At 42.1% G+C, this 72089-nt stretch overlaps 1 protein-coding gene across 3 annotated transcripts; it reads right to left on the bottom strand.

The window, feature by feature from the left end:
• Positions 1–10833: 10833 nt before the first annotated feature.
• On the bottom strand, positions 10834–36625 carry PHF6 (PHD finger protein 6). Of its 3 annotated transcripts, XM_050974608.1 has the most exons (11): positions 36609–36625; positions 31594–31773; positions 31313–31414; positions 28125–28258; positions 27776–27819; positions 18562–18728; positions 18241–18384; positions 16908–17012; positions 15891–16024; positions 15126–15255; positions 10834–13526 (listed from the first exon to the last, which is right to left on the bottom strand). In XM_050974608.1, the coding sequence occupies exons 2-10, from the start codon at positions 31729–31731 to the stop codon at positions 15126–15128; spliced, it is 1098 nt and encodes a 365-aa protein (XP_050830565.1). In that variant the 5' UTR covers positions 31732–31773; positions 36609–36625; the 3' UTR covers positions 10834–13526. The 3 variants fall into 3 exon arrangements, with proteins under 3 accessions (XP_050830565.1, XP_030084724.1, XP_050830566.1); XM_030228864.2 differs by lacking the exons at positions 10834–13526; positions 36609–36625 and adding an exon at positions 13575–14836; XM_050974609.1 differs by lacking the exons at positions 10834–13526; positions 36609–36625 and having other exon boundaries at positions 13575–15255; positions 18562–18725.
• Between the last annotated feature and the right edge of the window lie 35464 nt (positions 36626–72089).

Consider the following 72089-nt stretch of genomic DNA (forward strand, 5'->3'; position numbering starts at 1 on the left):
TCACAAGTCTGATGGGAGCTCTGGAGGGAGCTGAGGGTGCTTGGCCGGAGAAAAGGATGCTTAGGGAGGACCTGACTGCTCTGTACAACGCCCCGACAGGGGCTGTAGCCAGGCGGGGGTCGGGCTCTTCTCCCGGGGAACCAGCGACAGGACAAGGGGACACAGGCTTAAGAACACGTTTAGGTTGGACAGTAGAGAGAATTTCTTCACAGAAAGGGTGATTACACATTGGAGCAGGTAGCCCGGGGAGGTGGTGGACCCACCGTTCCTGGAGGTGTTTAAGGAAAGACTGAACATGGCACTCGGTGCCATGGCCTGGCTGACAGAGTGGTGTTGGGCCATCGGTTGGACTCAATGATCTCGGAGTTTTTTCCAACCTAATTGATTCTGTGCTTCTGTGACTCCTGATGTCCGGGGAAACGGGGGTGGGTAACTGCTGTCATTCCAGAACCAAGCACAGGGATGGATGCACATCCATCAGGTGTTCACATCCATGGAGGGGCTCCACAGACAGAGGTAAAATAATAAGAAAGCAGGGATAGTTGCAGTGGTCTCAAATGAGAGAAAGAAAAGGGTCAGCTCTTCCTGTAGGAATGAACAATAAGGACAACACAACAGTGCAAATGATTTCATGATTTCTTATATTATGTAGCAGCTGAAGACTTTCCCCTTCTTTCTCTAAGGGGGAAACCAGGTTTTATTTTATGGTGCATAAAATCTTGGTGTCAAGAAAAGGATAATGATTCTTAAAAATAACTTATAAAGAACTGTAGCAATCACCCTCTGATATGAATCTAGCATTATTACTGTTGGCTGAGAAAACACAGTGAAATCAAATTAAGTGTTCCCTTGTACGAAACAGCCAATTTAAGCAAATTTTAACTACGCAAATGGGCACGATCCTGATCCCTCGTGAGTGCTGTATTGTTACAGTCTGGGTAGGTTAACTGGAGTGGGTGGAAGGAACCTTTATTGAGTTGCCGGGAGCAGCAGAATGAAACATGCCCTGCAGCTAAGGGATATCAGGAACGTGTCATAGCTGGACTGTTTCCAGAAGGCCAGGAAGAACAGCTGCCCTGTCAACTTCAGGGAGAGCCTGACATTAGTGGGCAGTACCTATGGAGAGACTGTACCTCAGAAGAATTGCAGGATCTGATTGTGTTTTAGTTACTGAAGTGGTTTCTCATTAATGACTAATATCAATGTCTGCCATTAAAGCAGCATCCAACAGCACCTTTCTGATGGCAGGCAGGAATTCTTGGCTTGACTTCCATGTGGTTTCTCCCAAGCAAACAAAACCATTAGTCCTGTTTTGCCCTTCTGGATGAGCAATTTCTTTGTTCCTCCTGCCAAACAGTGCATTCCTGGATCCAAAGCGTTTCTGGTCCCACTGGCACCCCATTATGGAGGGAAAAACACATTTACAAAAGCAAAAGTATTTGCTGATATTACAGGAAGTTGGTCAGCTGAGATCAGCACCAGATTTAGAAGATGACCATTTTGCTCTTGCTGGTTACGAGGTCACTGAGGCTTGCAGGGCGGGGTGAGGGAGGGGGTTCAGAAGTACTTGGGAGCTGCACATTTTCTGTCTAGAAGATGCATAAGGTGGGAAAGCCAAAGTTTTAATTTCTCTGGTATGAACAGCTTTTTACAAGGAAAAATAATGTAATAAATGTGCAGAGTGTTTTGTCTCTGAGTAGACTCTTAATTTCATAATTATTTTGTCCTCTGTTGCCAGCCAGGCATATCTCAGTGCTCAGGCCCAGTGAACCATGGCCTGTGTGAGCATCAGTTGTAAATAATTTTGTTAATAGACTTTTGAAAACCTTTCTTGATAACCACATGTCCCCCCTGGTGGGGTACCTGGAGCCAGCAACTGAGTATTCATCTTTTGGAAGACCTGAAATAGTGTGCACTGGGTCAGATCTTCAGGTCAGTGCCCATTCACCAATCCCCTGCTCTTCTCCCCATTTTTCCCTCCCAGCTTTGACATTGCTGCTGGGTGACTCACAGGGAATCAGCAGAATTTATTGCTGGTTTTGTTTCATAAAACAAATCTCCTAAAAAAGCAAAGAGCACAACTAGTTTTCAGCAGATTAACCAGACCAGCAGGACTCCCTTGTGACCAGAAATTTGTCTGTGCAGAATGAATGGGGCAAAACGAAGAATTCTGGGGATATTAACCCATTCCTGAGCACCACTATTTTTAATCAAGAGGAAAACAAAAAAGAAATATCTGATTAAATTATATAGAGAGCATTCACTAGAACGTGAATTTAGTGCACAAGCATCCCATCTTCTTCATGGCTGCAAAGAAATCTTTCCACTCTGACTAGCAATTTAATAGCATATAATTATTTTTCTAGCCAATTGTTTCAAATGGGAGAGGAAGCCAGATGTAACAAAACATCATTAAAAAAGAGACACACCTTTCCTAAGAAATATGGAATAGATGTTGCTTGTTGCAAAATACCTTTTAAAATAATCTTCTTATTCTCTGTCTTGTTGATTCCTGCAAAAATTTGTCATCACAGTGATTCTCAGTGGTGGCGGTCTCCATGGCTTTTGGAAAGTGGTGCCTTTCTACTTATTGGTTTCAAGACTGGTATATCCTGGATGGTGAGAGTTTATCAAATTTTCTCTCCCTGCCCAGATAATGAGTGACAATTTACTTACCAAAACTAAGATAAGCAAAACATCTGAATTTATGTACTTCTCTGGAACTGTAGATAACTTCCCTTTTTCACTAAAAATGTTTTCATTGTCCAGGATGGAGGTTGGGGGAATTACAGACATTAGGTCTTTATTCAGTAGTGAGAGGACCGGTCAGTGGCACAAAAATCACACAAAACACTCAGCAGCGGCTGATCAAAACATGAACCATCCCGAGAAACGCAGCCTGGATCCCTGCAGACCGCGCCGCTCTTCGGGCTGGTATTTGTGGCATTTCTCAGCTTTCATTTGCAAACACCCGTTAGAATTGTCCCCGCAGCCCTGGCTCGGCGGGACCAGACGCTCTGTCACAACAGAGCCGAGAGGCCGGCGCTTGGCACCGCGCTCAGCGCCCGGCGCAGCCCTGCCCGCCGGGAGGGACCCGGGCCAGCACAAACTGCAACGAGGATCACTGAAAGTGGCACGAACGAGCAAAGGCAGACCCGGGCATGGGCTCAGCGCTGCCTGTGCTGTGGGGCCTTGTGCCCATAGAGGCACCGAGACTTTGGTAGCCCAAGGCCCATGGCTGAGACTGAGCACATGTGTGGTGAACCTTCCCCCAGCAGCTCTGGGGTCTGGGCTTGCTCCTCTCCCTGCTCTCCAGAGACCTTGTTCCCTGGCACAGGAGAGCTGTGAGACGTGGCTGGGATGGAGAGGAAGGCAGACCTGAAATCCAGAGGCCTGCCCAAAGGACATTGTGTTAGTTTGAACCTGTCCTAACACAAGGGTTGAAGCCTGAGCAATGAAAGTACCATTAAGGTATTTTTCTTTTTTCTTGTTGGAAATGGCTGTTTTCCAAGCTCAGCTTGACTCACTGGATGGTGTGTTCTGATGGAGTTGCTGACTGAGTAAGAAAATAAGAAAGTTCTTAAATACAACCACAGCTCGGCACCAGCTGCATTTTGAGAGCTGCAGCACCAGCCCTTTGCTGTACGAGCACCATGCCTGCTGCCACACAAGGGGGACACCAGTGTTTATCAGCCACTGTCACATGGACACGGTAAAGCTTAGGCTGACCTCCTTCCACTCCTCCCACACCTCCACTGACTGCAGCACAGCCCTCCCCACCCTCAAGGAGTCACCTGAGGTCCCCAGCAATTCCTTTGAGCAGCAAAACAGTACAAAGAGCAAGGCCATGGAAGTTACAACAATCAGATTCCTTTCTTTGCTGTACAGCAAGGAGTAGTGAGAGGTACATTTTCTCCAAGGGAACCTTTTCTGTTCCTCTCATTCAGCAGCACATACATCAACAAGATCCTTGGGTGACCCAAAAGATTCTATGTGGGACATTTCAGTGTAAACTCTACCAAAATTAATGTGACTGATGGCAGCCACATGACCCTGTTGGTTTTCTCAAAACTAAATGGTCTCTGGGAACACACTTTACAATATCCACATTGCAACATGCATGTGCAGCAAACTCCCAGGGCTACACAGGAGTTAAAGGACTTCTGGGAGATGGGCTGTGCATGGGAAATGCTCTTGTTCTTAGTCTGGCAGCTTATTTTAGCCAACTTAGTTAACAGAGCCTCAGTGTTTGCAGTCACTCCTTAGATGAAGCAAGAAACCAAGGGAACTCTGTAGCAGGATTTCAGCCTGGGATACCTGCACTGAAAGCTCATTTGCCCACACCTTCCACTGGAGCCTAAGGGAAGGCTGGACTCCTCCAAATGCAGGAGGTTGGTGCTGGCAGGTCCTCCCACTAGGGAAGGGCAATTGAGGGAGGAGAGCTGTGGTTGCTCTGTGAACAACCCCTCCGTTGTTCCAGAGGAGTGAACAGGTTGATGTGCTGCCTTCCACCAGGCACCTGAGTGCATGAGCTGCCTGCAAACTGCAGGAGCATTTCTAAAAAGCTGTAAAACACTTGCTGTGTCTTGTGTCTGAGAAGAGGTCTCTGTACAGCCACACACAGCTGAGCCAGGTGCAAGGATTGCCTAAAAAAGCCCCAAACCCAGAGCCTGTTGACACGAGCAGTGACAAAGGGGCCAACAGGCGTGAGGAGGGAAACTCAGATCAGGCAGGAGGCAGTGGCAAGGCTGTTTGAGTACCAGGGGAGAAGAGGAAGAGCAGACAGAGCACAGCCAGCAGCCTGATCAGGTAACTCTCTGACAAGGCACAAGGGCTGCACACGCCAGGGCTGGCGGGTCCAGCTGGCTCTGCCTCAACACACACTGAGCATCAGGTGTCAGGGCTCACATGCCAAGGCCCCTGCCTCCCATGCAGATCCTGGCAGCCATTCAAATATCTGAGAAATCTTCTCTGGGCAGATTACAAGGGAAGATGAGACACAAACACCAGGCCAGGAGGGAGCTGCATTTCAGGACTCCCCTTGCCTTTGCAATCTTGAGTTGTGTGGTACAAGCTGGCAAGATTGTAATTCAGATCCTCAAATATGAAGTGCTGTTCTAGGAGCAAAACCTCGTCTGAATCTGGATTTGTGTTAAGGGTGCAAGACTGGATGAGGTGCCTGGTAAGGACAGAGTCCAATAGTTAAGTTGAAGAATGCTTTTAGAACTCACTTTATATTTAAAAGGGAATTTTTAGAGTCCCAAGCTAAATGACCAGGCAGCAGGAGCTAGAATTCTTGCTGTTACCCATCCAGAACCTGCTTGAACCAGTAAAAAACACCTTCAGAAATCTATTCTCAAAAAGTCCCATGAAACAGGGGTGGGAATGGGGAGAACTGCTCTCAAAGGACTGCCAGACCCCAGAGCACTGAGAGAAAACAACCTTTTTTCTGGGACAGAGAAAACAGGACCTCACCTGAACCCTCCCTCCAGACAGCTAGAAAGCTGAAGGTCCCAGAAAAAGTAATAGGCTTGATGCTTTTTAAAGCTGTCTGGCTGCAGATGCTGAACCGACTTAGTGAACATGTTTGCAGAACAGAGCACGTGTACCTGTGGCTGCAGAAATGTGAGATATCATAAAGTGCTCAACAGAGACGACAATAGAATTTTGCTCCAAATAACACTTTTTTGGCCTAACCTCTGTTCTTATCTCTTAACTGAAATCCATTCCTCAAATTGTAAATCTGTGATATCTGATGGGCTAATACAAGTTTTACACAGTGATAGCATCAAGAGTTTTTAAATTTACTAAGGCTTATCAAAGTCTCAGGTTGCTTGGTTTCTTCAGAGCCTGGAAAAGTTTTCCAAAACTCAGTTCCCTGCTGGTGTAAATATTGTTTGGCAGCATCAGAAAGGCTTTCCAAGGGGAAGTGAGACAGACTGGAGCTCCTGTCTCTTTGAACTCCAGCCAAATACATCTTAAATTACAAACTTTGACTGGTGTGGTCCTGCTCTTGATGAGAGTTTAAAGAGAATGTAAAACACAATGACACTGATCTTCTGTTTAATTGCCACACAAACCAGATAATTGGATATAGAGTATTAAAATAAAAACTGAGTATTTGATAATACAAAGTTGAGAGGGAAAAAACCAGCTATGCAAAATTACTGTGTTATCAGTGATTCTTGATCATTTTCATAGCTGAAAATGACCCAGAGATTTAATTAGTCTTGGAAAATATTCTTCCTATAAAATCATGATAAAGGAAAATGTGAATCTTTTTATGTCTAAACAATAAGCAACTATTGAAATGAAGGAAGATTGATATTGAAACATCAGTCTTCATAATCAAAATGTACAGAAGAATGTGACGTGATTTATTTTAGGGCAAAATGTTGGCACTAATAAGCAGAAAAAACACTGGAAAATATGGCAAACTCAAATAGCTCATAGACTTCAATGCCTGAATGAATCACTGCTGTTATTCAATCCAATTGCCCAGTCTTGTGTTTATTCTTTTTAAATTAGTCTTATTTAAGGAAACAACTTTCCAATTTCATATCACCACAGTGGGATTTAAGGATGTTTAGTTAACAGCAATGTGGAGAATTTAAAAAACTTATGCAGGCCAGCTACTGCACTTCTCACTCTGCAGGAAAGCACTTTTTGGACACATCACCTGAGCATTTCAGTTTTAGATCAGAGGCCTCCTCCCTGCTTTGAACTTTGCATACTCCAGGGATTGACAGCACTAGTCTCAACCATGGTTCAGGTAAAAAAAATTCCTGACCTTAGATCCTGAATAAGCTACCTGCACAGTGGAAGAAGCTGAAATTGAGACAACACAGTAGGGAACAGTAAGATTAAAAGCATTGCTAACTGTGCTTAACTTCAGTGACTTTCTGTTTTGGAGAGGTATTTGGGTTTAAAACTCTCAGGCAGCTGCATGGCTGCCTGCCAAAAGGAAGTTCACAGCAAAGCTGTTTGCACAGCATCAACCTATTTTTAGTGTATGGTTTGGGAGGGAGTTTCTTCCTCCCCCTGTCCCAAGCCTCTGAAATGCTCTTCACTGGCAGGCAGAGCCTGATGGGAGTCTTTAAACAGGAATACAGAATTTCTTTTGGCCAGCAGAGTAAAACTGGGTCTTGCATGTGTGCCAAGCAACCTGCATGTCCACCCAGGGTATGAAAAGCTGGGCAGCACCAGCCCTGGTTGCTTTGTTCTCAGCTGGAATGTTGTTTTAGGAAAAATAAAAGCAGAGAACCCAGTTTAAACAATGTAAGATACCGTCTCTGGCAAAAATACAGATAAAAGTTTGAGATTGCTGCCACAGTAAGACAGCATCCACTCCAAACTCTCCATCATCCCAGTGCACATACACACACAATTAAGAAGTGGTTTGTGTGCACTAATCCTACATTCATAGCAAGTACTGCTGTCACTTTGCTTATTCTTGCACAACAAAAATGTACATTTAAGGTGTGGGATGCATTCACTGTGAAAGCTGAAGTACTCCCAAAAATTTGAAATGGAAGCATGGAGAGTGCCTCGCACTGGGCAGTGTTGGGAAGTTTGTACTAACTGCAGACATGGGCAACACTGTCAGTGTGCCCACAGATGTTACTACCACAAGTGCTTTTTTAAAATAGATGAAAAAAGAAACACATGGCTGTGAACCATGGCTGTGCTCCAGAGCTTTGCCAGCACAGTGTTTGCTCCAGAGCAGCTCTGACTCCCTCACAAGCCTGGGTGCGAGTCACAGGGCAGTGCACGAACTGGGAGCGCTGCACTGCCCTTATCCCCTGCACCTCCAGCCCTGTACCATGCCCACAGACTCCTCCTTCAAAATCTAAAATTCCAGAAATTCCACAGCCTATCCAGGAAAGGTATTCCAGAGCTTTGGTGTTCCTGCTGTCAAGGGCCATTTGGATGTCTCAGCCCAGTATCTCCTGCTGTAGTAGAATCTATTTTCCTTGTCCTACTCACAGCAGTGGGAAAAAGCATTTATTTCCTTCTTTGCACCTACCTCTAACTGATTTGAAAACATCTGTCCCATCACCTTGAAACCAGCCCAGTCATCCATCCTGTCACCCCTCTTATTGCTTTTCTCCAGTCATCTCCAGCGGATCCCCATTTTCCAGGAAGTGCAGTGCCCACAGCTTGATATCATGTTCTGAGGAAGGCTTTCTTTTCTGCTACCACATGAGGAAGAGGGACCACACCAAGTATCTTACGAATTACATTCCTGTTCATACATTCCATAACAACACTGGGGTTTTTTCAGGAACAGGATGCTGTTGAATCTTGTTCAGCTGGTGACTGGCCATAACCCCAGGAGAAATCTTCTGCACAACTGCTACCCTAGCAGCCTGTCCTGTCCCATCCTGTATTTGTTCAGCTGATCGTGGCTTCTGCTGAGGTCTACAAACACATATTTGTCAAATCCGTTGCTGGACTTGCTGCATCACATGCTAACTCTTTTGAATTTGTCAAGTTCACTTTCAGTTGTACTTGTCTTCTGCTCAGTCAGTAGTTAGCTCAAGTCTGGTGCTTGCTACAATTTAATCAGCATATGCCATCCAAGTTGTTAATGAAAATACCAAGTAATCTCAAATCAGAGAAGAACTGCAGAGAATCCCCCTCAATACATCCCTGCAGTGTGAATTTTTAATAATTACTCTGATAAGGTTTTCCAAACAGTTTCTATCACATCACTTTTAAATTGGTGTCAGACCACATTTCCTTGCTATCTTACATAGTCATTAGAGTCACTTAAAGTAAAGCTGTGCTCACTGCTTCTCCTCTGCTCAAGGAGCTTGTTAACTCGGTGCAGATTAACAAAATTTGATCTTTCTTTTAGACACTCACTGATAAGTTTCCCTTTTCCATTAATTTTCCAGTTTAAACTATTGACTCTGAGTTCTGAGCAGGCAAAAGGAAGCAGAGACAAGCTGAGCCTTCAGAGTTTACAGCAACCCCTTTGTCTCTAATGCTGGGAAGTAATTTACCATATGGGGTGTCTGACTTAGGCACAAGGACCCCTACAGTTGTTGTGCTTGTGCTGCAACCCCTTACACAGGGCAGAGTAAGCAGAGCTTGTCTAAGTGAGGATCTGACAGCCCTCAGAGCATTCACTGCTCTGCTCTGACATCACACAACACAGGGACAATGAAAGTCTTTCCCTCCTGTGCCTATGTCCCTCCCCACTTCCACTGCTAGAAGTGTCCAGCCATACCAGTGAGAAATCACATCCGTGAAACAGAGAAGGTTATTCCACAGTATCCTACACTTGCCTCAGGTGATTGGATTAAACCACCAAAAAAAAAAAAATCCAGCAAATAAAGTAAATATGCATCCAGTAATAATTTCCATGGCATCAGAAGCCATGTGATGAAACTATTCCAGACATCAAGTATGGTAACAGAAGTCTTGAATAGCCTTTTCAAAAAACCTTTGCAAAATGGCTGTGGATCACAGCATCAATAATTACACTCTGGGGTTGCCCTGTGCAGGGCCAGGAGCTGGACTCAATGATCCTTGTAGGTCCTGTCCAACCCTGGATATTCTATGATTCTGTGACTTCGTCAATAAGACCTGATAATTTGGCAACTCCTAATTGAACATGATGCTCAACAATTTTTTCCTGACACCTAAGTCTATGCAGACAGGATATGATTTTTCTCAGGTCCCAGTAATTACTACTATGCTCATTAAATCAACTCCTTCTTTGATAATTTGACAAAATAATAAAGTCTCCATCAATAGGGCAATAGTGCCCTTTCTCCTATGGAGTTTTCCCAGCACATTTCTTGATACTTTAAAATTGCTGACAGGTATCACTGTTTTGCTCTAGACAGTTACATATTTGGACAAATCCAGTGATTTCCAAGCAATCCTTTGCTTTGTTAATCTCTTATGCTACATTTCTGTGGTTCCAAAGTGCATCCTGGATGCAGCTGCATGTATGCAGTGTGCTTAACTTGCACTGTGTCATGGAACCCAGCTGACAACTCAGCCCCACGCAGCCACTCACTCACTGCTCTTCCCAGCGGGATGGGGGAGAGAACTGCAAGAGTTAAAGGGAGAAAACACATGGGTTGAGGTAAGGACAGTTTAATGGGGCAGAAAAAGATGAAAGTAATAATGGTGATGATGATAATGATAAAAAATTAGATTATACGTATCAGGTGATGCACAATCCAACTCTCTGCACGTGCTGACAGATGCTTGGCCAGTTTCCGAGCAGCAGCCCCAGCCAGCTTTCTCCCAGTTTATGACACCATATGGTAGGGAATATCCCTTTGGGTCAGCTCTCCTGGCTCTCTGCCTTCCCAACTTCTTGTGTCCTTTAGCCACGAGAAGCTGAAAAGTCCTTGACTTAGTATAAACACTACTTAGCAACTACTAAACCATCAGTGTGTTATCAAGAGTATTCTTACACCAAATCCAAAACACAGTACTGTGCCAGCTACTAGAAGAAAATGAACCCTATCCCAGCTGAAACCAAGACATACTCTGCATTCCCTTGGTCTCTTAGTCTAAATTAATTCACTCTTGGAGGAAAAGAAAAAAAAATTCTTGAAAGGTGAGAAAGAGAACCTCCAGCAAGTCAGTCACTTTGCATTAAGTAGTGGCAAATCCAAAGCAGCTTACCCAGTGCAGTTAGGAACACAGACACGCAGAGTTACCACAAGTGCCACACTGTGAGCCTTCTCACCTCTCTCCTGGAAATGTTTTCCTGGGCCTGTAACCTCAATAGGAAATACTGCATTTATGCATTAAAATGACAGTTTCAGAAGTTATACTTTTGGAAAAAGGACAGATATGCAAGCATGAAATTCATAACTCATTTATTGAATATATATATGCAAGGATACCAATAAAAAGAAACTAATACTGCAAACTACAACTTTGGAAGTAAAGCCAATATAACAGGAACAAAATATACATAACATTGTAGATAGGAATGCATTTACCCTCTTCCATACATTCCTTGTCTTTACACCTAATGTAAGTATATGCTAGAGCAAAAGCTGCAAACGTTGGCCTAACCTGAGTGCTTTGACAAGCAACAGCTCTCCAGGATTCGTTAAGGGCTGAGATGTCACTGCAGACTAATGGCTGTGCATACATATGCATGTATAGGAACTGCTTCACCAAGTATATAAATCAAGGCCTGTGTTCTGTTTTTTCACCTCCATCACTAATATAGTGGAATCTGACTGTGGTGACATGGAAGAAGAGTTACTAATTGCTATCATGCCCTTTCGGTTCTCTTCAGATTAATTTAATCTAATGAGGATTAATTTTCTTGTCAATCTGATTCAGCGTATTAATATTTTTGGAATGCACTGATTATCACCTGTCAGATAAGTCTGATATTTCAAATAGATTATCACCTCTTAATTTTTCACTCTGTTTTAGCATGAAGTTCTTTTTGCTATAGGCAGGAGTAAGAGGCAAACTCTCTGTTTCATTACATTTTAGGACCAGATTTGACAGACTCAAACCACTGTAGATCAGCAGAGCTCTTTATACCTGAAGCTGAGACTTTGTGAAGTGTAGGTGTGGCTCCTACTAGAGCCTTATCACAGAACCTCCTGTGGAGCAACGCTGCTGAAGGAGCAGTTGTTCTGCTCAGTTCATGCTCGGGAGCTGCACTGACACTGAACCAGCCCTTTCCCCCTGCCCTGGACAACACAGCCACTGCTACAGGGGGTTTGACCTTGGGACTCTGGCATTGCACCAGCTGTATCCTCAAGATATCTGAACAGGATCCTTATGATGCCTGTCCTTCCTTGGCACAGTCCTTCTGGGAATAGCAGAACCACAGATCTATGAGACCACAGTGAGTTGGGGAGATCTCTTAATGGAGAGGTGCAAGGAGCTGGGGAGAAACCTCCTTTCTCAGAGGGTTCCAGGCATCTTAAACAGCACACAATCCTCTTGTGAGCAAAAGAAATGCCCAAAGGCAAAAAGTAACAATAATAAAATAAAATTTAAAAAATTAAAGTGAAACCAGTTTTTTAAGACAAGTTTTGTTGAATTCATGACATTGAATTCTCTGATTGTGAGATGAAAGCAGAAGGTGCCTAGTAAAAAAAAATCTCAGTAACAAATTGACTGTATTAATTTAACTAGCTAATTTAAACATACCTAGTTCACCTATAGAGCACTTTCATTACTTCTAACATTTCTGGGAAGGCAGTAGATGCTCCAGAATAATCTTCAATATATGCTTGCAAAGATTACATTGCTTTACCAAAAAAACCCTGCAAACCTAAACAAACCCCCAAAAATTCAGAGAGACTGTCTGAAATTCCAAGCTAAAATACACATAAAAAGACAGTAATGGCAGTATTTTGTCTTTTAAAAAAATGATGTAAATGTTGTATACTATGATACATTGTCATGCTTTTTAAAACTACAATTAAGGATGTAAGAGATGTACAGTAAATACACTGCTGAGGTACATTTCTTCTAAATATTAACACCACAACAGAATTACTCCCCAGCAGGTGATGCTACTTGGGAACATATAAATACAATTTTTACATTGTAAGGCACTTTTACCCAGCATACATGAGTTGAAGTCAGTTATGACAAGTTTGAGGCTTGTAAGAAAAGGTTTTTGCTTTTGACTTTGCTTCCATGAATTCTGAATTGATGACAGTATCACCAGGCCATTTCAGCACTCAGGGTAACAGGGAAACCAGCCACTCGCTTTTCTGCTACCTGAGGGTAAAGTGCTGTTCTGGTTCTTCAAGGCAAGGAATGGGTTAATTTATCCATAACAGATGAGTTATTTGACTGAATATTATACTAAGCCACTGACACAATGAATTAGAGCTCAGTCTTGAGTACAGTCAGTATGCTGGCAGATCTACCCCATGCAAACTTAGTTAAATACAGTAGCTGCAAACAAAGTGCCTTTTTTCCATGGGAGGGCCATGTCTGAGGCACAAACTGAAGTAATTTAAATATTGAAGGATGATATTTTGCATTCTAAAACTGTTCTGAGTGGCTGAAAAATGTTCATGTTCTAGGAAAAACAAAACACCTTGATAGACAATTTCAATAATCGATCTGTCATTGCAATTCAAGTCACGCTTTTAATTTTGAAAGTTACAAATACAAAATAAAAATGAGCAATGGCATCATGTTTAGAGCAGTAACTGAATATTTTCTGTACACAGCAATATTTCTTTCCAAACGGGATTATTCTCCAGGAAAGCAAACAGAATTGATTGAATTCTAACAGGTAAAATGTTAGAAACTCCAATATACAGTAATTGAGTCCCTCAAGACATTAAGGGAATGCATAAGAAGACAAATGACACACGTTAAATCTTTTAAAAATACAAGTAAAAAATGCTACAGAAACTCATGTTACATTTGAACCGTTTTTGCAATACTAATCACAGAAGAACTGTAGCAGTTTATAGTCAAATCAGTGTCTTTTGCTTGTTTCCTTCCTTCAAATCCAGAAGTTTTGTTGGGAGTTCAGAGTGAAACAAGTCAAAACCCTAAACAAACAATAAGGTGATGCAATAGCAACAGACATACATGTGGACTAGATTCAGCTTTTTGGTTTTATTTAAGTAAGTCTGAGGATGTACTCTAACAGACCAATTGAAGAAGCCAGTAGCCATTAGAAATGACAAGGTGTTTTGAAAGCAGTCAGAGGACTGTTCTTTAGGTTTGGTACAGCCTAGATCTGAGCGTTCCCTCAAGGAACATCAAATTCTAGCAAGTAGAATTCCATGATGTGATTGTTGACTTGACAGAGAAAGGAAAAAAAAAATCACTAAAACAATAAGCATGATACGTGAACTTTCCCATATAGTGGTCATATGATTAAAAAATAAATACCAATTTAGCAAAAAAGGTTGCTTCCTCATTCTACTTACAGAATATGGGACCTTTATGCACATTCTTGACAAAACATGAAGTGTTCCACACAACAGAGAACACCTGAGGTATGGACGTCAGATATGGTGGCTAAATTCCATAGTGAGTTAAGAGTTGTAACTCTCTGAAGTAAAAGAGATTGGGCTGCAAAGTCCAAACATTTGTATAGTAGGGTTTTAATCACACTTGGTGAAGTGTTCTTTGTAAATCAAGACACAGAAAGAGGTGGGTTTTTGGGGAAAGAATGAACTACAGCCCTTTGGCATGAGTTCTAAAGCTCACAGCTCAGAACCAACAGCTGCTCAAGTAAATCTTCCGCAAACAATGCCGGGCGGAATGAGCAATCACAACAGGAACAACCTGAAATGTTCAAGCGTGCTTCGTGTACACCGAGTCCTTTCCTACTGCTGCTGCCCAAGCCAGGACAGCGCGGCTCTGCCATGTACGGCCTCCGGAACTCGTGCAGGAAGAAAATGCAAAATTCACAAAGTACCAGCTCGTTGCCATCACGGACTTGTCCATATTGTTAATTAAACTAGCTAAGACCTTCCCTCATTGTGTGAATCCACTAAACAACTTACACATTCCAAATCTTAAAGTTTTTATTCAGTCCAGAAATATAGATCTTACTTCATTTCAATGTCTGCCTTAACTTTTGACACTGTACATATTACATATCATTTATATAGTGTTTCATTTTTTTCCAGACACTGCAGACTACAAACTACAAAATATTGACATGTAAAACTCTGCCACTTACTGAAGGCTCACACACATGAACGTTTCAGGCAGTTCAATGAAATTTCTAACAGAGTTGGGTAGTAAAAAGTTACTAACCCTTTTCTGATTTTTAGAAAACAATTTAAAAGAATTAGTAGTTATGGTGTCTTAGCCATTCCCAGTTCTATAACTCTGTCCCTTGAACCTGTTTAAAAAATGATGAAAACAATAGTAAATTTAAAATCATACAGAAAAGCATTTCACAGCTCTGACATTACATCTACATCTAGCAATAGAAATGAGGGCCTCCCTTCTTACACTGTTACAAAGTCAGCCGGATTTAAAAAACAACAAATCCTCCCCATTCTTCTACAGTATGCCAATAAAAAGTACTCTGCATACACTAGATTTAAATACTTCACTGCAGTAAACTACATTAATTGTATATTGCGTTTCAGTCTTGGTAACAGATCTGTCAGGAGTAACTTCCATACCTAGTTTCCATTGAGCTGCTGCTGAGGAATGTCATTATGGTCAGTGCCTGATTTGCCACGGCTTTTGCTTTCTCTTTCTTCATCCTCTTCATCTCTTTCATCATTTCCACTATGGTTTTTACAATAGAGTCTGGCACAATAAAAGGAACAGTGAGGATTTACACTGAAAATATCCATCAAAACCTGACTTATCCCTCAATTAGTTTCAAGATGTGCTACAAGTCAGTTGCAAACTCTTAAATCATTCACAGCTTCCAGTCAAGCATCAGTTAAACTGAGAAGGAAAACACGGGTCAAGAGCAGCCAACAAAACTGTGACCAATCGCAGTTCTGCAGAAGTGCCTCTCACTGCTCGGCGAATGCCCTCTTGTGGGCACAGCACGGCAGCTCAGCTGCGGCCAAGCCACAGCTCTTCAGGAAAGATGGAAAGTTGTGGGGCCCAAAAAGCCCCTGAAGGAAGATACAAGCACATCAATATGGAGGAATCATGACATCAGTTTTCTTGATCTAAACTACAGGTTACTGGAGAAGGAAAATATAATACAAGTCAAATAATTTTCTCATTTCTCCTATTTACAACACTACAGAAATTTTAAATTAACAGAGTAACTGTTTTGTAAAGTCAACAACTACTTAAAGATACCATTTTAAGCTAAATAATACCCTCTTTTTTTAAGAACATATTGACTACCCAAGTTAGGCAGAAAAAGTGTCATGAAATATCTTTACTTTCGTTGCAGATTCAACAATTACATAGGTCCTTACTTATAAATTCCTCGTGACATGTTCTCGATGTATTTAGCTTTGTCTTCTACTCCACAGTGGTAATGGTATGTTTTTATGCAGGCTTTGATTTCACACCCAATAGTAGCACCAGGCTGGCTGCAGAGTGTGCATTTCTGTGCAGGGGAAAGAAGAGAACAGCAACATTCAGCACCTCAGTCTTTTGTCTCTTAGTACTCAGTTTAGTGTTCCTCATATTTGTGGCTAACATTTTGGAACAGAGTAATTCCTCTGGCAAATCATCCTTCCAATGAAAAGTTAATCAAAGACATGGTAAACCAAAAACTGTAAGATACCAACCCACAAAAATATGAACACTGGGATTTACCTGTCTGTTGCACAGAAAATTGCTACATGATTGCAAGACATGTTATTGCATGTCCAAGGCCATTTTACTGCTGCTGAAGTTAGTATGCTAATATATAGAGGGTATTAAATTATTTTTTTCAAGGAGCAATATTGCTAGCTTTTTATTATCTCTCTGATCCCCTATAAATTTCTTAGTACATTAGAAACATCCTGTGCTTTAATAAAATACAGTGTGATGTTTTACCAGCATCCCCATCTCTAAGCTTTTAAAATGTTTTGCTACTAAAACACCAAAACAGTTGGAAACACTGGTTTGTTTCCAATTTTAGAGAATATATTCACTGCAAGAACTGCATATTCTCTAATTTTATGTGCAGCTCCACAGTGTGTTTTTAGTAACACGGGTCCAAAGCTGTTACTCTCTTATAGTTACAGCATGGCTAATATGAATCATATGATTCTGTGATCATAACAGTTATGTACATTGTCATAAAGAATCCCAAATACCACAAGCCCAAACACCACTAATATTAAGATGATTCCTATCTGGCTGCCCTGCCCACAAATAATATATTTTAATTTTGTGTTTAGAAAGAGATGGAAAAGATTGCTCCATAAAAGGAAGGAGGCAGAGCTATACAGACCTTAGCAGAATCACCAACACATTCACCACATTCTGTGGGTACATACCATTCTTTTTCCTCTCTTGATTTCTTGAAGTACAGTTTTGATATCAAAATCACCAAATTCTGCCCTTGAAGTTGTTGTTAGCTGGACAGTGCCAGAAGAGAACAACTGTAAAACAAGCAAGTCAAAGTAATGTCAGCTCCAAAGATGTTGGATGAACATCCTTCTTCAAGATGAACAAACCAAGATGTTTGGAATTTTTTTTTTTAAAGGAATAACTGAGCACTGAACATCCTGTTTTGTGATCTCAGACAGAATGTGCTTTACCAACAAACTAGGAAAAACCCAATACTGAGCAATTAAAGCATTCCTTCTGATCCCCACCTGACTGCTTTAATTAGAGGAGTTGTTGCCTTGGAGAAATTTCTTTAAAAAGACAGAGAAGTAGACAAGAAATAATGATAGGATGAAAATATAAAGTAGCAAATGGAAAATATTATCAATTGCACTACTCAACATTTTAGGAATATTCCATTTCCTTCCCTGTGACATGTATGTAAGTCAGGTTCAATCCTGATGTCAATACAGCTGTGAAGTCCTGAGGGATGAAAATGGAGAACAGAATACCATCCCTTCCATCATCATCCTGGTATATTCAGCTTTAACTGCCTTAAAACTGAAGTTCAGGTAGACAAAGTAACAAAGAGCTTTGCTAGAGTAAGACTAGTACACACCGGCTCTCTGTTTATCGAGGCTGGATACAGAAAGTCAATGAGTAACTCCACAGATGGCCTGGACTATTTATTCATTTTGAGGTACAACATGAACCAGTGTGAATTTTGTTACCCAAAGCCTCACCTCACTCATGGCACTGTCTGCTCATGTTCTTTGCAATTAGGTCCCATTCAGGCTGACAGTTCTACAAACGTGATCATCTAAAGGCAAGAGCTTCCTGGAGCTTCCATATCCCACACACTACTTAAGTCACACAGCCTGAATCCACAGGTCAGAAAATTAACAAAGTTCATGGATTCTTCTCAGATTGTCCCTGAATGCCTGTTGTTTTATTCTTGGAAAGGATTTTTTTCGTTAAAACTGTTTTCTGTTTTCCTTTTTAAATACTTCATATACATTTAGACACTAAGGGAGCATTTTTAATAAGCTAAAGCACTTCCCTGAGCTAATTCCATCTCTTAGCATGAAGCCAACTTTTACTCATATTGCCTGCAGTGAAAATAAATGAACTGCTCACTTTGCAACACTTCAGTGCTTAAGATCATCAGCATACAGACAATACTCAGCATAATTACATGTGAGGGTACTGTATTAAAATCCAAAATAGCAATTCAGACAAAATTCACAGAATAGACTGGTTATCAACAATACTGTTACTCACCATGCACTTATAGTGTGCTGCAGCCTTTTTGGCATTAAATATATGAAGCTTTCCTCTAGCTTCATTTTCTTCTTCACCTGCATGACAGAATCCACATTTAGGTTTTGTATCACTGGGGCTGCTTCTGTGGGGAGACCTGTCTCTCTGAAAGAAAAACATTTTACTAAAATATACTGCTGGGATACAAATAAGGTTGCAATTTTAAAAGCCTGTGGCCACCAGCTGGAGGCTCAGACAAATGCAAATTTTAACAAAACTTATATTTCAGAGAAGAAATATGCAATTCTGTCTTCTAAGAAGTTTAGCATATTTACTGCTTACATAGGAACTGCTTTCTATTTCATCTGTGCCATGTGAGGACGTAGATCTAGTGTCTTCTGATTGCCCTTTTAAATTTGTTTTTCTTGGCTTTCCCTTACGACCCCTCCTTTTTCCTTTGGGAGGTGAGGGCTCCAATTCATGTTCATTGATATTTTCTTCTAAATCTGCTTTAGAAGTCAGAAAACATCATTAAATAAGATTCTCTACAATTTTATAAAAAACAAACTAAGAAAAAAACCCAAACCAAAACCAACCCAAAACCCCCAAAACCAGACAAGAAAAACCACAACTTATATTTTCAAAATTTTGGTCAGAAATAAAAATAGTACCTTTTAACCATTTATTACAAACATACAACTGCAGATCCTGAAAACATTGCTTCTTATATGTCATACAGCTTTGCATCTTTATAACATAAGAAGGTTTAGTGTTTCTTACAACTTCAACTTTCAGACCTAAAATTTGTCCTCAGAAACTCATCTTCAACTTCACTGAAAATAACTTTCATTTAATCTACACTGAAACTGGAAAGTGTTTTCACCCATGAAATATGCTAATAATTTATTATTTTAAGATGCATAACTCCAATGTAAATTGCCCTTGACAGTATGGCAGTGTACCCAAATAATACCTCTCTCCTTGCTTTATTAATTGATGCCTGTTGACTTGAGAAAAAAATTCATCCATTGGGTTATAACATCAAGCTTTAAAACTGAAAAGTATTTTGCCTTCAGTGAAACAAATCTACAATTTCATGTCATTACAGAACATTTTTAGATCTGCAGCTCAAACCAGCCTCCAGTTCAGAGGAAATCATCCCCACTGACAACATCCCATATCAAGTATTTACAGACTACAAGGAACATAAGAACACATTTTTTAATACAGACATGCCAAAGAGGCCTGAGAAGTTCCTTTGTAATGTCAGCTGAGCTGTGAATGCTGCACAGAGCTGAGCCCAGCCTTTGGGCACTCTGGCTTTTGCACAACTCACAGCTCTACAGAAGATACAGATCAATTCTACAAGATTGAGATTGCTTCCAATAAGACCTAGTTAAATTGCATCTGATAATTACATCTAACAACCAGCTCTATTCAGTCACTAATAATTTTCCTACTCACAGAAGCAGCCTCATTTTTTTAACTTTAATCTGTAGCAATCACCTCTGCTCAAACCACAAACATATTTCAGACTTGTTTAAAGAACACACACAGACCTTGCTGAAGGACTTTTCTTCTCAAAACCCAAACCACAAACATCAGTATGAGCCCCCAAACAGAAGGAAATGGTAATGAGAAGACCTGGAACATTCACTTGATGGATATTGCCATATTATTTCAGTGTCCAGATAGGACATCTTAGCTGAAGACTAAATGCTGCCTTGCCAGCACTCATCTTTCTTACCTATTATCACATAAAACTCATCACATTTCTATCTTGTGATAACAGAGACTCAACTGAACAAAACATGAAGTCAAAGTGCTGAACATATTCCACATCCACAAAGTGGGAGCAAAGACAACTGAAGCCCTGGCCCAGCCTGGCACACAAGGACATTCTGTTCAGCTCCATCTATTCTATCTGTCACTAACCCCCAAGAAAGCTACAGCTTCTGCTCAGTTATTAAGGAAGGACAGAAAACTCATCCAAATGCACCACAACAGGTTATACTGAAATTCATACAGATCTGCAAATTATTTTGGTGTAAACTTACAGATTATTCAGCTATATACAGATTTGCCCAAGTTGCTACTAAGACACATCAGTCTGTCTACAACATCCCTATACTTTCATATATAAACTACTCTTTTCTAATTACATGTCAAAAGTACCATTTATTTTACTCTGAAAAAAACTAAATACAAGATGACACAGATTATGTAATGTAATTGTATAATTATGTAATGAAACAATACATTTTACATTTTCTTCTCCGTATTTCCTGTCTAACATTATTTTTCATTTGTCACCACTTGCTAAATTCCCCAAGCAAGATTATGCAATTTAGATATTGACCTCTTAGACTGCATATAGCAAATTTTATTGCAACCTGAAAACTTCTTTCAAAAAGAATTCTCTTTTTATCTTGTTCCTCACATGAACTCTCTACTGATTATTCAGACATTTATGAATATTTGTCTCAAATTTTACATTTACAGAAATCACAGATGGTTATTCTAGAAAAACAGTCTTACAAAAATGTGACTATTGAATCCATGACCTTTTAAATTACATCAGTAAGAAGTTAAAAATATTCCTTCAAAAATAATTCAGTGGACTTCCCTGCTATTTCATGAAACAAAACATAGTCCAGTCACTGCCCTTCTTTATCTTTTCCAAAGCTCCTTGTCAATTTTGTCAGCCAAAATGCTTTCCATCTCAGTCCACCCCTATTTTCTACAATAACATTAAAGCATGTCCTCAACTCTCTACAGTTCCACTTAAAAAAACAGAAATGAGTTATAATTGCTAAAAACCAAGCACACTGTGTGAAAACAAATTTCTTAGAAGTGTCAATCTCCTAATAGAATAAGTTCTTAAGTGCTATTTTTTAGTCTATAATTAGTAGCATATTTAAGATTTGAAATGTAAAAATGCTGTATTTTTAAAAGTTTGAGTGTAAGATAAAAAAACCATGAAAAATGCACAGCTTTCCTTAAAGGAGAACCCCTCATCTGTGCTCAAAACTACAACTTCCAGAGAAAGTCAGACATGAAAATCCAGATGCTACATGACACCCCTTCACCAAAATACAATTCCTTGAAGATTTACATCTCCTACTTCAAGTGATGTGGACCTACCGAGTAATAGCACCAAGATGTGAGGATCTGCTCTACCACATCTGTCCTCCAAGCCTCATACCTCAAACACCAAAGCTCCTCTCGTTTTTACAGCACCATGAACTCACAGAACAGAACAGAACAGGGGGACTGTAACCAGCTGTCAAACACATCTGCCCTGCATGGTCTTCATGTTTAATTTACAGCTTGATGGGTGCCCTATCCCTCCCCTCAAGCCCACTGCCAGCTTACCCTGTGTCCCTGGCATCTGATGGTTGGGTGTTTCCAACTTCTCATGTCAGCTTGAACTAAGGAAAACACAAAAAGTTGTTCAACTCCTCCCTGACCAGGTGATGTTTTATCATGGATATCACCCATCCTCTGAATCCCCTGAGATTCCCTAGAATCCCTAGAACTCCCTCTTCAACTACCCCCATCCCATATCCCTTTACTGCATTGCTTTTTAAAATCATGACAATTTTCTAAATATAACTTTTTAGATAAAGTTTTAAGGAGGTTTCTATGAGCTTCCCTCAGAAGTCCCTAAAAGCTAGATCTGAAAAGAACCCAATACACAACATGGCCTGAGAAAGGGGGTGTAAGGGTAGAAATCAAGAAGAAACAATCTACATTTTAAAAAGCACCTAGGAATAGGATATTGTAAATTCAGCTGAGTAGCAACAAGCCAATAATTAGCATTTTAGAAATCTATGTGCAGTACAAAGTACCACAGAAGGAACCCTGGCAAAATGCTGTATTACATCAACTGTTAACAGGGAGATTCAGCTTCAGAGAGAAATCTAAAAATTCTCCTTTGATCATGACTAGAAGGAAAAAGGATCAAGATGTTTTGCTGTTTAAAATAAGGCTTGGCAGAGAAGAGGTTGAGAAATCACTGGTCCGTACTGCATCAGCTTGAAATACACATGGAACCCCTTTCCAAAAACCAGGTTAAAGCAGAGTAATAAAGAATTAAGTGATTTAAAGGTTGTGAAAGAACATGGAAAAAGAGGATGTGTACAATAAATATGGCTCTATTTACATCCTACAGTACCTTAAACAAGAGAATAAGAGAGCCAGAAACAAAGCAGGCTAATTTTGTATGAGGAGGATAAAAGCTAAAACTACTGGCAAAATGTATTTGCAAGTAGAACTGGACATGAAAAGAAGCCAAAGCATAGAATGTTTCTATATAAAGCCAAAGCACAGAATGCTGCTATATAAATCTGAAATCACACATATGCAGGTAAAGTTTTACAGTGCATTTGGGATAAAAGAGAAACTAAAAATTCAAGAAACAAAATCAATCTTACTAGATTTTTAGAAGACAAATGGAATATAGCAGAGAAAGAAAAGAGTACTTCAGCATGCTAGAGTAAAATCTCATTAAACTACGGTTGAAACCAAATAAACCATATGAGCCAACATCATTGTTTTAAACTGGAAAGAAACATCAAAAAAAGAGCCTTATTGGCCCCACAGTTAATGTTAAAAATGTGGATGCATCTATAAGCAATAATAAGAAACAGGGATTTGCATAAACCCCCTTGCCAACAAATACAAAAGCAGGTAAACTAATCATGAAATAATAGTAGTTTTTATCAGCAGATGATGTGAAATTAAAGACCAAAATGCTGAATATATTTTTTGTGTTATCTTTTCCAATGGAAAAAGAATAAGCTACATTAAATAAATTTAAATTAAAGTAAGAACTGAGAGGAAAAAATTAAGTTACCCCTTAGGTCCTGCCACTAATATGTTTTCCAAAAGCCCCAGACACTTGAAGGAACTGATGACTCGCATCCAAAAATTATTTGTTATGAGGTATTGTTATGAGATTATTCATTTAAGCACATTTAACAGAGAAAAATAATAAAACAGTCCTTACTAACCACACAATTTATATGCATTTTCAAGCAAAGAAACACAGGCAAAGACTGAAGACAGATGATGCACTTGGCTTACTTGCACAATCACAAAGTTTATGACCCCTGGTCTGATGAGTTTGTTGAGTAGCACAAGCCTCTCTGTGTAACACCTTTCCTAGATGGGAGGGAGAATCAGAACACCACAGGACAAACCATTCACCACATGACTTTTACATTCTTCCTTTTCCATTAGCCATGTGGTTTTCTGTAAGAAAACCCTGGTGACGTTTCTGCACAAACCCTCATTAGTCTATAATGGGACACTGCTAATTCCTGCCTGGACCAACTGCTTCTGTGGGAACACCAGGGACACATTTGATGCCACACCCAGAGCATTCTCCAAGAGACAGACAGCAGGCAGGCTGAGTTACCAGAGCCCGGGAAGACTTTCTCACCATCAAAATCCAAACGACCCCGAAGTGCAACATTACAGAACCATTTACACCTGACTGTTACTGCAAACGACCTGAGGCAAACGTGTGCTAGGACCAGTGCCACAGAAAATGCAACAGGGAATAAACACTGCTTGAAGAATCCAAAGATGAATCAGAATGTTACCTAACCAGAGTGCCAAAAAGTTGCAGATGTTTTTCCTGCCTGGTTTTCACAGCATTTTGGGAAAGTACTCATTGCACTATAGATTGCAGTGTCTCTAAAAAGATCTCAGAGAAATATCATCCTGACTCAACTTACTGAGCAGTGTGAGAAGCACAGATTCCATGTCTGACCTTCAGAATGACATGAAAAGGATGCTAAGACAGGGAATGTCCTTATTTCCACTGTGGAAACATAATTCCCTGAGGCTTTGAGCACAGCTACAACAGAAATTACAGACATTTTATTTTCTGACCCCATAGTTCTCTAAACATTAACAAGAGAAGTCACACAGCTCTTTGTTAGTCTTTGTTTTACCACTCTGTAACAGATGAAATTACATTCTTATCCTAGTTTATATTAAACTATTCCTCATCAGCTGAATTTGTTTTAAATTCAACACATCAGCCAGGGCAGCCTCACCTGCAGGGAACTGAGAGAGGCCAGTTTTTTCATTTTTCAACAATTATTTCCAGTACATTGGCATAAATTCCAACAAACAGCTCCAAAACATTAGTTCAACAATGCTTCATTCTTCAAAAAGAATAAATACAATTGTATCAAACTGAACAGTAATTCAACTAATGTGATCATTTGAAAGCACTGGCACCAATTCCTGTAACCTATTAGCTACTGAAAACTTAGACAGCTTGCCTAAAATTATGAATGAAGCTGTTCCCTGAAGTTCAGTTATTTTGTTAAATTTGTAAACAGCAAGCCAAAAACCTAATGTCCTTTTTCCAGGTAATGGGAACAAAGCACAGAAAAATCACTCTGAATTACACAAAGGAAATACAGGAGAAATACAATTTTCCTATTCTATGTCACCTAAAACCCAGGCCATATAGATCAATTAGATAAACCAACAGTCTGCTGAAACAGATAATGAATTTAAGAGCATAGTACTCTACTGCCATGTTTTACATTTTCATATTCAAAGAATACAGACGGTAGTTCAAGTCCCGTCATGTGAAGAAAAATTAATTCCCATCACTCATTAATTTTGTCTTGATGAGTAGATACCAAGTCTGATGAATCCTCACACCACCTGAATTCCATAACAGCAATAAAAAACATCTATGAGGTCCTTTTTATTAAGTCTTAGCAGGTAACTTAATTCCAACATAGGTCCTTCAACATTATTTCCATGCAGCCTCAAGAGATTTTCTTGAACTGTTATTAAGTGTTTAACAGACAGTCTTTTTAAACTAGAACTTGTAAATAAAGTGCATGAGCCAGATCTCAGACTTGGGCAAGTATGCCCCCAGAAGCATCCATTTTCTAGAAAAGGGAAGGAAAAATCTCACTGTTATGCAGCAGTGCTGCCTACAAAAAATAAACTGTTCAGGACAAATCAAACACTCCTAAAAACTCTTTTAACATCTACTAACATAAGAGACAGAATAAAAATACTTGGACTTGAACAATTAAATCTGGATATAAAGAACCAAGCATGAGAACACACAGAATTTCTAAACTGAGCAGAAAAAAAAAAAATTACAACAAATGAATAATAATAAAAAATCCCCAACCAAAAAGCAACCCAGAGAAGGAGCAGTTAAGTTTCCATTAAAAAGGACTGATGGTCCCAGCAACCTCCCTGCACCCACACTGGGTGACAGAACCACAGATAAGCTTGAACTGTTCTGTTAGGAAAACACTGCTAAGCAAAGATTAATGAAAATGAAACTAAAACGAGATTAAAAAAAAAGCCACTGTGTTAACATACAGCTTCCCTGCCTAGTCTAGTCACTCTCCTCTGCCAAGTCCGTTATCTGGTTTCACACACCACCGTTCCTTCACATTTAAATGCCTCCTTGACATTCACATTTTCATCAAGAAACACACAAAATACAAATATAAAGATTAATCTCAACATCCAACACCTTTCAGTTGTCATTTCACTTAGCAAACTTCAGCATTTAAGTAAGGAAGTAAGGAAAAAAACTCCCAAGTCCATTCTGAAACTCCGAAAACCACCCTGTAATTTCTGTCTGTTAAGTTAATTAGTGTTCAATGTAGCAAAATACCATGGCTTTGAAAATTACTTACACATTGTATCAGGCATATGCAATGTGTATTTCTACTTTCTTTGATTTAAAGGATGTCTATCACAAAAAAGCTTTTGGCGTTATCAAATCCAAAACTCTAAATAGTAATTATTTTATGGGTAAAGTTTCCAAAACTGTATGGACTAAAAGGAAAATATTCTTTGGGAAAGAGTAATTGGCAGAATTTCAGTGAAATATTAAATAAAGAACAGAAAACAGGAATGTGAGTATAGCTACATATAGTTCTAGAAGTGCAAAGCTATTTCTAGAAGTGTAAAGTATGACAGAAGTAAATATTTCAAACACATTCAAAAACGTGTGCAAAGTGCTAAATAATATCCTATCAGGTTCTTTGGCCTCAGCTGTTCTGAGTGACATTGAGGGTAGGAGAGAAGAAATATACACTCTAAGAGGCTCTTGATATGAGTCTAGATTAATGTTTTAATAAACCATCATCATCAATTTAATTTAAAAAACCCACTCATTTTCCCCAATATACCTATATAAAATTTAAAAGCTTTTGCTGCTAGAAAATGACACTGTAAAACTGGAGATAATGGTTTCTGAAAACTCTTAAACAAAAACACAAGTTCAGATCCTGCAAGAAATCCCAAGCAGAAAAGTAATCCATTGATTTTGAGCTCCATGAAGAATGGGAGGCATTTTTAAAGACATGTCAAACACTGAGACATTTGTGAGAAAGTATAAAAGATTATTTTAAAATATCAGTGTAAGAGATTAATTTCTCTGGACTCAAAATGTCTTTAATATTCTGTGTCTGCTAACACACAAAGTGACCCCAAAACAGAAGATAACGTGGCCTCTTCTCTTTGGAGAACTAATTATAACATAGATATTATTTTTCGTTTAAACCCAGTAAGAGTAAAATTAGAGTTTTGTATATAGGCACACAACAATATTTATGTAAATAGAGTAAAAAAAAAAAAAAATTTCTTTGGTATTTTCTGCTGCCTACAGAATCTTTCTGAATATTGAAATAAAATCCAAACCTTTACTATTAACAAGTCCACTATCTGCAGCATAAAAATCAATACATTATCTTAAAAATACATTTGGCATAGAGACTGAAGTAATTGATGAAGTTTAATTTTCCCTGAACAGTTGCACACTCCTCATTAATTAAATCTGAGGACATTTCAGTTGAAAACAATGCAAGAAGTAAACTACCAACTGTTTGCTTACCCAAAGTCACATGCAGTAGAAAAAAAGAAAAATACTTAATAAAAACATAACAGCACAAGTAGTTTGGAATTTTAACAGACCACACAATTTATCTACATTTGTGGCATTTCACTGTTTTTTTCTGCAAAGCTACAGAGCTTTAATGAATGGATCTATAAAACTTTTTTTTTTTTTAATTAATATGATTCAGAAACTTATCTGCAAGTGAACTCATCACAACCCTTTTCATATACTATTGGGTGTTTCTTTTTTCAAGAGTTAAACTCTATTTACTAGTACAAAAAATAATGAATATTTAGGAACATTAGCAAAAACCAGCTGGTACCTGACAAAATATTTCAGAAGTTAATATTTTGAATATTTAACTACAAATATAAGCCAGCTTCTTCCAAGAAGGGAATGTATAACTTCTACCCAAACTTTGGTTTTATGGAGCATCATATCTTTTGAACATCCTAAAATTTATGGTTGGGGTTTTTTCCCACCTCAATCAATAATTTTTAGAGAAAATACAGAAATCAGATGGACTTCCAAACTCATTGTTTCTCAAAAATATGTAGTTCTAATTTTTACTGAAAACATTTATATTCTCCAGAAAAATTAAATTTAACCAAGTATCTTTCTACAATGGGAAAAATTTATATTGAATAATTTTACCTTCAGAGTTATGCGTAGTTTTCTTGTGTTTTCGACATAAAATCCTATAAACAAAGTAGTTGAAAACTGTCAAGTCAGTCACGAATCACAAATTATTTACTCATCTTTTAAATTTAAATGCCAGTACATTTTTCTCCCACTTATAAGACTCACTGATACACAAATCTTGCAGTGAAAATATGCTTTTCTAGCACATCACTATTTTGAATGCCACAATCATAATTAGAATTTTTTGCAACAGTTTTGTTTAGATTCCAAAGTGGGGTCTTGTTTTGCTTTGTTGTTTGTTTTTAAACAAAGAATGTAAAATACAAATTAAAAAGAAACATAACAAATAAATAATAGTTACATGTAAATGCCTTGTGAAGGTTTCTCTCTTATCTGAGCTTTATCATGCAAAGCACAGTAGTAGTGATATGTCTTGTGACACGTTTTCACATCACAGCCAATGGTCGCTCCAGGACAGTGGCACAAAGAGCACATCTGGAAAGGAAAAGAAAGCACAATTCATGTTGCTTTTTGTTTAGTATTCTGAGTTCAAAAATAATATATTTACCACTCCAGGTGACAAAAAAAAAAAAAAGGATTTATGCACTTGGTATTACTCTTCCTGATCTCAGGTGTTTTTGTATAATTTATTTTAAAATTAAGCAATTTGTTACAAGTTTGTAATAACCATCAGATGCATTATCAACTCAACCACCACTATCAACTCAATGAACAAAATAAGTAATTTATTTCTGTGGCATGTATCTGATGAAAGTGACACAGCTACTCACCTGACTATCTCCTCACAAGGACAGTCTGTTTATACCGACCAATTCAGAAAAGTTAAAATCATAATTGTACCTGTTTAATTCTCAATTAAATTATAAAGACAAGAGGGGAAAAAATGATACCCATTTCAGAATGAATCCTGCAGTCAGAAATACTGAAAACCTGCAAATTTAGCAGGAGCTAACTTTACTTTTTTCCTAAAATTATGTCCTAAAGTCCCTTCCAAAACACTGAATTTAGTGAGATATTTGGTAAGCATAATTAATTTATTTCAACTAAACTCAATTTTGCTCTTTGTACTTATATTGCAAAAAAGATTAAAAGTGAGGCTGTTGCTTTACTCTTCTTTCCCATTAATTAATTCTTCTTGTATCAGACACATAGATAACAGCAGCTATCTAAATTAGCCTTCTAAATTGCTCATGGTCCTTCTTATACTGTGGTATCAAGAGAAGTAATTGACAGTATCTTTTTTTTTTTTTTTCTTTATAGTTCTCTACTGACAATATTCCCCAAAATCTCAGGATTTCCCATTAAACTGACCTTCCAAGACAACTGGAGCTTTTTCTTTGTATCCTGCATATTGCCAGCACTCCCAAAATGTTACAATCAATTCCAGATCTAAGTATGAAATGTCGGATATTCCCTACATATATATAGTTATATATCTCTCTCTATATATATATATATCTATATATCTCTTTGGCTCTGTGGGTACATTTTTTTCTCCCCTGCACTCATTTAGTCAAGTTCTCCTTGCTACTCTCAAATATGCCAAAAAAATATACCACCAAAGTTACCAAATATACCACCAGCCTGTTTTTCAATTTTAACAAAGTCAACTGAACAGTTAAAATGTCAAAGCCTTGGATCATCTCCATTTACTCCTCTGCAAGCTCTGAAATGGTACAGTTTTACACTGTTGCTTAGTAGTTATCTAATTTTTATGGGCATTTTATCTCATAAATCTGTTATACATTATGGTTTTATACATAATAATTGCTGATCAAAGTCCTTTAGAAAAGCCTAGGCTTATATATCCAGCCAATCAAGTTTAGTCAGAACCTCAGTTTTTCTGAAAGCCAAAAACGACTGAAAGAAAACTTTGGTTTTATGAACACCATGATGAGTCTGTAAAACAGAGCACACACATTTCATCTATGTTTCTAGTAAGTAATAAAATACTTATTCCATTGGTGCATGTCTGCTGTCCAAATGGTCACTAACTCAAGTTATATTGGGTATATAAGAAGTTTGATAAGTTGCAAATTAGGTATGTTCTTCAAAAAAACCAAAACCTTTCTATTCACAGATACTAGAAATAATGCAGATAATTAGAATAATTAAGATATCAGTGACTTGTTCTTCCAAATATTTAGACTTCATAAGGTTTTGTGTCTGGCCTACCAAGGTTTGAACCTACCCAGATCTATAACCATGAGAAAGTCTCTATATTGTCACTGTCCCTCTGGTAATGAGGTCACCACTGTCAGAGCCCACCTGGCCAGCAGCACCTCTTGACAGAGGACAAACTGAGCCCAAGCCATCAAGATATTCACCTAACCCAGTGCTCTGGTTTTTTTTTGCTGAATGTGCTCCCCCAGAACGGACCAGGCAACCAGATCTGAGAGAAGGGATTTGGGCTAATGATAAACCTTTACCTTGAAACTTCCCACATGCCAGTGGAGAAAGACAAGTTCCTCCAGAGAATGATTCAGAGCTGCAGCTCTCTGCCAGCTACAGAGACAGGCACCTAAGTTAAGATCTAAAATTATCTTGCATGCTTTCTCCAAAGAGGAACCAACTCAGGACTATGAATCCATTAGATTGACCAGATCTGGGTTTTCTACAGAAACCTGAACAAAGTGCCTGGTACACACAGCTGGTGAGTTACAAGAATGGAGCCATTGCAATAGACAGAACATAAAGAGATTCAGAAGCAAAAAGAGAAACCACCAAAGACATGAAAAGAAAAAACCTTTAAAACCCTTTAAGACACACAAGAATCAAGAAGTCTCTTTATGATCATTAGTTTCATTTACTACCATGGTCTTTGTAAAGTCCTAATCACACCATGAATGACTTGTGAACAGTTACTTCTTTCAGCTAATTAGAGCAAATGAAGTTCCCTAGATGGGAAAAGATTCAAATGAAACAATGGATGAAATAGTAGACTATTATTATAAAACAGTAGTTCTACAATAATACTTTGGACTTCCTTTAGTGGTCCAAGAACTGGTAAATATATAGAGTGCTTTAAATAACCAAGCTGAAAGGTTTTAATGTGAGGAGTAAACTGATCATCTGGTAAAATTATTTTAGGAAGAACCTCACTCATTTCCCCAAACTGGAAAACAACTAGTTCTAAATAAATAATAATTTAAAAAATCCTGATGAATTTTTTAATTCTAGGAATTAAAAAAAAAGTCATTGCTGCTCAATCTCTTTAAATTGGTGGAGCTGCAATGACTACTGTACCCACATACCTCATAAGCCCTTTACATTCACAGCATTATTTTTTAAATCAGTATAAAAGGAACAAAATGTGTATTTGGTAGTTAAAGCTAGATTATGGCAGTAAACCCACGTGCTAGTAAAGACACAATAACTTCCTTCCCGGGAGCCCAGAATGTGGATTTCTTTCAGAAACCTAACAGAAAATATTAAATAGATTAAATACACTGAATAACTTCCTTGCAAACTTTATGGAGGGTATGAAAATAACATCTTCCATTTTCAAGAGCCAAAATAGGGACTTACCAATTTTGTGCCTCTCTTTATTTCTTTCTGAATATCTTCAATAGAGAATCCACCAAGACTCTCATTATCAGTGTGTGAAGAAACCAGTGCGGATGAGAACAGCTAAAATTGCAGAGACAAAATCTGTATTTTAATTTTTAAGGGCATAAGTGATAGAGAAATGTATAGATATGAAACCCACCAAACTGCAGTGGTTAATCACATGTGCCAATTCCAATCTGGGAGGCTTTTCCACGTGTTTGCATCGTTTTCCCGGCTCCATCCCGTTCCCGGTCACTCACCATACACTTGTGATGTGCCGCCACCTTCTGGTTCTCCGACATCAGCAACTGCCCACATTCGTTATCTTTATTCGACCGACAGAACCCACACTTCCTTTGTCTGGAGGAGACTTTCTTCTGTCCGACTGAGCTTGTCATGATTTTAAATGACCTTAGAATGCCACTGCAATCCTCTCAATGCTACAGGGAAAAAGAACTGCAATCAGCATGTTAACATCAACAAAAGGCAAATTAACATAGCTCCATAAATAAAGTATTGGATGCTTGGAAGTGATTTGTCCCTTTTCTTTATGCTACTTCAATACAGCCAAATAAACAAGTGACTGGCAGAAGCAGTATTTGGCCAAATTTTAATGAATTTTTTTCAGCAGGAAAAAGCAGTTTCTTTGCGAAAATAAGTTTGAGAATTAAAATAAAACTTGGGATGCTAATATAAAAGCAGAAAACTGAAAAGAAATAAGTAGGAAATACAACAAGAGAATCATAGGGGAAAAAAAGTTACTGCAACTCATTTTTATAGCTATTTATTACAGGAAAAGAATTTGAAGAAAAAAAATTTAAAAAATAATATATATATACACATGCAATGAACTTCTTCAAAAGCAGAATCAAAGAAAAAGTGTCCAGCACAGCCTCCTGCACAAGTTTTGACTGTAAGGGCTCGCAAAATCTCAGGGCAGATGAGTAGAGGTGAGATGATAAAATGTTACCACTTTTGGTATCAGGTATCTCGTGGCTACTCAAACAGCATTAGGAACAAAATTTTAGGCACCTCTCTGAGGTGCTGCAGTGGAAAGTTCTCCATGACCAACAGTCAGTTTGGCAGTACCACACCAGGTTTCAGTAAGTGCACGAGAGCTGCTGTTCTCAGCTCAGAAAAGTAACTTAAAATTAAACTCAGTATGAATCACAAACTTTTCAAGCGCTACCCAGCAACACGTTTCAAAATGTAACACTGAGGTCACAGTGCCCAAATCAAGCCGACACAGCTCATGCAAAAGTGAGAATACTCAATGGGTGTATCAATTTCTTGGCCCAGTATTTAGAAGTGGATGCTCATTTGCTTCTACATCTACCAAGAAATAGAAAAACTCATCTTCTTCAAACAGACTTTCTTAGAGCTTTTTACTTTGGAGATTTAAACCTTACTATCAGAATATGCCACAACTGCAATAAAATCCTCCTCAGCCTTTCTCTTCATTCGACTCAGCTAAGTCAGAAAAGCCACTGAAAAGCCACCGTAGGGTCTGATATTTGTGTTGGAAAAAAGTGTAAAATCCAGCCATAAATAAGAGAGCAGAGTTGCAAAACATCTGGACTGGGCTACAATGGCACAGATCTGCATGAAAATACACGGCTGGTTTCTGGAATTTGCATAGGCAGACCCGGTGCTGTCAGAAGCTCATAATGCTGGTATCACTCACTCCTTCTCTAACCGAAAGCAAAGGAACGTCCTCAAGTTTCCATCGGCTCCTGCTGTCAGACCCTCCTGCTTCAACAGATTTCCACAGACCTTGTAACTGCTGGCCCTGCACCGTTTACTGCAAAACTCCTGCTCTAAAGGTGCCCGTCCTGTCCCCCTGGCCTGTGCCCTCCCAACAGCTCCATTTGCTTTCTGTTCTAACTGCGAGCAGTCCACGCTGACGCACACTCAGAACAAGAATGCAAAGATTTCGGATCTTGCTGATTTGCACAAAAAATGTGCCAATCTGGATAAACTAGTCACACCCTTTTGGAGGCAATAGGGAGTCCTTAAGTGTTAAAACACAAAAGAATTATTATACTGTATTCTTCTGAAGAAAAAATAAAACAAGACTATTCTGTAAATCCTTTTGAGCAGAAAGAATGGTTCCTGAAGAGACAGACAGATAGATATGTATGTATGTATATTAAAAAATAAAAATCTGGGTAATTTTTTAAACTTAAATAATATTTGGGAGCAGGAAAAGACCTACAAAAGACAAGTAGGAAGTAATATCACAATTACTTGTTTACATCTCACATTCAATAGGTCAACATAAATCACACAGGGATGTTTAGAAACATACTAACAAAGTAATGTAAAATGTAAAAGTTCTGGTTTTGTCAAACAGTGTGGTATATACAAATACAATCACTTGGGTCTACCTGTTTCATTTTATGTTCAGATTATATTATTAAAATATTGACATCAACAATATCAGTTATTAAAAGGAAGATCAGGAATTTCCTTGTACATGTGCACAGGTCCTACTGACTCTCAGCAACAAGAATTACTAATAAAACAGAGCTACCCTTCAATTTAAGCAGCAAGTTTCTATTTTAGAAAATGAAAGTAATTTACAGCACACATAAAAATTTTTAGGTGGCTCTCATCATATTTAATTTATAGGAAAAACAGCTTTCCAAGACATAAGATTATAAAGAAGGTTCTCACAGCTTGCTGCTTTCCACCTCCCAGTGCACTACAGGCACGTCACTGCAGCATCACCACGACCTGACACAGCCTGACTTCCTCAAGTACTTCTGCATAATTAGATTTTTTAAGGCTCACAGTGAAGTTAAAAATATTGTCAATCTTTACTTGATACACAGATGCTGATGTTAAAAAAAAAAAAAACAAAGATATGTTTTGAAATACTTCACAATTACAAATAATTTAACACTTGAAAAATTATTCAGAAGTCAAACACGGCAAAAAGAAAATTCATGTTCTTTTCACCATCAGATTAAATTACTCTGAAAGCATTTTACAAGGGTATCTAGAAGTTTTCTTTCCAATCCCATATTTGTTGTGGGGTATTTTGTTTGTTTCACTGAGCATTTACCCTATTTATATACATTTTTAAAGAGTTTTGAAAAAAACTTTAGCACGAGAAACATCTATAGACCTCTCCATAAATTATATCTGCTTTTTCATAAATGTGAGAAGACACTACTCACAGATCACTTCTCTTTGTGTCAAAATGCACTTATCCTGTCCATTAAAAAAAGAAACAAAACACATTTTCTGAGAAAGATGAACCAAGTAATACAGCTACAGCCCCACAATTCTGAATCCAAGCACTCAAAATTCTGTTTTCTTCTCTCAAGTTAAATCAGCCAGAACAACTAATCTAGTTTGCTAAGTATCAAGCTACATTTCACTGGAATGAGAAAAAATGCAACTTAAAAACAGCTCAGTATTTTGGTTTTCCATGTTTAAAAGGGTAACAAATGAGTAAGAATTACAAAAAAAACAGTGATTTAAATCTCCTGTTGATAGAATCTTGTTTGTCAGCTTTGTCAAAGTCTCACAGACTGGATCACAAAGAGTGATGCACTGTGGAATCACTGGCTGGGAGATTTTCACTGTCTCCACCAAAATGGAACACACATACTAGACACAAAGATTATTCCATACAGATCAATTTTCCATGGCTTTGATCTAAGAAATGAGAAGTTACATGTACCCCAGAATCACACAAGCAGAAATTCACTCAACCCTTCTCCACCAAAAAATTTGGGTTCATTTGCATTCACATTACTTATGTGCACCAAACTATTAAATGTGGTGCTTTCCCTCCCAGCATCTTTATTTTATCTTTAAAGCAGCAGGTTTTACACCCTCCTGTAGTTTCTGTGCTGCTTCACTGAGCTCTAGGCAACAGATTTCCTAATATAAAAGTGCAAGTTCAATAACTCATGCACGGGATGCCCTCAGTGCATGAGACATTGTTCAGCACCAAAGACTGGAAAGTAACCTGGACTCTAATTTATATTTATTGCCCAAACATGTTTCAGGACCCTGATTATAGGAGTTAAAACCTCACCTGTATTTCCTATGAAAGACAGTCATCTACAGGCTGCCTGTGTAAAGTCTGTTTTGCTGTGTGACCTGTATGATACCCAAACTAAACTTCAAAATACCAGAATTTATATTTGTGAAGAAAATTTCAGACACCTAGGGAGAACCTGTAAACAAGCTTCAGAAAATGCCACTGCAGATGCTGAAGTGGTTTGGTCTCTCAGGAAAAGCTACAGAAAATATTTGTGCTGATTTTTCCAGGATGCTCACTGGAGACACCGGAGTCACAAGCTCACAAGTGCTTTGCAGTTTCCCGGGGCGGACACCCATTGCTGGAAGGTTTATTTTGGAGAAGGGGGGAGTGAAGAAGAGGAGAGGGGAAGGATCTTGTAGGGTTCTGTGGCTGAGAACCCAAATCACAGGTCCCATAGAAATTTTTATCCAAGAGTTACATTCACACAACATCCTACAATTACTGTAAAAAGTAGGATGGGAATTTATCCATGCATCTTCCTTAAAAAAAAAAAACAAAAAGACACCGAATAGGGGGCAGATACGAGGGGAGAAGGGCAAACCCTCCAACGCCTAAACAATGAGAGCAGAGCAGGTGACTACAAATGACACAGAGACAGCCCGCGGTCAGGGAGATCTGGCAGACGGCGCTGAGGGATCTCCAGGAAAGTTTACATCCTCCCACGGGGAGCGGGAGATGGGCCGATAGCGGCACCTCTGCCGCCGCCTCCCCGGGGGATCGAGGGGGCCGGACGGCATCTCACGGGCAGGAACCACCCGACCTCCCCGCGGGACCCGACCGGCACCGCCGGGCCCGACCCCTCCCCGGCCGAGGGGCTCCGGGGGGAGCGCGGGGGGACGCGGGAAGAGCGACCCCCGCGGGATTCCATGGAATTTTGGGGGAAACGGGACCGGGAGACAAGGGGGGGGCGGATCCTCGCTGCAAGGAGGGCGCGGGCCGGGGCGGGCGGAGCGAACGGCACCGCCGGCCCGGGCAGGGGGCAGGGGGGCGGTACCGGCACCCGGGGCACCCCTGAGGGGATACTGCGGGGTGCCGCGACCCTCGCGGGGCTGCAGGGGCCGGCTGAAGCCCCGGGACCGGCGGCGGCTGAGGGCGGGCGGGCCCCGGGCCGTGGGCTGCGGGCGGGCCGGGGGCGCCGCGCCTGCCCCTGGAGCGCGGCGCAGCGGCGGCGGGGCGGGCAGCGGGCGCTCGGCGGGTCGGTGGTCGGTCACTCACCCGTGCGGCGGGCGGGGTGCGGGCGGAGGAGCCGCTCGGCACGGCCCGTGCCCGCTCGCGGGTCGCTCAGGGCCGCTCGCCCGCCGGGACCGGCGCGTTCATTCGGGGCTCGGGACGCGCCGCCGCCGCCGAGCGCACGCACGCACGAGCGGACGCACGCACGCACGCACGCACGCAGGGCGCGCCTGGGCCGCGGCGGCGCTGCGGGGCGGTGCCCGATTGGCGGGAGCCCGGCGGCCGCCGCTCGCGACCTCCTTTGCGCAGGCGCGACGACGCGTGCGCCTTTCCCGCTCCCCGTTCCCGCTGTGCCCGCGGCGCTTCTCCGCGAGGCCGGAAAACGGAAGATGGGGCTGTGTGGGGAACGGCGGCTCTGCGCATGCGCACCCGCCGCCGCCACTTCCCCGCGAGGTCCCGGCGCGAGCGAGCGGGGCTGGCGGGAGGCACGGACACACAGGGAGCGGTGCGCATGCGCACCACTCATCCGCAGCCGTTGTGGGGGGTGCGCGCAGGACTCGCGCTGCTGCGGCCGCGCAGCCGCAGCGCTACGCGCGTGCGCAGAGCGGGCGACCAGGGACGGGCGGCGCTGCGGCATCGCGCGCGCGCCCCGCCGGGAGGGGGTAGCGGCGCCGCGCGCGCTCCCTCAGGGTTTCCCCCCGCCCTTCCCTCCCCCCCTCCAGCCCCGACCGCCCTCACGACGCGCTGGGCGGAATGGAATGGAATGGAATGGAATGGAATGGAATGGAATGGAATGGAATGGAATGGAATGGAATGGAATGGAATGGAATGGAATGGAATGGAATGGAATGGAATGGAATGGAATGGAATGGAATGGAATGGAATGGAATGGAATGGAATGGAATGGAATGGGCAAGGTTGGCAGAAGACCTTCGAGATCATCAAGTCTGGCCGCCCATCCACCACTGCCACCACAACACCTAAACCACGTCTCAGCACCAGATCTAGGCGCCTCTCAAATACACCTTTGGTTCAGGAGGTGCAGTGGCAGTGCTGGGTGATGTGGTTTAGTGGTTTTGGGGTTTTCGTGCCAGCGCTGAGTGGATGGCTGAATTTGATGATCTTGAAGGTCTCTTCCAGCCTTGATGGTTCTGTGATCCAAAACCGCATCACTCAGCACCAGACCCAGACATCTCTTAAACACCTCCAGGGACGGAGGCTCCGTCTCCTCCTCGTGCAGACTATTCCAACACCTGACCACCCTAACATTGAATTTTTTTTCCTAATGCCAAATCTGAACCTCTGCTGTTGCCGTTTAAGGCCGTTTCTTCTCCGTGCAGACCCAGCAGATGAGACGGGCCCCATCTCACTGCACGCTCCCGTCAGGGGTGATGAGGTCCCCCCTGAGCCTCCTGGAGCCCCCCGGCTCCCTCAGCCGCTGCTAATCAGACCTCCAGTCTTTCCCAGTTCCCCAGTTTTGGTCTCTCCCAGTTCCCCAGTCCTTGCAGGAGGTTTCCCAGTCCTTGCAGGAGCCCTGCTGCCCTTGGCTCCAGCGCTCCACGTCATTGTAGAAGTTAGAGGTCCAGAACTGAACGCAGCACTTGAGGTGTGGCCTCACAATAAGTAATACAAATTACACATCTTTTTTACAAAGTTGTCATCATTGCACATGTTGATCAAATTACAATATAGTAAGAAACCCAAATGCCAATACACATTTAATTTTTCAAGCTGCTACCATTTTATATCACAATACATAGATGTTTTATACACGTATTCCTGCAGAAATTATTCTGCCATCTTGTTATTTTGTTTGTTATATTTCATCAATTATTTAATTTTATTAATAAAAAAAATCTTAATTTAGTTATAGAATCCACTGCATATCTTGAGGAAAACCTCTCATTTCTCTTTGGTGGTTATTTATCAGTGAATGTTTATTGAATATCAGTTGTTGGGGAGGGAAATAAAGCTATAAAATAATTGCTTTGGTTTTTGCCTGAAAAAAACTTTTCCTGTGGTTGTGCTTCCTTCTGAAGACAATTATTTTTGTTCCCCTCTGGCAATATTTTTGTCCTCGTTTGGCACAAGGAGCTCTAGAGGGTAGCATTTGAAAATACAACAGTAAAGATGGTGGTGATGGTTGTGTGATTTAGCTGCAGTTGAAGTCAGTGCAGTGCCAGATATAGCCCCAGCACATGTGGAAGTGGCAGGGAAAGCTTTCTGGGGAGAATCCTACAGATTTCATGTTCAAGAACAAGGCTGAGGAGCAAAGGTGTGGAGCACAGGCTAGCTGTGGAGGCTACATACAGTTTGTGTACTTTATCAGAAAGTGATATTTAGTCCTATTTCATTCCTGATATTCCAAGCACGAGTGTATTTTCCTTTCTTTCTAAAGGAACTTAAAATGAACATAGCCAGTAGCTTTACTCCTTACAGCACAGTATCTAAGAGCACTCTAGGGATGCTGCACCTCACAGGAATACTGACCTCTTACATACTCATTTTCAATGAGAGGCTCAGCAAGGCAGAAGAATGAATGAGTTTTAGAAACAGCACTTCCAGCTGACTTCATGTTTTGTCATCATGGTGTTTTACAGCTAATTATTAATAATACATTATCCCAGGAATAATGGTCATGTGCAGCAACGTCCCAGATTTAATGTGAACTCCTAATACCAGGTTATGATGAGCCAATTGGTTTAATGGGAGAAAATTACAAGACAAGGGGATCCAAACTTTATGGTAAACTGTTTTGACTATGTTGGCAAGGAACCCACAGGCATTAACAACTGCACGAGCTTCCAGAACGTCTCAGTGCCCTGGGTTTGACAAGCTCATTACCCACAAACTCGATTATTTACTTTCATCCATCTCAAGAGAACAAGAAATGTCATAATAATCTAAAAAGACTGAAATTACAAAGTGGAGGTTGTCATTTAGTCACAGACTCAGCATTAACCCAGTTACTCTGTAGACCTCAGACTTATATAGAAATCATTTATCTCTCATCAGAGACATGATCAGCTCTGTTGATTTTCTGTAGCCCAGCTGTAATGCAGTCCAGTTCACAGTGACTTCAGTGTGTGCAGCTAATTATTTTAGTTAAATTCGGGGGAATAAAATCTCATTTTCCCCCACAAAGCAGTGCCTGATTAAAACAAACCCCAAACATTATGTAAGGTCTGTAAGAACAATTTAGGGTAATTATTTAAGGAAAATCATTTTAGGAACAGGTTGAATCCTCTAAAAAAATATCTCTTTAGCTGCTGTATTTCTGTGAAGGATTCAAGCACCATCCAAACAGGAGCAGTCAGACAACTCTTGCTCTTTTTGCAGTCTTGGTTTAGGTACAAGCTGTAGCTGAAGTTAAGTAAGGTGAGACCTCTGCAGCTGCCAAGAACAAACAGCCCGACCAAAACCAGCTACTTGCTCAAACATCCCTCACACTCTCTCTTTGGACAGTGCTTTACACCTTATGAACAAAGGCAACCTGTGTACAGGATAAGGTTCCAAAACAAGCCCTGCCAACTTGGCTTTAAGGACATTCACAAAAAAATTATTGCAAGGAGAGGAATGAAAATAATAAGAAAATGGATTATGGGTGTAAAGTGTTCTGGGAAAAGAGAACACTCAATGGCTCAGCCATTCTGCCGGTATTCCCATTTATGTCTTATCAGAAGGAAAAACAAAAACCCAAACAAACCAATAAAAATTCTTGTAATTTTATTAATGGCCAGTCAAATGTAGTTTAAAAATGATAATGAGGAAGGTTGACTGTGTGTCCCAGTTGGAGTCAAATATGGACCTCAAAGTCCTGTGCCAAGGAAACTTGTGTCAGAAAGCTTTGAGCTCCACCCCAAAACACTGCAGGCAAACAAGTCTCTTCTCTGATTTCACTGCACAACAGCAGCTTGGTTTTAAACTCTGGAATAATTCTAAGCCAATAGGTATTAGATACTTAATTGCATTTGCTTGGTTTTGTGCAAGACTGTTGATCTTATTTCCTTTCATTCTCAAAGGAGCTACAAAATGTCCAGATGTTAAATCTAAAGTGAGGCAGAACAAGTCCCCATAAATCCCCTTCAAAAGAACAAAAGTTGCCAATGGTGACTGAAACCCTAATTACTACTACTGATTATTTTAGCATAAAGATATGTATAAGGTACAGTGTTCCCAGTCCTGAAGCAGCTCTTTCATCTTCCACAATTACAAAATACAGAGGTTCCTCACTCACTCATTCAAATTCATATAAATTGAGCTCAAAGCACAGGAGTACAACAGCACATTGGCTGGATGAGGTATCACACGTGCACTGTGCTGTATTCCCAAGGACACTGGTTCAGTGTTCTGTCACCTCAATAGCTGCATCTTCTGTGTGCCACATGCTGCTCTCTGTTCTGGGATAAATGCTCTCTTAAAGCATGAACAGATGCCTTTCCCAACCTAAGCCCAAGGTTTGTCTCTCAGTTTCTTGATGTTTCACGTGGTACATGTTGTACCCACCATGAGAGTCTCATGTCACTCCATCTCACTGCTTTTTTCTCTCTCTCTTATCCATATAGGTAGAAAAGGTTGCAAGCAGGACTTTCTATCTACAGGCTTATACTGCAGCCAGCATCCTGCTATTTCCTAGGCCTCTGACTGCTATGTTATACAAGTATTTAAGAGATGATATTTCATATGTATGGACAGAGGTTCAGGTCTCAGTTACTTCATTCCTTATCTGTACTATGGTATCTTGCAGAGTTCAGCATGACACAAACAACCAACTCAGTCCTGTTCCTGTACAATTCACAAATTAATCCTTAAAATGAGATGAGCATTTCAGAGCGTCAGGATATTATAAGTGCAAAGATAAAATGGCAACAAAAAGTAAGAATTTCCCACCATTTATGAGGTGGGAAGTATAAATCATTGTTTAGATTCTTCTTTTGGAAAAGGAGAGAACTGAGAAAAATGTGAGTGCTGTGTGTAGGCTTAACCAGGTGGACTTCACTGCTAATATCAAGAACATTGGATTTTGTATTTTTTTATTTCCAAAAGTAATAGAACAATTCCAAACAAATCTGAAATGGATTAATACAAGTTGCACTTGTTTTGATTTAATATGTAATTAATATAGATTCTATCCTTGTTTTAAATACACAACAGATGTTTGTGGTTATAGTCAGTAACTGGAACATGCAAACCATTGAGGCTAGAGGTATAAAGAAGATAAATTTAAATATCAGTGAAAGACATTATAACCATTTGGGTTCTAGTATTTTTAAAATATTTTTTTTCTTGCTAAAATATAAATAGCTAATGCTACTCTCATTTAAATAACTATCTTTAAGTTTCTGAATTAAACAAGTCAGGAGCACTGGATTGTCCTGGGACCCATTGTCAGAGCTATTGTTACAAGCCATCTGTGGCTTATGGCAAACATCTTCTCCTCATTTGAATTCAATATATTTTTAAAACCATCAGCACTTTCTTTAAAATAAACTGATTTCAGTTGTACACCTCAGTTTTCCATCTAGGAGAGGATTTCACCGTTATGGATTTAACAAACTCTTGTGTTTTCTGATACAGAATATCTTCTTTATAGTCAGACAAAAAAGATATCTTAGACCAGCAGTTCCTAAACCTTCTGAATGAACAAATACTGTTAACTTCTTTATGAGTTAGGGATCACTGTCAGATGTATCTGAAAACATTGTTTTGTGAGTACTGGCAGGGGCATTGCAGACTGTCCTCTGGGAATACCTGCTCGAGACAAGTAAAGCTGCAAAGAGTGTGTAAGACATGGGCATTAGAATGACATTCAGAGCAAAGACGTTCAGAGAACAATCCATAGTTTTGGTCAGACTCCCTCAAAAGAGGGGGATAATCTCTGTATGTGATTTGGGACTGGACTTTTGCCTATGTGGAGTTTATTTCCTTTATCATAAAGAATACAGATCCTTTTGACTCCTGGAGGAGATGTGAGTGATCACCTGTATCTTTATTTTTATGACCAGCTCAACAACCTTTTCTGAGTGGTTATAGACCAGCAGCTCTGCCTGAGCCAGGGAGTGACAATGTGTGGCTGGGGAGGGAGCCCACAGTCCCAGCTGGAACTGACACAACTTTGGGAAGGCATTTTCTTCAGGCTGTTTTTCAAAGCACAGGATGACAATTTTGGTGTATGGCCCAGGACAGTCTGTTGCCTGGAAACCCACCTGGCCCCACAAGGTAACTTTCTGAGAGCGCCAGGCTCTCCCTGTGAGAAAGGAGAGATGATTGATTATTCATTAAATATCAGCAACCAGCATGTCACTACCTCTCACACAACACCCACACATGAGTGACTTGTTGCCAGATCTTGTCCCAGAGCTGCTGGCTTTGAGCTCAGCTGACATAAAACACCCTGCAGAGCTCTCATTACTTTACACTCCAGCAACATTGTCTGTTTGAATGGTGTGGAACAGCCAGGCAGAAAAGCTGTAAACAAAACACACACACACTGCCATTGTGTTTTATGGCAACTTCCATGGTTTTCTGAACTGAAAGTGTGGACTTTCCAGCAAATTACATTAGTGCTGCTGCAAAGTCTTTGTGTATTGCTATTTGTTACCTGGCCAGCAGCACAGAGGCATCTCAGTGTTGTCCAAAGTGCTCTCCCATTTCCAGTACTTTTGGCAATGTGTGTTGCCATCATGCTCTTGTATCATCTTGGAGAGGATAAAATTTAGTTATCACAAGAACTACTGCCTGGCAGGAAACCAGCCTTCTGACAGGTATGCAAAGGCTTGTAACAATTAAAGTGTCTGTGTGTGGGCTAAAACTCACCAGGATTTTACATATCCCATCAAACAGTTCTTACCAGTTTTCAGCTCATCACTTCATGGAAATGCACTGCAGTTATCAGCAACTTATTACATTTAAGATTAAAAAACAAAAAGCAATTCTCAGTGCAAATAGACTGTGAAATGTATTTGAAAAGCAAGGTAACAATGGCAAATTATATTTTAAGGGCTTTCCTCTAACAGTAACTATCACACTAACAGTACAACATTGGGACACTGGGAATACTTAAACTTGATAGTCTAGCCTGAGGACTGCAGTAAGCTTTAATAAGACTATAAAGTCATTACCTGGAGTACCATTTACCATGGTTTCACTTGTCAGAAGTCAAGGGATGGACAGTATTTTAAAGACCCATGGCTCAGATTCTGCCAGGGTACACTGCCATGCTTCCATAGTCTGAACCTGAGCATTAATTCTCAGAAATATCCCAGGAGTATGGAAAAAATATGCTAATCAGATTAAGTACAGTGCTGGACTTTACACTTTAAAATAGTAAGCCTTACCTTAAACACATGGAAAATCTAGCAACTGGTATAGTACTGAATTTGTGTTTATCTCCCATTCTTTCTGCAGCTCATTTGGTGACATTGTCTATACAATAAAATTGTGGGAATAAAGCCCCCAAAGCATTTAAACCTAGGAAAGGCACCAAACAAATCATTCAAAGGAGATTTTAAAATTAAATTACATAATAAACTTTCAGGTTCCTCCTTCCAAAACAGGCATGTTGAAGAAGGTGCAATGCTGGCCAACATTCTGCATGTGAGAGCAAGGACCCCAAGGACTAAAATCAGCAAATGGCAAGTGAGGGAGTTTTACTGCAGGAGAGGAGAGAATTAGGGAGACTTCACCGTGGGAGTCACGCAGGAGATTAGTTTTCATTTGGTTCAGCTTCAAGTCAAATGTGCTTCTAAATCATCCCAGAGAGAGATGAATGCAGTTGTGATTGTGGGTTTGGGAGACAGAGGAAGAGGGAGAAGACTGGCAGCAAGATTGCCCTTGGCCACAAACGCCGTTTTTTGCTTTACAAAAGCAGGGATGAATACTGAGCTGTGCAGGCTCAGCGCTGTGTAGAGCAGCCTGGAGAAGACAAGCCTCAAACACAGGACAGGACAAAGGCCACAGAAAGCTGCTTCAGCCTGTCACTTCTGAACTGGATGCTTCTGCTTAAAATATCCCAAACAATTCTGCAGTCTTTCCCCTTCCTCCACTTGCTGAGCTCCAGACTCGACCATAGTACAGCTGTAATAAAAGAAATTAACAAACCAACAAGTTTGAATCAGTGCAATTAATTTTACTTTCTTGCATCCATTTTTGTTTCTCTCAAATTGCCTCTACTCAGTTACTTTTCCATTTTGAACACCCCATCCCCTGCCCCCCTCCCATAAAATGCAGCCTCTACTTATAGGGTAATTTCATCCTATAGCTTCTTATAACTTGATTTTTTTTTTAAGCTATCTATTGTTTAATTACTACTTTGAAGTCAATTTAGCAGAAGAAAAATCCCTAGTTTAAGGTGGCTTTTTGCATCCCCACCAAGCTATTCAGCAGGGCATTCATCCAGGATACAAAACTAGGCTGAAGCTTTAGGAGTTGAATGGATCACTCCAGTAGAGATTTAATTTCCATGAAATTCCTCCATGAAAATCCACTCACTCCTCTTAGATCTGACAGACAGCCAAAGACCAGCCACTACCTTTGAACTGAGTAATTTTTAAATGCATCCCACCCCTCTTTGCCCCCCATGTAAATATGAATTGCTGGGGCTCAGAGCGCCCTGGTAGACTTTAAACCACTCACAGAGCGCGGGCAGGAGGGGAAGGAAAGGCAAGCACATGACTCCGTGATGACTAAACTTAGGGTGGCTCGATGAATGAGCCCCAAATCGCTCTGCTGCCCGCCCTGTCCCGCTGCGGCTGAACCCAGAGCTGTTCCCGCAGGGGCCGCGGGTCGCGGAAACCTGCGGGTGGACATGGCCTCGGGCAGAGCCGGTCCCGGCGGCCTCGGTCCTCCGGCCCCGTGTGACAGTGCCCGGAGATGCACGGCCCGCCCGATGCCCGTTTCATTGCCGGGTGTCTGCATTGTAAACCCAACTCCCCCCGCAGGCGCGGCCAGCCCGGCCGGGGGCGGTCGGTTCCCGAGGGTAACACGGGAGAAGCCGCCGGGAGCTCGGTGTGCGAGCCGAGTGCTGCGGGCAGCACGGTCCCGGTCCTGTGCGAGCCCTTCCCTGTACCCTTCGCGACGGGAATCATCCCCATCCCCATCCCCATCCCCATCCCCATCCCCATCCCCATCCCCATCCCCATCCCCATCCCCATCCCCATCCCCATCCCCATCCCCATCCCCATCCCCATCCCCATCCCCATCCCCATCCCCATCCCCATCCCCATCCCCATCCCCATCCCCATCCCCATCCCGGCCGTGTGCGGTGCGGAGCCCCGGCCTCGCTCGACCCCTCGGCCCCGGGAGGTTTCTGCACAAACAGCCCCAAGCCGATCCCGCACCTCTCCCCCCGCCTCCTTCCGCCCCCTGCAACTCCCGGACTTCCTTCCACTCGTGTTTTAGAAAACGCTCACCCCGAAGTCACCACGCGCGTCACTTAATGGCTGGGACAAAACATGAGGGTTTATCTATTTATAAAGCTTTAGTATACCAGGCAGGCAAGATTTTTCTGCATTTATTCGCTCCACTTTTCTCCATTTAACAGCTGCCAACTCGCTCCTTATTTTCCCGAGCTGCATTCCCACCGCTCTGTGCAAACCCCATCCCCGAGTCCCGGCTGCTGTTTTAACTTTGCTCGGACGCTCACTTGGCTGTTCAAATTTCAGTCCTTAGCTAAGCGCTGCTTTTCTTGCCTGAAGCAACTCTTCAGTTCATCTCCTGAAGTTTGCTGCTTTTTCCCTTAAGCCTCGTTTCAATCCCTCCGTTTCGAGACTTTTCCCAGGTCATGCCGTTGTCTCTGGAAGCGGGGGCGGGCAGGGGGTGTCCGCAGTGAGCCCCATTTTCCTCCTTCCATCCCTGCTCCCCCTCCCCGCAGTTCCACGCGCGGCTCTCAGCGAGCTGCGGCGGCTCCCGGGCATTTTCTCGCCGCAAAGCTGCGGATGCCTTTGCATTCCAGGCACAATGACCCTCTGTTCCCTGGAAGCTTTCTTCAGCTCCAACATCTAAATCACCAGCCCCACAGCAGGCAGAATCCCCTGCTTTTTCCTCCTTTGAAATGTTTATCTTTGCACCTTCTAACTCAGGTTCAAATGCTCCCAAACAAGGAATTTGGGAACCTCTTATTTTCCTCTTGAACTATTTTTCCTCTAGAATTTTTGTAACTGCCGCATTGCAGAGGTTTTTTGTTTGCTTGCTTGTTTGTTTTCACTCTTTTTCCTCCCTCTCAATCCAATTTTTCAAACATCAGTGATTCAGATTGATTAGCTTGACTAAAAAGTCCTGAGCACTGAAATTAGGACATGATATCTTCCCCCAGAGTTTTCTCCCCATTCTTAAAAGTTTGTTTGCTATCACAGGGCAAAAAAAAAAGTTTGAACAATATAATTTCACTTTGATGTGAATGCTGACTGGTTTTATTCTAGAAAGGTTTAAAAGTTTTAATACCTTTCCTTAGCAGTCCTCATATAGGGAAACGCACACCAAGGTGGTTTCAGTCAGTGTGAGAAGAAGTCTGAAAATACACCAACTAAACACACAGGAGCTCAGCTGTGTTTTAACTGTTGGTGTGATATTAAAGCTTGATAAAGCTTTATAAAGTATGATATTAATTTGTTGGAGGAAATATACCCTTTTAAAAACCAAATGAATGTTACAGTTCATGCATTAAGCATAACTTATTTTCAAAATTCAGCCAAATTTCTAGGACCTATGTTTGAAATGCTAACATTTATGTATTAGAAACTATATTTGTTATAAACTCACTTAATTCAATCCCATCACCACTCAAACTCCTCAGAGGTTCTTACTTTGTTTTAATATTTGCATTGGGATCTGAATATATGAAATACGGCTGCGGTTTGGGCACTAGGTGTTATTTCAGAACTGTGGAGGTGTCAGACCTCATTACACCGAATTACTAGAAAGCTCTGCAGAGTATGGACAGGCAATAGAGGCTGCCTCTGGTAACCCTGACAATTGCCCTTTAATCCTGACCTACAGGATTCCTGATATTCCAGCCACAGCCCATTCTTTGTGCACAAACTGAGCAGAGACGCTTTTATACAGAAACACATTTCTGGAGGAACTTCGAGGGTATCTCCAAATCCTTGTCAATTGAAACTAAATTAGAACATTAATCAAAACTTCCAGGAGTGAAAAATTTGGAATACCTTATTATCATGTTTACCCAGAGTTATCTGTTCAGGTATGTTTTATTGCACCATAGTTGCTGAACTTGGGAAATGAAAAAAAGTTATTGTTAAAAACAGAAAAGTAACAAATTTTATCTGGATTTACATCAAAATCCCATAAGAAAAACTATAATAAGTGAAATATATTGCAGAAGGATTATGGTAAATGTTTGTTTGTTCTCAGAATTGAATAATCTAAAATAAAAAATAGGTATAAGAATTATAAGGAATATAAATGAGACACAAACAAGATTTTTGACACAGACTTTATATTTGTGGATGAGGAAAATAACAGCAGTAATATTTCACTTAAACAAAATTAAATAATTAGGCAGTAGTGAGTTCAGAGATGCTTTATTGGGTGTTGAGGTTCCCCTATGTAGTACGAGTATGAGTAAATTGAAATACAAATGCTGCAGAAAGGAAGTCTTCTACTTCAGTTTCCATTTGAACTTCTCACTAACATTAGAAGAGGTTCAGTGCAAAGTGGAGGCAGTCTGAAGTGCTGAATTTCTGTCTCAGTTGACTGAGGATTAATACTCATAGAATCTGTCTTCCTCCTCTGTGGGATTTTGATCCTCCCGATCCAGCAGTGATCAGACAGTAGCACAGTTGTTTCAGCCCACATTCAAACAAGCAGGTACCTCTGTCTCAGAGGTCAGCACCATGCTGGGCTCAGAGACTAAATTAATCTGGAGAGGAGTCTGAAGTCACACAGGAAGTATCTTATTGATCATAAGAGAATGGAAACTTCCCCTGAAGTCATCCTACAAGACTGTGATGTGCACTGAGTGCAGCCTGTTCTGCAGTGAGCAGCCTTTCAGGGCTTCTGTAAGGCAATTTGCCAGTGGTGCTTTTATGGAACAGGTTAGGAACAAACCCACAGCTGGATGAAGAACAGAGGGAAAAGGAAGGAAGTGGCGGAAGGAAGGAAGGAAGGAAGGAAGGAAGAAGGCAGGAAGGAAGAAGGAAGGAAGGAAGGAAGGAAGGAAGGAAGGAAGGAAGGAAGGAAGGAAGGAAGGAAGGAAGGACGGAAGGAAGGAAGGAATGGAAGGAAGGAAGGAAGGAAGGAAGGAAGGAAGGAAGGAAGGCAGGAAGGAAGGAAGGCACAGGAAGGAATGAAGGAAGGACGGAACGGAAGGAAGGAAGGAAGGAAGGAAGGAAGGAAGGACGGAAGGAAGGAAGGAAGGAAGGAAGGAGAGAATGTAAATACTATTATTTATTTATCCACTATAGTGCTAACCTTTAACTCATTCCAACTGCGTATCCCAAAACTCAACTCCAAACTTTGGAAAGAGGGTTTCTGACCAGACTACCAATGAACACAATTAGCCATGACACATTTGCTTCATAATAAAGAGAAGGCTGAGTTCCAGTGGAGCAAATAAACAAAGTAAAACCAAACAAAAATACTCATTTAGTCAGACACTGAACGTTTGAATTTTCAAACATCCCAAAGTACATGATATTGTGTAAGCAAAAGAAGCACTTCTAATCTCCTCCCACCATCCTCAGCTGAACTTCTCTGCATGCTTGTTCAGACTCCAGCCTTTGCTTCATGCTGCAATCAGCCAATTCAGCTCAGTGAAGAGAGACTGAAGGAGAGCCTCCTTTGAGCCTCTGTCCTGCTTCACCAACCTGGGCACGCAGGGAACTGCCCCAAGCACCCACCCAGCTCTGCCAAGCTGGTTTGCCACAGAAAACTCAGCAGCACAGTAACTCTGGATCTCAAAACTTTGGATATCTATCACATAAATGGATTTTATGCATCTAAGTGAGACAGTGTACAATGTGACCTACAAAAATAATTTGTGCCGGTGTAATTGCCTGATAAATCAATTAAAAATTAAATAGTAACAGAAGGAGTTACCAAAACACTCTTCCTAAATGGATACAGGTACTCTGGGCAGCTTACTCCTACTAGAGAGGTAAATTATACAAGTTCAAAGCAACTGACATGAGTTATACCTGCCTTTGGAGCTTCCCACATTCAAGCAGCCACTCTCCAGCCATGTGCTGATGAAAGGCTCTGGAAATGCAACAATTTTGGTTCAAAATCTCTGGGACTGCAAGCTTATCCTCTCAGTCTTGCCCTAAAAATGGGCTTCCTTACAATATGTGCTAGACCTCTGAGCTAAACTGATAGCTAAGGGGCACAGGAGAGGAGAGAAAGAGAAATTCATCAAATTTCCTGCTGCAGCCAGATCTCAGAGGAAGTTGTTGCTTCCTGCAGCTTGGGTAGCCTTGGCTCCCTACAAGCCAGATGGAGATTAGTTTAAAGAAATATCTATTTAGGTAAGTCAAAAGCTGGACAGGAACAATCAGAGACAAGTGCCAAACAAGGCTGGAAAGAAGACCACCAGCCAGAGAATCACAGAATGGTCTGGGCTGCAAGGGACCTTAATGATCATGGAAAGGGACTGTCCTGCCAAAAAAAAAAAAAATCAGAAGACACCAGATCTTATGCTCTGAGGATAGATAACCCCATCATTATGTTATAGGAACATGGTGCATCCACAGCCAAGCCCTGTATTAGTGGAGTGACAAGGACATTGTGGAAGGGAATGCCTGCAGCTCGTTACCTCTGTCCCCTGCCAAAGATTGCTGAGCTCACAGATCTAAGGACAGAGTGACTGCTACTGCACTCTCTTTTCTAATTTTTGTTTTTAATGCAAGTCAGTTGGAGAAGGAGCTTTGGTTTGGAAAGTATCCCTTATCTGACCCTCTAACATCTGATTTGTGAAGAGCTGCATTGCTCTGTAGGTTTCCAAGTTTTTCTGGAAGTTCAGCACTGTAAATATAAAGATTTCTCCTCCTGTGGGCAGGTCTGTGTTCCTTAAGGGAGACGGAAGGGTTTGGTGATGTCTCTACCTGACATCTGTAATTTCTGTGGGTTGTACTGGTTGTTGGACACAGAAATCCAAAGGAGTGTTGGGAAAAACTGTTTCCCATCCTGCACTCCATCCTCGTGCAGAACAGCCCTGTGTGAACCCCTGACAGGGTTAATGGAGGTGGGGGAACCTACTGTTGCCCTTTCACAGCTGAAAGGGCACAGGAGAGCAATTAGAGCTCCTCATACTCCCTTAAAGGTATTTTGCTTTTCATCAAAACAACACCACAAACATAAAACGTGTTCCTGAAGCTTGTAATAAAGGATGACAATTTTTGTAGCATGTAACTTCAAACATGAAATTATAAAAATAATATTTAAAATGCAATTATATGGCTTGAAGTGTGTTCTCTATGTGACTTTCTTATACATGGTGCAGGTTCATCTATATAATATGTCATGGAAATGTGTGACATATATTATTATGTGCTTCAGCCTCAGCATTTACTTAGCCAAGGGTGTAATTAACACCTTGATAGAATGAAGTACATCCTATTTGTATAAGTAGTGAGTGTTTGGTCTACATTGAGCAAGAGCTCAATATATGAACATTTATTGGAATAAGCCTTCCTCTCAAGTTTTTTCAGCTTCTGTCCTTGTCTTAAATGGAAACACAGAATAAAATAGAAAAAAAACATTCTTAGCCCCAAAATCTGTATTTTTGTCTGACATTAGTTTGTTTTTCTTTTAGGACTTCCTATTTTAAATTACCCTTCAGGCTGCTGGAGGTACCAGGCTGAGGTGAGCACATGGAAATGGCAAGGTGAGTTTAGGAAAACTGGGTCACCAAACAAGACAGGACAGTTTGGAGCAGCCAGGAACTGCTGCTTCATTAGAAGTTAAACCTTCACTCACTAAATGTCAGAGCCACCAGCTGCCAAGGAAATCATCTTCTTATGGTGTAGATGAGTGTGAGCTGTACATTCAACCAGATAAAATATATCCAGTGTTAAATACCAGTGATTCAAGGCTGCTAATCTGGAAGTGACTTTCCAGTCTGGATTAGATAGAGCCAATATTTGAGCATTCCAGTGGCTGATAGATAAACTGGTTTTATGTAATTCTGGTGAATTAGAAATACCTTCCATTTCCAAAGAAACAAGGGATCTGAACTACACAAAAGAGAAAGTCTTCTGGATGTGGATACTTGGTTTTTTCTTCCAATTTCCAGGTGCACTCCATCTGCTCTTAGGAAAATCAGCATTGTATCTTGAGACTACCAGTTTGAAAGAGAAGGAACTGCAGGGGATCCACAAAATACCTCTAAATAGATTTTCTTATCATGTTTTTCAGGGAGGATTGGAAAGCTTTGGTATACATTTCAGTAAAAAACCCATTAATTTACAATGGGGTGTTTATGTTGGGAAATGCATCCTGCTCTTCTGTGAGTAAAACAAAACATCCTTATCTTGATGGATTATTTTCTGAAAAAAAAGAGAAAAGTGAATGGATCACAGAAGCTTCAGCCTGCCTTGTGGGACTTTGGCTGAAAAGGGAAGACGAGAACATGTTGCAATCCACTGACAAGTGCCATGAAATTTTTTAGAATTAACTGTTTCAGGTTTTGCACACATCTTTTTTTTTTTTTTTTTTTTTTTAATTATGAAACTAAACAGAGCAACACTTGCTCAGAGGTAACACACTTCCCATGGAACACTTTACCTTGGGAAATAACTCATTTTCCTTCTTTAAAGGATGGGATCAGCCTGACTGCTGAAGCACAGAGGAGCCTGACACGGCACCCAGGCTCCAACACTTGGAGTCAATGAATAAATCAGGAGTTTTATCTCAGCCCCAGTGGCAGGGAATGATTCTCCTCTCTCCCAGCCCCTCTCCCTCCAGGACCCACCCTCGTCTTTGACCATTCCCCATCCCTTGCAGCCCTGCTCCAGCTCTTACCCAGCTTTTCTGCCTTTTCTCTACCCTTCTTGTGTTGCTCTTGCTGGGACGTTGGGAGCTGCTCCAGGGGATGTGGATGTGCACGAAGGAGGGGGAGTGACCACCAGGGTTCTCCTTCAGAGCTGACCTCACCCAGGGCACCAAATTCCATCAATTAAATGCTGGACTGCACCTCCCCTTAAAGAGCCACCTTGTATCAGAAACCTAAAAGCTGAAGCAGGGATGGGGTATGCTGTGAGGATGTTAAAGACATGGAATATTGCAAATAACAACATTTATTTAGTATGATTAATCTTAATTTAAGGATGAGATACACATATTTAAGAAATGTGCCTATTTCAAAGGTGAGCTGTAAATTTCCTGTCTGAAACTTAGTTTTCATTAGTCTTTTTAAAAGCATAAGGGGTCCTTAAGAACCATGATTTAACTGGAAGAGATAATAAGAAAATATTTAGATAATAAAGAAAATAATTTGTTAGTGCTTCACAATGAAGTTACAAATAGTGAAGTCCTTTTAAAAAGACAGTACAAAATGAATTAACCAATTTAATTACAGCTAAATATTAAAATGATATTCAATTTTTGCTGCTTGGCAATCATTATTTGAATACTAAGAAATAATCCAGGATTAATTATGTGACTTTATGAATAGATATTTATTGAAGTTTGAATATTGAACTCTGTGTTTAATGAAACCTTTTCTCTTGAACTGCAATCTTAACTACAATTTAACAAATCCTTTGGCTTGAGTTCTGCTACATGAAATATCCTCTATGCCTTGACCAAATTTAAGGTCCTTTAACAGCCTTTTTATACAGAATTTTAGGCTAGGAGGAACAAAAGGATGCACTTTTCACGACCCTGGAACCCTGTGACCACTGGGAAATCAAAAGGGTGGTGACACGAAGGAAAACTATTGTCCACAAAAATAAGCTCTTCAAGGGGCACCAGGAATGCACAATAAAATCCCAGTTTCCTTTGTGTGGCTGTTTATGCCTATGGCTTGCATCATCCACAGCTCAAGAAAAGATCTAAACTAAAAAGGAATTCAAGTTTCTAAGAAAAATCTATATTCTTAAAAAAAAAAAAAACAAAACCAAAAACTATGTGAAAAAAAATCTTTAAAGAATTAATCATTTCTTTACAAATAAAATATGTAAGTCTGAGGTAATGGAAATCCTCCTGTCCTCTCTGTGGGAATTGGAGAGGTAGATTTAAAAAGTGATTCCAGCAAATAGAAGCAGATGGGAAAATAACCTGATTTGTCAGAACTGGAGGATTTAGTGAATTTGTTTCCTTATTTTGTTACTAGAATGTAGCAGCATGTAAGAGCTTAATCAGAGAATAAGCTCTACTTCAACCTGAAAACATTTCAAGTAAAAAGGCAAAAGAAAAAAAAAAAGGGCTGCTCTTAAATTCTTAATTAAGCAAAGCTGCAATTTAACCTAGTAGCCTTTTTTTTCCCCCAGAAGACTGAAAAATATAGAAAAATAGCAAATAAAAATATAGAAAAATGTGTGAGTCTCATGTTACACTCTCTGAAAATAATTTATTGTGTCGTGTTTTGTCAGAAAAATTTTAAAGAAGTTTTTGTTGTTTAAGTCTTATTCAAAGACTTTTTCTAATTCAACTTGAAATCACTGAAGAGAAAAATTCCATTGACTTTAGTAAGCTTTGTCAGGGAACTGCCTGGTAATTTATTCAGAACGTTATAATTAAATTTTCTTCTCATAAAATTGGTCAATAAAAATGTGTAAAATTTGCAGTTACCACACTTTTTTTTGTGTTTAAATGTTACTAGGGTATTTGCAGAACAAACTGAAAGCTGTGAGAGTGGAACAAGTTTAAGCAATGAAAATAGTCAGATACTACTTGTAAGCAAAAATGAAATCAGCAGATTTTTCTTATTTCTCCTTAGTGACTTTCCAAAAAAGTAAACCACAGCAGATTTGGGGAAAAAATCCAAACAAACAAAACCACAGTTCAAAAAGCTGTAGCTTTAATAGTTTGCTTTTATATCAGGAAAGTGAAGAGGTGTTTTTTTTAAAGAAAGAATGTTTTAAAATTGTATACTTTAACAATTAAACCGATTGTGAGAATTTATTCATAGGGAATTATGCTAAAAGCAGACACATTTTATGTTGCAGCTGCTGGCCATCTCTTAAGAAATATAAAGTAAATCATTTTTGGAAGGTAATCACATTTGGAAAAGTCAAACTGTCTTGAAGGCAATAACTTTTAAGTTGCTAACAATCATTTTCGGGTGTGAGTTTTCCAGGGAGAGCAGAGGACAGGATCCTGCTGGAACTGGTTGTGCACAGGGCGGGAGGAGCTGCAGGACAAAGCCCCGAGGAGCCCAAAGGCAGCAGTGACCTCTGGAGCCCTGGGGCACCTCTCACAAACCGCACTCCCTCCCAGCCTCTGCAGCACTTTGGGAAGAGAGCTGCCACATTTCCTACACAGCAAAGAGCAAGCTTCCCTGGAATTCTGTCTAATCTTGTAACAGAAAATCAAGAATTGAAGTGCTCTTAAAAGGTTGATGTGGTTTTTTCATATTTAATCAAAACTTGCTGTTACAGAGGTTGGAAGGAGATTGCAAACAGGCAAATCTCAAGGGAGGGGAAATTGTGTTGAATTCATATTATTCTCACTGAATCTTCAGTCTTCATAATGTTTTGTGTTTTCTGGTTAGTAAAAAGAGGAACTATTTCCCTTCTGGGCGAGGCAAAGCACTGTTACAAACTACAGTGATGCCACATGCCATGGCAGTCATCAGCATTTTTTAATGCAACACTCATCAGGAGGAATTTAAGAGAAGAGGATTTGTCCAAATGAGTAATGTAGAAAGGAAAAGTCAAGCTAAATCAAAATAAGCAAAACAGAAAGGCATATTTTCTTAATACTTTACATTATACTCTCTGTAAGTTACAAAATCTCTGATGCACTGAATGCTTAAATTATACAGAGGTTCATGTGGAAAATCCTGCTGCAGAACCTGCATTTTGGTTTTACATATAAATTAAAATATATATACTGAGTGTACTCCTGTATTTTTTCTTCAAACTTTTATGTTAACAAATTGCACAATTTTTTAAGCAGAACAGCCAAAATCTAACACAGAGGTACATGGCAGAAAATATACTTTAAATCACCAAACAGATATATTTTTTCTGCCTTTTAATACAAAATTCTGGATCTGTTATAACAAAAGGATGCACTCTGCACGACCTTGAGAGCCTGTGACCATTGGGAAATCAAAAGGGTAGTGACACTAAGGAAAACTATTGTCCAGAAAAATAAGCCTCTCCAAGGGGCACCAGGAATCCACAATAAAATCCCTGTTTCCAAGAAAATTCAGGCATTTCCATCAAAAAAGACTGGTAAGATAAATAGAATGTTCTCATAAGCCACAGATTCTCAATAATACAAAATGTCTAAGTCCATGGTAAACAAAGCCCCAAGGAAAACTAACATCTCCTAACTCAGGCTTCTCAAGACCTGGGTCATGACCCAGTGCCTCGTCACAAGGTACCTCAAAAGCATTTTTGGGCTGAAATTGCAGGGAATTTGTTTTGCATAACATATATTTCAGTTAGAGTTTCAATCCTTGCAGAGCTCATATAACTCCTACAACTGTCTCCTTGCTCACAGGTGTAATTTCAGGGTTAACAAGGATTGCAGTTGTTATCTTTTAAGGATTTCAGTTTCCATGTGAATACACACTGATCTGAAAGAAACCCCGGCATGTTAGTTGCTTTCTTGTTTTCTGCCCTTAAATTTTGTGCATTTTTGGGGTTTTATCCCTAAGTTTTTCAATAAATCCATTTGGAAACTTTAAAAAATCAATAGTAAATGAATTTTGCTATACATTTTGCATTTTGCTTTATAATTTGGTATTTAGACTCTTAAACTTTCAATTACTTTTTTTTCGGATTTGATTCTTTTCAGTTTCTTTTAATGATTTCATGGGAGAGTAAAATATTTGTGATAGATTCAAATCTCAGAATGCAATATTTTGTGACAAATGAGTGTGGCTATGGTGACAAAGTTGTTTGCAGAACATCTGGATTTAGGTTGAGTCCTGCCTGTTGCACTAAACTCATCATATTCTACCCTAATCCTGAAGGAGGCAGAACCAACAAATCTTTCATCATTTTTTGCTGTTCAAAGGCATTTTTGCTATCAAATGACATGGTTTTGCTAGTCAGCACTAGCAAGCATTAATTGAACAAGGGAAGTTTTACATATCAATATTTTTGGTTGATTTATACTTTTGAAAGGCTCATTCTGCAAAAATTTAGATACGTGAGTAAATCTGCTCACATAAATAAAATTACTTGCATGTTTAGGTGTTTGCAGAATTGACCTATAATTTCCATAAAAATCTAAAGAAAACCATGTCTGATTTTTCTCAAAGAGTTAATAAAAGGGCATATATAATGGGAGGATGTGAGAACTAGATGATTTATTTATTAAATCAGTGAAATACAAATCAGTTTAATAGAAATTTAATACAAGTAAGAATTACTGCCTCCAAGAATTACTGCCTCCAAGAATTTCTACACTTTGGCTTTAATTTTAACTTTTTATTCCTGCAAAAACCTTGTGGGGAGCATTCTTAAAGGTAGAATGTAATGAGTTTCAAGGGCTGAATCACAATAATCTGTGTGTTTTCACCAATTTTTGCAAAACTGACAACTCTGTGATGTAAACTGCAAATCTGCCGTAGCTGGTTGCATATGGCTCATGTTTAACCAGAAAATAATTTCATGTAAGGAGCTGCACAGTAAACATTTCTCAAACACTGACAGGACCTGGTGTCTTGAGATGCATGATTTACGTGGAAAAATACCTTTTGTCCACATCAGTTCTGCGTTCTTTGTGGGTTAATGAAATCACAGCACAGAAGTGTTGCTTCGTAATAGGCTACAGAGCAGGAGTAAATTTATGCAAACAGGGAGAGGGATGTCTCCCCGACCTCACAACCCGAATTTCTAGCGAAAGTCTGTGCCAGGACGGGTGATTTTTGCGCATCAGAGCAGGCAGGAGGTGTCTCCCGGCTGGAGGACGGCAGAGGCAGGACGGACGGAAGGCTCCGTGTCCGCCCGCGGATCGCCGCGCCTGCCAGCCAATCTCATCAGCTGTGCAGAGCAGCTTTTCCTGCGGTGCCGGATCCTGGGCTCCCATCGGATCCGGGACTCCATCACATCCTGGACTGCCATCGCACCCCGGGCTGCCACCGCCACCGCAGAGATGCTGCTGCGCGTCCCGGCTGCCAGCGGTGCCCGCCTCCAGCCGGCTCCCGGCGCCTCCGGCTGCACCCCAGATGTCCCCGTCCCTCCCTGCTATTAAAGCGAGTGGACATTATTCCGTCTTCGGAACACTTTTCTTTCCTAGTGCTGTACTTCAGCCTGTTGGCAGCCTGGGGGCAGAGCCACACCGGCTGGTGCCGGCAGCCGGGAGAAGCCGCTTCCCGGAGGGTTGAGCAGCTGGGACAGGTTCTGGACGCGGGATAACACCCCCTTCCCTCTGGCAGACATTTAGTTACCTCATTCTGAGGCAGAAAGGAGCTTCCCTCCTAAAGGATTTTTTTTTTTTTTTTTTACTCCATCTTCGCAAGTTTTTATGTGAGCTCCAGCCTGTAACCATCCTCAACCTTATTTCCCTTCTGGGCTGGATCTGTGGACTTTATTACTCCGAGCAAGCACATTTTCCCACTGTGCTGAAGTCAATTACACATTCTTCCTCGTGGTAAGGTTTGTTTACCTCCTGTCATGCTGTTCTTTCCCGACAGAACAATTTGAGCTGGGGACAACAGGATCATCCTTTTAGTATGCACATCCCAAAATGTGTGAAACTACTGTTAATGTATTTTATCTTAGCAGGGACCTGGAGCACGCACGACACATGCAGACACATGCACCAGAAAAAAGCGTTGCCTTGGAATGAGAGGTGAGATCCTGTGCTGTGCATGTAGCCACAGAACTGGGACTATATAGCAGGTTTAAGATGGTTTTATGCCCTTCTAATCCTGAGCTGCTCTGCAGGCTGGGATAGACATCCTAGTGCTTAGTCAGCCTGAATTACAATGTGTTTCAACTAACTTGTGAACTCAGCTGTTCCCTGAATTTACAAAATGCTCCAGTGAGAGGCAACAACCTCTAAAATGCACCTTCCAGTGCCCAGCTCCTGCACAAGTGCTGGGAAGGGAAATCACTGAAGGGGAACTTTGACAAGCTGCATAATGAAATACCTCCCCCAAATGGATGTAAAAACTACTTCACACTGTCCTGCTCCAAGGAGCTCATCCTAACTGGCAGGATTTTGAATTTAATGAACACATACAGAGATTTCGGTCTAGGACATCTTCAGTCAGTGCTCTTGAAGTGCAATCTGATGTTGCACAGAGAAAAGGGCCTGAGGGATGCTCTGGATGCTGGGTGAAGGATGAGCATCCTGCCACTTGCAGGTGGTTTACAGAGCCTGCCCTGCACCTGCTCAGGTCCTGTACATTTAACAGGCAACTCGAGAGCTTCTGTCTGTAACCTGCTCATGCTTCTGCTGAAAGAAAGAGAGGAATCCTTGCATTTCCTATTGCATGCAACTGTTGGAATTCAAGAGTGGAATAAAGTACCAGTTGTTTTTTTGCTGTGCATTAAGATCAGGTGTGTGTGTAAACTCCCACATTCCTTACATGTCCAATACCCAAACCTCTGCCTCTTCTTAATGGTTGCCTGACAGAAAGAACTCTCAAAATTGAATACCTGCTTGACTCCTCTGAGTGCACACAATCTGCTCAACGGGGGAGAGGTATATGTCTTCCCTGGGATCAACATACAAACCACAGGACATAGTGCAAACATGAAGACAAAGTCTGGTCTCTGTGTCTTCTCATCAGGTCCTTACATCAAATATTGGTAATATATTTGGATTTCAGAGAAAAATGCAGACAATGCTGTACATCATCCTGCCGTAACAGTTAATGAGCCCAACAAAATAACAATTTTATGTGTAACCTGGAGTCAAACAGTAATATATTGACTGATTTCTGAAATGCCACATGGTGTAAGGGAAGTATATTTTGGAAGGAGATGTCTCATCTAGAAATGACTTGAGAACATTTTTAAGTTCAGACACAGAAAAAATAGGTTAAACCAGTCCTGTTCAGTTCCCCTGCTCTGAAGGAGGAGTTCAGAGAGTGCACAGAGGTGAGTGCAGGGCTGGGGCAAACTCTTCCTGTGCTGAACCTATGGATGGGCTGAAGCAGGAGCACTCATGTCCAAATTGCCCATCTTGTGTATAAAATGTGTAGGAGCAGATTCAAGGTGCAGCCTGTCTTTGTAGCTTGTTTTGATGGAAAGAACACCTCTCCTCAAGACACAGCTTTCATGGTTTGCAAACTTACATACTCCTCATTTAAGCTATTTACACAGTTTTAAGGGCTTAAGCACATATTTGGATTATGTGGCTCACCCAAATATTAAGATTTACACAAAATGTAGAGAATTCACAACATATTCTGATTGCTAGCTGTGGAGAAATAAAATCTATTCAGCAATTTTACAATAAGGAAAGTTGTGCACTGTTACAAAATAGAAACTGTGCTTCAGAATTAATATGCAGGGACATATGCATAAATTAAAATGCTGTGTTACATACACAAATTAGAAAACCCATCAAAATACCAGCAATATTTGGCAAAACTGGAAACCTGTGCATGAGAGGAATTCACCCATCTGGAGTGAGATGAAGCAGGGAAGTTGTTACACAACAAAAACCTCCTGATGAGAAAGGCAAATCTCAAACCACAGAGACTTTAATGCAGTGCTGTGGGCAGGTAAAATCCATGATCTATAAAAGGGCAGGAGGATGCCTGGGGTGTCTGAAAAGGTGTTTAACAAGACAGACTATCCAGAGGATCTGAACCAGAAAATAGATGGCCACTGTTCAAAACCCTGCCTTCCAAGAATTGATTTTGACATGAAAAAAATATAAACTCTGTTCCTCAGCAAGTTCATGTGGGAAACATTTCTAATTTCAGCATTACACATGCTGAAACCTGTACCACAAAAAGGCTCATTTAGTTATGCAAGTAGCTGCCTTTCAATTTGACAACTTATAAGCAGTTTTCAGGATTTAACCCACCTGAAATGGGAAGGAAGTAGATGAAGAACTAAGCAAAAGGATGAGCTCATTTAACTTCCCATGATGTTATGAAGGCGGAGGCAACATACGGAATCAAACCTAATAGAAATTGCATAAAAGAGCTTTACAGAAATGTAATTTCAGCCTGCAACAAAGTAATACATAATAAATGAAAAGGATTAGAAAGCTAAATGCAGACTTTAACATACTTAGCTACCAAATTGTGAAGATAAATCAGGCAGAGTTCATTCTATACATTTAAATTTTGTTATAATAAACATGTTTATAATAAATTGTCAAAGAACTCCTAAAAGGACAGGTTTGAGACATTAGTATGCAGCAGTCCTTTGCAGCATGTCAGAGATACAGCAAATGTTACATTATTTATTACAGCAATCAATACAGTTTAAAAAAATTTTAAAATAAGACATGAAGTCTATGCCATTACTGTACCCGTTTCCTATTTTATATGTAGATTAGTCTTATTTAGGACAGGGCTTAGTGGTTTTATAAGTATATTTCACTTAGCTAAAACGCAAGGTAACACAACTTATTTGTACCCCATTTTTCCCTTTTAAATAGTTTTACAAATGGAGCAAATAGAAATTAAAAGGTGAACACCAGTTTCAAATGTCTTACAAACACAATGACAAAAGTGTGAAATCTTTTTAAATAAAACCTCTATTATCAGTCATTTTTTGTGACAAGTGCAAGTACATAGAAACAACTCAAAATTAATACTGAATTAAATTTTTCATTGACATTGAGGAAATTCTCAAAGTATCTCTTTTTATTCTGTCCTCACAAGAGGAAAATTTTCATTCTACATCTTTTTCAGCTGAATGCTTTAAAATAGAGACAGTTCAGCAGCACATGACAGGTAATCCACAGTTACACAAAAAACCCACAAAAGTGTACAGAAGACAAATGAAGACAGACTTTTAAGGAATTCCACTGCTGCAAAGATTTACCAGAGTTTTGACTGTGTGAGAATTCATAGGAAAAGTTTGCAGCCTCCCTCTTATCAGGAGAATAACTCTGTAGCTAATGATTAAAGTGGCTTCTCTTAAATATTGCTTTGGGTTTTTTGTTTCTTTTTAAGATGACCTGATCTCTCCACACATTTTCTTCCAAAGGTATGAAGTATGGTGTCTGAAAGACTCCAGACCTGGCTATAAAGTAGGGGTTTGGACATTGATTTTATGCTGGTGTTCTGGAAGTCTGGATAATCTTCAGGCTTTCAACTGTTCCCAAACTTTTGAGAAATAAGTTAGATTTTATTAATCAGTCAGGAATCTTTACATACAGGAACTGATCTTTGGATAGTTTGTTTTGAAAAGAAATCTGTTGTTTCATGAACATTCATTCCTCTTAGTAGTTTTTGATTTCTTTTATGCATTTGGATAGTTCAGCACAATTCACTGTGCCTTCTCCAGTATGAAAAAGTTCAGACAAAAATTCTGATTTTGATAGGGAATAGAAATAGAGCAGAGACTCCAAGGCAAGCCTTGATCATAGTTGTTGGAATATGAATGAATCAGTAACCAAGAAGAGAAATAACAGAATTACCTGCAGCAGAAGAAAAGTGCAGTGAAGGAAACAGAAATATCTTCTCAGCACATATACATACATGTGGTTCCATTACAGGAAAAGAAAAAATCAAAATTTCTGCATATTTGTTGTAAGGGTGAGGTATAGATTTTCAGAATAAACTCCAAAAGTGATTTTCAGTAATTTTTACATTTTTTTTTCCTGTCTCTGTATATGGATTGCACCTCACCTAGTTTTGCTAACAGATCTCCAAAACCTTCCCCCAGTAACGTGTTTTACAAGCACCACCTTGCAACCTATAAATCACTGTGTGCTTGAAAAGGCCATCAAAACTCTCTGCCCAGCTGACATGGCAGAGAACTGCTTTCACTACACAGCTTCCTTGAAAATATTAAGAAAAGTTTTGGCACTTTTTTCTTTGGCCATTCCTTTTTTTAGCAACTGATGTATTTGCAGACCCCAGGACTCCCTTCCAAGATACACAAAAACACAAGTCAAAGGTCAGCAGGAGAATGTAAAAATACCATTTAATCTTATCTGTGCAACACTTCATGTAGACTTATTTCACCATTTTCAGGCTCTCTTTGTTGAAAGACTAATTTATTTCTGAACTGACAAAAAGAGATAATCAATTTGCAGCATGAATTGAGTAAAAGCTCCTACCCTTACATGTAACTTTGTTCATACATAATATTTGAATATCCTTATGATACAAAGGTTTATATTAAAGAATTAAAAATCAACACAGAGCATACAAAACATTTTTTTATATAAAGAAAGTTTTCTAGTACTGTGTCATGTTTATTTGTTGCCAGTTTAAAAAAGTTTTGTTTTACAGAGTTAGACATGAATTATCTTTTCTTTGGGAATGTTTTCCCTGTTATGCACGTATGAGTTACTGGGACTGCATTTTCCATTGCTGTGTCAATTCACTGTTCTGTTTCTGCAGGGGTGTTGATAACAAATTCACACACTCATGCTAAATTGCTTACTTCAGAGTTGAGCATTTTGGTCTCTTTTAGCATTTGTGGGTCGGGACCTCAGAAAGGCACTTTGCCTAATCCGCAGAAAACTCAAATTTCGAATTTGACTGCGTCCTCCATTACACGTGATCTCCCTGCAGCTCCCAACCAGTACATTCCGTATCAATCCCGGGCACTACAACACCAAAGTTTGCAGAGAGCAACCCGGCTGAGGATTTCCACTGATGATGGAGAAACTAATTGCAGTTTCTGGAAGAAAAGCAGCAGGATCCTGCCAGTGGCCGGCAGTGCCTGCGCGGAGCACGCCCGTCCTGCCCCGGCCGCGCCCGGGCTCGGCCGCTTTGTCTGAGGCCTCACACGCGCAGCACCTCGCCAGCCTCGCCCTCCGACCTGCGGGAACGGGGCCGAATAAAGAAATTAAACACTAATAAATACGGCGGGGGGACGACGACGACGACACAAAAGCCCTTTTCTCGTTGTGTGCGAACGCAGTCCCGATAGATACTGCCCGGTTTCCATGGGGACATTTTGTTCTGACTTCAGATCCCGATGATCGGGGTGAGCTGAGGCACTTTTGGGTCTCTTTCGCCGAACCGAGCAGAGCCGCCCGGGGAAGTGGGGCAAAACTATTCGTTATCAATCGATCTTAGGTAATTTATTCTTTTAAAAAAGATGATTACTCCTAATCCCTGAGGAACCGTGGCCGCTGGCTGGGCACAATTAGCACATTTTTAGCATTCCTGCGAGGGCCGCCCGCCAGGGCAGGACAAACACCCCGCGCTGGGGTCCCGAAGCAGCCCGGGAGCGGGGAGACCCCTCAGGGTGCGCCCGGGGGGCTCCAGGTGCAGCTGGAGCCCTCAGGATGCACCTTTGGGCTGCTCAGGTGCTGGGAGGCCATGGCGGCTGGACGGCAAGAGCCGCCAGCAGCACCGTGTGAGCCCAGCTCAGCCGGGATAGGACCCGCCACGTCATTTCGGGGCTTTTCACCCCAAAACGGCCGAGGTTTCCTCCCATCACTGCGCTGGTGGCCCTAAGCAACTACGGCCACGCATTGCGGTGGTGGCTCTCGTTCCACGAGGGACGGCCGCAGCCCCCAACGCCCCAAAATCTCCTCAAAATCCCTCACTCTTGATCCCTCACTCCCAATCCCCGCCGAACCCCGCGGCCGGCCGGCCCGCCCCGTGCCGGCCCTGCCCGGGGTCTCCTCCATCGCCGTCCCCCCGCGGGAGGAAGGGGCGGCCGGGGGCGGCGGCTGCCATTGGCCGGGCAGCGGCGGCCGCAGCTGCAGGACACAATTAATTATGCTAATGGCGCGGGGAGCGGATGTGCTCGCTTCCCCCCGATCCCTCTCCCCGTTTTTGGCTGGCCGGGCGGGAGGAGCCGCCCTGGCCCGATCACATGATATTGTCTTCGCGCCACTTTCGTAAAACCCTTTTTATTCCAGGGCTCAGCTCGGCTCTAAGGTACCGTGTTTATCTTCCCCTTTCACTGCTCTCTCCTTCGCGCTCCTCTTTTTGTTTCGCCTTTCCCAAACCAACTTGAGCCCAACGGCACTCCCCACTTTGCACCTCTTCTATTATTTTATTTATTTTATCGCTTTTCTCTTTTTTTGCTCTCTCTCTTTCTTTCTCTGCCCCGCACCCTTCCCGAGCCCCGCCGCAATCAGTGCCGGCCGGCGCGGGCTGCCCGGGGCTGGGGGACGCGCACCGGGACGGGCACCCCCGACGCGGGGCTCGGTGCACGGAGCGCGGGGGCGGCAGCGCTCTGCAGGGCTCGGGCGGCCGCCACCCACCTGTAGGAGTGCGCCGGGCTCGCTGCGCGCCCCGCGCGGGCCCGTGGCTCCTCCGCACCGCGGGGCCCCCCACGCCCGCCCTGTCCACGGTCGGCGGCTCCCGCGGCAGCAACAATGGACTGGGGAGACGACGGCGGGAGAGGCCGAAACTCAGGGCGGGGAGCCGGGGATGGGGGGGTCGGGGCTATTTTTTTGGGGGTCCCCGCGCGTTTCCCCGGGCGGTGAGATGGGTGTGTGTGTGGGGGGGGAGGGGGGGGGCGAGGGTGTCTCGCGCCGCCCCCGCGTGGCCGGTGCGCGTGGGGCGGGGGGGAGGGGGCGCGCGCGCGGCGAGCACATGGCGGCGGCGGGGGGGTGGTGGGGTGGTGGTGTCGGCGTTGCGCATGCGCGGCGAGCGCGGGGCGCGCTGGGGGTTGTAGTGCGGAGGGGGGCGGGCCGGCGGCGCGCGCGCGCGGGCGAAGAGGGCGGTCGGGCGCGAGCCGCACCACGCGCTCGGCGGAGTCGCCGCCGCCGTCGGGGCTCCGCGAGATTCCCGCGCGCGCTCCCGCGGCGGCCCCGCGCTCAGGCAGGACCGGTCGGGGGCCGGGACGGCGGCACCGGGCGGGGCGGGGGCTGCGGGGAGCCGGAGCGGCGCGGACACAGCGGCGGGAGGCGGCCGCGCTGCCCCGTCGGGCCGGGACAAAGGGGCCGCCCGCGGCCGTGCGGAGCCGCCCTCGGCGCAACTTAGCGGGGCGCTCGCGGCTCCCCGGTGCCGCGGGGCCGCGGGGTGGGCCGAGGTCCCTCGCGGTGGCGCCAGGCACGGAGGGGGGGCGGGCGGGCGGCTTGGCGCGTTTTTGGGGCTTTGAATGGAGGACTGCATTTCCCACCGTGCTTTGTTCCGCTGCGCCGCCGCGCGCGGCCCCGGACGGGGCGGGCAGCACGTGGCGGGGCGCCCCGAGCCCCCTCCCAGGACGGGGCTGCCGCTCCCCCTCTGCAAGTGCCGGTGCCAGCTCCGAGCCGTCCCCCCCAGCCATGCTCCGGTGGCACCGGGCGTGGGAGACGCCGTGCACGTGGCGAGCAGGGCCGAGTAATCCCGGTGCCCGCCCCCCCGAGCAGATGGTCAGTGTTGGGAGATAACGGCGGCCCCAGGGCAGATAATGCCCCGCGGGGGTGGGGGCCCTCCCTGGCACAGCCACCGGCACCCGGAGCGGCTTCGCTTCGGGGAGAGCTTCTCGGGGGGCGGCCCCGGGGCATCCCCGACTGGAGCCTTCCCATCCCTGCAGGTTTGTAAGGCCGGGTCCTGAGAGCGTGGCTCCGGAGGGAAATGAAAATTTGTTAATAGGAAAATTTCCCCCTTCCTCTTTTATACGGTGTGTCCGTCGCTTTTGTGCCGCGCCGCAGCTCACACATCATCTGAGAGACAGATAGATACTCCATTAACTGATGCGGAGGGTGCGGATCGTGTGTCAGAACTTTTCTTGCACTACTGGCGGGGAAATGTTTGGTGATTGGTGATGCAAGACCCTCGGTAAAGCTTCAGGAGAAAGGTCAACTAAAATGTCCCGTGCCGCAATAACACATGAGAGCAGGAAACTGCCGGGGTGTTTTGATACCTATTACTGTGCATTTTAACTGCCACTAAAATCTGGAAAAAGCCAGTTTTACCTTAATTCAAGGGAAAACCAGATGCAAACCTTTCCTCATGTGGTGTGTCCCCAGTTAAACCGCCTTCTGAAAACTCTTGAACCTATTTCTTCTCTATGCTTTAATAAGAAAAATCTCTTCTAAATTGAGAAGCAAATCCATATCTGTGTTATGCAACATTAATATTGGTCTTCTCTCTTGGCAGGTATTGTGCTTCAGTCAAGATGCTTTCTGTGATGCTTTAGCTGTGCTGAAACAAGACCTTGGAGTGGAAGAATTTGTGTCTGGTGATGGGCCTCGAGTTGTGCAAAAGTGCTTACAGTGCAGGTAGAGTTTAGGATCTACTGCAGTTTAAGCACTTCTGGCATTACTGTGGCGATTCTGTGATGGTGGCAGGGCATGGACAGAACCAGGATTGTTGTGCTGTGTTAGAGCCACGCTGCAAACGGTCCTTGTGTTAAGGTGCATCTAGTGCAGTTAGTGATGTAGCGTAGAATCTACTGCCCTAAATGCTCCTTCTGGCACAAGCTGCTGCCTGCACATCCAAAGAAACTGCATCCATCTGGCTTGGGCTCAGCAATTACTGTTTTTAGTAAAAGGGTTTTTTTTCCCATCGAAGGCAATTGCTTGGGAAGTAGTTTTGTCCTAGCAGTATCAAAGTGCTCATAGTGCAGGTAGCTTGGAATTGGACCTACTGTAATGTGGGCACTTACAGTACTGCTAGATAAAGTGCATCCTAGCCAGTGCCAGTTGCTGGAGAAGATGGTGCTGATTACAGTCAGTTTTGCAGGTTTGCATCCCAGCTTAGTAAAATTGCTGTGCAAATCCATGCAAAACTGACTGTGGTGGTGGTGAATCTGTGGTGAATAATGGGTTTTCAAGCTTTTTTATTTTCCTTCTGCCCTCACCCCTCTGCCCCCCCCTTTTTTTTTCCTTTCCTGGAAGATGTGAAGACGCCTTGCACTGATTTCTCCATGGGTGGGGATTTGTTGCATTACTTGTAGCTGTGTGTAGAGTATTGCACTTGTCCCGGCCTGTGGAGGAAAGGAGGACTTGTCATCAGGCTGAGCTGCCCCAGGTTTGCCAGTTTGGTCAAGCTCTTGTTTTGCTGTTGTCGGGTGGATCACGATGCAATTTTGATTAGTTTAGTAGGAGAAAAATTGCACGGTATCCATCTGTAAACCGCAAGACCTTCATCGCTGACAGCGTCCCTTGTGTCACTGATCCCTGCTCACAGGACTGTCCCTGCTGCTGGCTCCACAGCTTCAAGGGACACCAAGAAAGAAAACTTCCATACTAAGGTTTGTCCACCATTTTAAAAAGACCAAAGAAGCCCAAAACATGACCTGAAAAGGAAACCGCATGAACACTTGTGGTGGTCCAGGCAAGCACGTTTTGGGGGGTTGTTCCTGTAATGTGTCAATGACTATGGTGGACTTACCAATAAAAACATTTCAAAATAAAACTTGTGTTTAATGGATTTCATTAAGTATGGTTGCAGTAGAGAAGTAAGAAATCAAGGAGCATTTTTTGCTAATTTGTTACAGTCTCCAACAACCTCCACCTTGATTTTAAAGAAGATGCATCTTGCTGCTGCTAATTGAGGGAAAATCTTTGCTAGGAAGGGGGATGTTTCTCTGCAGGCCAGAAGGATGTCCACTCACTGCTGACCCTTAAGCCATGGTCATGCTTCATTTTTTTTTTATTAGCTCTTTGACTCTCTCTTGAAGTTGGGAGTAGAGCTGTATCCTATCTGGAATTGCTGCCCTGGGAGTGGGGACCCTGTGGTTTGTGACTGGCAGAATGGTGTGACCAGAAGAGGGGCTGGAGCTGAAGCTGCTGTAGAAGCTGATTATAAGAACTGAGAGAATCTTTGTGCTGATTAAGTGGTGGGACCTGAGTGCTTTGGAAAGGGAGGGAGCTGAACTGTGGGTGTGCAAGGGTTGATGGACGTGGTGGTGTCGAGACTGCTGCTGCATTGCTGTCCTATGCTAAATGTTGAGCTGGCTTTGGCCTTTTTTGAGTGGTTTATTTACTATGGGCAACCTCTTGGGAGGGTTGCTTGGATTCTTGAGTTTCTGGGTGTTTTTTCTGTGCATTGTGTGGCCAAACTTGTGGATGTGCCCCAGCAATGCAGTGTGGGGTTGCTGCAGTTGCCTTGGCACAAGCAGATGTGGTCTGTGAAGTGGGTGGGCAGTACCAGTGAGTTTTCAACACCCTTTTCCCCCCAGCTAAAATACTGTGAGATCCGAAAGAATCTTATTGCTGGTCTGACTGTGGCCAGCAGGGCTGATACCACTGTGGGTCCCTGATGGAAGTCTGTCCCAGTGTCCCATGCCCAGATGTGGTCTGGGGCTGGTTGGGAGCAGCAGGGACAGTGACATGCCAGGCACAGCAATACTTTCTTAGTTGAAACTCATGAGGGTGTCCCTGCAGCTGGTGGTTCTGCATGATTTTCTACCCCAGAATTTAATCTGAGGCTGAGTTGTAATCTTCCTTGTGCCTGGAAAGCTGTAATCTGGGCTTCAAATCCCTGTGCAAACAGGAGGAAAAGATGTTCCCTAAGTATAGAGCCCTTCTGGCTGCACCACTTAGTGACAGTGAGGAACAATGGGTTGGAGTGTCTGCTAATTGTGATTTACTGCAGTGTACCATGCCCCAGCTGGGTGGAAGGCACTGGGATGTGTCTGTGCTGGGAATGAAGCTCAAGTTTGCTGTGGTGTTAGGGCACTCTTGGGAGATGCTCCAAGCCTGGCTTTGTATTGCTAATACTGGGGCTGCACCCAGCTCTTTAGGGGGTCTTACTGGTGCTTTTGGGGTGATGCAGGCTTGAATTGGTGGGGTGGGTGCTGGAGGGAATTCTGTGCCAGCAGTGTTCAGCACAGCCAGTGTTTGGTGCGAGGGGCTGGTGTGGTCATCCTGAGGTGTGTCACTGGTCAGGGCTTTGAGCACTTTGTGTGGGCCAGAGCCTGAGAAGGGCACCTGAAACCACCCCAGGCAGGCTGAGCTGTTGGGAGATCACCCATGGCTTCAGCAGGGAGCAGGGTGGTGTTGGAGTTGCTGAGGGAGGGGGATTGCTGTGTGTTCCTGTGAGTGAGAGCTCCATCAGCAGCGTAGGTGTTGTGCTGTGCTGGTGAGTGTCTACACAATCTGTTCTGGGTGACAAGCCTGGTGTGCAGTTTGGGTGGTTTGCGTGGATTTCACTGACTCTGCTCAAAGTGCTGAAATATGGAAGCCAGCTGAATGTTCCTGCAGTTGTAAACCAGCTCGGGCACTGGGGGAAGTAAGATCTGCTGCCTGGGAGCAGCTTCTGCAAAGTTGTGCCCTGTGTGTGCTTATGCTCTATAGTAAATTGATTTTATTGATAGGCTCTGGTACTTGAGAGCACAGCAGGGAAGGTGTGCCCCTCTCCAGGGCTGATGGTGGAATGGTGAGGAGGGGTTAACCCACAGGGTATTGGAATTGCAGGATTTGGAAGTCAAAAATGCTCCTATTATCACCTGAGCAAATCTCTAAGGCTGATGAGGAGCGAAATGGTGTGAAAAGAGTCTCCATGTGACACCAGAGTCTGCTTCTGAGCTAACTCATCACTGCATCTCCCATCGAGGCAGCTGTTTAATCTGTGAGCTCCTGTGTCCTTTCCTCTTGCTGAGGATGAACTATTGACTTTCACACATTGCAGAATCCCTTTCTGAGGAGGTCTCCCAGCCTTGCTCACAGCTGTGCCCAGCCCACAGCCTGTTTTACACTGCCCCAGGGTTAAGACTTAGGTTTCCAAAGGTTTAAAAATGCTGAAGCTGCTGTTTTGAAGCAACAAATGACCTGTTCTTACACTATCAGCACTGAGCAGAATTGCCTTGTCTTAAGCCCAGAGCATTGCTTTAGGAGCTTTTTCAGGAGATGTCCTTGATTCTGAGGTTTTGGGTGCTCTGTGTGATCAGGTGGAGCCCCAGAAGGGCAGAAAAAGCCCCACAAACAAGCTCTACTCCAAACCAACCTGAGAGTGGTGGGTTTGGGGATTTTGGATATCTGAGCTCTGAGGGAGGATGCAGAGATGGGATGTGCAGAGCTGTGCAGTGGGGTATCCACTTGGTTTTTGGAGCTGTGGAGTTTTATATCTCCATCTCCCTGCCAGGAGGGAATCCACAGACCTTGGGCTTTTCTGATGTACCTTTTGGCTTGCCCTGACCCTGCCTTTGGAGAAGCTGTAGCCAGGGGCTCTCCCATCTGTTTTGGGATGCTCTGTGCAGCCCCTTCACCCTGAGGGGTGCAGGGTGGGCGTTGCAGTGCTCCAGCTGAGGAGGAAAAGGATGGAATCCCCCTGGCTGTGTGTGCAGTGCTGCTGTCACTATGCTGGGGCAGGGATGGCTGTTCTGTTTCTTAAACAAGGAGGTTCTTTTAACCCATGAGAAGTTGTTGGACATTGATACCGAGGGGCTGGGGCTGTCCCAGGAGCTGCTGCAGTGGCTGTTCCTGAGAGTGGGATGTCAGAAAGGAGTCAGCACTGGTGATTTTTTACTGCAAGTATATAAATAGGTACAAGCACACTGAGACGTGAGGGCTGATCATGGAAAGAGACAACTCTTGTTCTGGAAACTCCAGAGGGCTTCTAACATCACAGTGCCTGGGCTATTTTTGTAGAGTGGGAATATTTCATATTATTTCAGTCTCCTTCCTGTCACACAACACTTTGTTGTTTAATCTGTGTGTGGTTATTCCCAGCTGTAATCAGTGGTTATCCTGCGGAGCACCCAGTGGGTGCTTTGTTTTTCTCTTAAGGGGAGCTTGTTAAGATAATTCTTAATACTTCTGAATTATCTTGTTTTTAAAAAAGTATCTTCTGCTGTTGATGGTCTTCAGAGTGGTTTTTAAATAGCATGTTCATATCTAAAACAGTGCAGCCAGCTAAGCATTTCTAATTGGTGAGTTTTTCACACAGTCTGTGTACTCACTGTGCATCATCTTTGGTTGCTCCTAAGTTACTTTTCTTTCAAAGTAATCACAGACATGTCCAAAAAATCTGAGTATTTTTTTCTTTGTTTCCACATGTTAATTAGGTTTAAATCATAGCTGACAGAGAGGAGTATTTCTAATTTGCTGATATTGGTCACTGGACCAAGTGTTGTACAGATCCAAACCAGCTCTTGACCAGGACCTGCTGGCTGAGAAAGTGATTATGTGCTGCACCTGCCCTTGTCTCCTCCTGCCTTTTCTATCAAATCCCTGTGATAATGCACCACAATAGCACTCCTCATTCTTTTTGCCTTTTTACATCTACCCAGGGATTTGAGTTGCTGTACTTCTGCAGTTGCTGTGCTGGCTGCTGCAGCCAGGTCACAAGTCACCAGTTACGTGGCTAATTACCTTTCCCACTCAAAGTGCTGCTTTGTAAAGGTTAAGTTTCATTTGCCAAAGGATTTTATAAAATGTAGAGAATTGCTCTAGTGAATCAAAGTGGAA

Source organism: Serinus canaria, chromosome 4A (genome assembly GCF_022539315.1).
Source record: "Serinus canaria isolate serCan28SL12 chromosome 4A, serCan2020, whole genome shotgun sequence".
In the NCBI taxonomy this organism is placed as follows: domain Eukaryota; kingdom Metazoa; phylum Chordata; class Aves; order Passeriformes; family Fringillidae; genus Serinus; species Serinus canaria.

Excerpts from the sequence above, each read along its gene's own strand:
- PHF6 (XM_050974608.1), bottom strand. The coding sequence starts at position 31,731 with ATGACAAGCTCAGTCGGACAGAAGAAAGTCTCCTCCAGACAAAGGAAG. Across the intron at positions 28,259-31,312 it reads TAAAGAGAGGCACAAAATTG|ATGTGCTCTTTGTGCCACTG; the intron begins GTAAGTCCCTAT and ends TTTCCTTTCCAG. Across the intron at positions 17,013-18,240 it reads CAGCACACTATAAGTGCATG|TTGTTCTCTTCTGGCACTGT; the intron begins GTGAGTAACAGT and ends CTTGTTTTACAG.